A 72089-nucleotide genomic window follows, 5' to 3' on the forward strand; every position below is an offset into this window, starting at 1 on the left:
CCACTAACACATGATAGGACTCAGCATAGGTCTTAGAAAAGTATTCCTTTGCTCAACCCTTGGTAACGTGGCTGCGAGCAGACAGGCTTAACTTCAAAGACAGGTATGCAAAGCATTTAAAAACACAATTTCAGTAAATAATTAAGACACCACATAAAATAAAAATCCAACACCAATTTATAAAAATAGGTAATATTTCTATCTTTTAAATGACACCAAAACGAAAATAATCCACTGTAGGGAACCAGAGATATGAATTTTTAAAGATTAGTCACTTTCTAGTGCTTAGAAACCAACAGTGCCCCTTTAAGTCATTTCGTTTTCTCTGTCAGGGACACACCTTTATAAATTGTTCTGAAGAATTCTCACCACTGTAGTGGGCCACCTTCTTCAGCAAGCGGGGTCCAGTTAGAACACCTTCCTGGCGTTCTGCTTGCAGGTCCCAAAGTGTCCAACACACAATCCAAGGTTCTGGAATCTCCAAGAGGGTCCTGGAAAGTGTGAAACTTCAATTCCGCAATCCACTTGAACAAAACCCTTACAAATCCACTGGTACTCCAGGCTTTGAATTTTTTGTGGGGCTGTTCAGGTGAGCTCTGTTAACCTGTAGCTTGCAGGGAGTTTCCACTCTTGAGTCTTTTGGCAGCAAGGTAATCCACAGGGCTGTAGTTTCAGGGGGTGCAGTCTTCATAGGTCATGCCTTAGAGTTCCTTGCACACAGCAAAATCTACAGCAGGGCACTTCTTGCTTCATTCAGTTTCAAGCCGCAGATCTGGAGGGCTCTGCCCCTCTCAGAAACGTATTCAAAATTCTCTGGGTCAAGCACCAGGTCACTGCTGACCAATGAGAGCAGGGCAACTCCTCCTAGTTATGACCACTTCCGGTGGAGTGTGGCATTAGTTTGTCCCAGAGTGCATCATCCTTCCAAATCCATAATGGCTGATTTTCCAGCAAGGAGGTCAGAGCTGGCTAAACACACCCCCTGTGATATCTCATTTCCATGGACCATACCATTAACATCTGCAAATACCTTTCTTAAGCCTAGTTCTGACTCTGGGTCACGACTGTCATAGTGGACTAAAACCCAGGCCTCCCATCTTGCCTTTGAAGAGCGTAGTTTACGACACCACCTCCTGGCCTGGCACTTCTATAGAACAGATCACTGCCCTCCCAGCAGCCTGGATAATCCACTTAACTCTGACCAATCAGGACAGACCACTGAAAGGCTGAATTTGGACTTACAAACAAGAAAGTCTCATAACTTATTGTATGTACACTTTAGGAGAAATTCAACAATATAATATCGTTGGATTTAATACAACCATTCTGGGAAGTCTTTGAATGGTCCGGCTAGTCCTCTCCTATCAATATTTATTAATCAATCACTTACTACTATGTTAACCTATGGGCCATGAGATTTGCAATGGGGAAAATGACTTGCGCTACTTTTGTAGCACCAGGGCTTATAAAACCATATTTTATAAGTATTTCCCTAATTTCTACCGGAACCCCACCCCCTGTGCAACTAGGGGAGACTTCATGGGTTCTGAATCTGCAGAAATATTGCAGATCACCCTTACCCAATTCTTCCAGCATCAAAGTCGAATTTGAGCACCTCTTTAAGACAGTGTGGGGAGTGAAATGTAAAATTTCACTTTACCCAGGCTTCTAAAAACTCATTTTATAAGGGCGCTTCTTATAGATAACTTACCCCCCACCCCTGGGATACCTAGGGGTGACCCTGGGGGTCCTTAATATGCAAAAACATTGTAGGTTTTTAATTTGTAAGGGCCCCTACCCCCAAAGTCGAGTTTGGGCACAATTTAGAGTTTAAAAAACTGTCCTGGCCACCAGTGCAGCTTTTAAACTGACCTCAGGCTTCAGCACTGCACACATGCTGGTGCAGAGAATCTGCTGGCCTCTAAACTGCCATGCCCCAGGATACTGGAGACTTCTAGGTAGTTTCAATCCCCTGCCCTATTACATACTAGGGGCTTAGGTGGTAGGTCATGCCAACTACAGGGGTACCCCACCATACTAAAGTGTACCCTAGTGTAGGTTGGGTGTCTTAACTGTGTTCTAATGTGTTCCTTTTGGCTTGGCACTGGCCCTGGGCCTGGTTAAACAAAGCCCAGGGTCAGTCAGAGTCAGTTACCACCAGTTCCAGTCAGCAAAAAGTTCAGGGGTGCCCAGGGCACAGGATGACTATGCAACGGTTGTATGTTCTTACAACGAACTCCGTTGTAACACATGCCTTTACCACGCATGCGTTACTACGGAATACTATTTTCACGCTTATCCTTCTCCACGTAGTTTTCCGTGGTGACGTCATACGTAGAAAAAAAGACGGCCGTTTCCTTCCTCTGCGACGCCGATTTCCTTCACATCTCATCTAAAGGTTAGTGTTTTTTGGGGGGGGAAGCCCCCCCAACCCCCCTTTTTATATTTGTACCCTTTACCACACATGCCTTTACTACGTACCTCGTAGTCAACGTATGCGTGGTAAAGGCTGTCGTTGTAACCACGCATGCGTTGTAATGCATGCGTGGTTAAGGTTTTCGCTGAAACGGCCTCGTTGTAGTGGCCGTTTCCCCTATGCAACACTGTCCAAATCCCTTATAACAACGTAATGAATTCCAAGCGCACATGAGACATTTAAGAGTGATCTTTAATCAATGTCTGCATTCCTTTATATATATTTGAACATCAAATATGTACATTTCTCGATTACTTTTCTGTACAAATTATTAAATGTTTATAAAAGCATGAATAATGTTTTTAATGTAGACTCACGTATTGTCTGAAATGTTAACTTATTTGCCTTTGCATCCTGCAAGTAGATATATGTAAATGTATGTTTGGTTTAGATATGAATAATGTATATTATACATATGTTTACATTCATACATTAAATATATGTTAAAGGCTATCTCTCAGCGTTGACTTCACAATAGTACTGTAGAGGCGTAGGATAGCGCTGTGACATCAGTTCTTGTGACTTCACTCTATGTCCATAGACCGAGCTGTGCCTGGCCCAATTGGGCACGATATACTATTAGTCAAGTTGCAAAATCCATTTCAGTGCATCATTAACCAGCTTCTTTAATATTAGAGAGGCAGGATTCCGTTGTGTGATTCTACAGAATGCTTGTGAATGGATGGATGGAGATCAAAGAGCGACAGCAGACATCCATGACTGCAGTCACAATCTCAATACGACATTTTTTTTTTTTTACTGCAGCCACTTTGAATGACAGGGGCGGAAATTAGAACTAGCATTGGGAAAGTCAATAGGTCTTGCCTACACAAGAACTTTTGGCTTTGGCAATGCGTTTCAGCCATGTTGTACACCATTGTGGCTGCTGTTCGGCATGGCTAAAAGTTAGTGGCGTGGAGTGTCCTAGAGTGGAGTGGGGGGAGTAGAGTGTAATAGACTGGGTTTTTTTTAGTAGAGTGTCCTAGAGTGTAGTGAGGGAGTAGAGTGTTGTTGACTGGATTTGTTGGATTAGGGTTTTGTGGAGTAGAGTAGGGGGAGTAGAGTGTCGTAAAGTTGAGTAAAGGGGAGTGGAGTTCAGTGGCTCAGTGACAGAGTTTCGTACAGTGCAATGTCATAGATTAGAGTGGAGTAGGGTTGAGTGGGTTGGAGTGGATTGAGGTGGTGGGGTGCATTGGAGTAGATTGGGGTGGATTGTATTAGGGTTGAGTGGGTTGGATTGAGTCAAGTGGGGTGGATTGGAGTGGGGTGGACTGGATTGGAGTGGAGTGGTTTGAAATTGGATGAGGTGTATTGGATTGGGGTGTTTTGGAGTGGGGTGGATTACATTGGTTTGGGGTGGGTGGATTGAATCAGAGTAGGGTGGTTTGGATTGGTGTGAATTAGAGCGGGCTGGAGGGGTGGGTTGGACTGGACTGGAGGGTGTGAATTGGATTGGAGAGGGGTGGACTGGGGTGGGGTGGATTGGAGTGAGGTGAACTGGACTGGAGTTGGGTGGATTGGAGTGTTATGGGCTGGGTGGATTGAATTGAGTGGGGTGTACTGAACTGGGGTGGTGTGGATTAAATTGGGCTAGAGTGGGGTTTTATTGGAGTAGGGTGGGGTGGGGTGGATTGGACTGCAGTGGGATGGATTGGATTGTACTGAAGTGGATTGGATTGATGTGGATTGGATTGGGGTGAGGTGAATTTGAGTAGGGTGGGATGGACTGGAAAGGAGCAGATTGAATGTGGCTGGATTGGGGTGGGTGGATTGGATTGGATCGGAGTGAGGTGGAATGTGGTGAGGTGAGGTGGATTGGATTAGAGTGGACAGATTGTTTTCGATTGGAAAGGGCCACATTGTTTTGGATTGGAAAGCAGCAGATTGTTTTGGAATGGAGTGGGGCTGGCTGGAGTGGGGTATAATGTTTTGGATTGGAGTGGGGTGGATTGGAGTTGCGTGAATTGGGGAAGCGGTGGGCTGGATTGGATTGCGGTGAAGAGGATTGGGGTGGGTGGGTTGTATTTGAGTGTGTGGATTGGAGTGGGGTGAATTGGGATGGAGTGGGTGGATTGGGGTGAAGTGTGGAAGATTGGAGTGGGGAAGGTGGAGAAGATTGTTTTGGATTGGAGTGGGCCAGATTGGAGGTGGGTGGATTGGAGTGGGCAGATTGATTTGGATTAGAGTGGGGCAGATTGGAATAAGCAGTTTGTTTTGGACTCGAGTGGGGTGGATTAGAGTGGGGCAAACTGTTTTGGATTTAGAGTGAGGCAGATTGAATTGGGGCAGATTGCTTTGGACAGGAGTGGGGCAGATTGTTTTAGATTGGAGTTGGGTAGCTTATTTTGGATTGGAGTTGGGCAGACTATTTTGGATTGGGGTGAAGCAGATTGTTTTGGATTAGAGTGGAGTAAATTGGAGGGAGGCAGATAGGCGTGGGTTGGGAGGATTGGAGAGTAGTGTTTGGAGTGGATTGGGGTGAGTGGTTTGGATTAGAGTGGATTGGTCTGGGACAAATTGGTGGGAGGTGGAGTAGATTGGTGTGTGCTGAAGTGGGGAGGATTGGGGTGTCATGCATGGTTATGTATGAAAGCATAATTTTAGAAATTACACATAAGAAAAAAAAAGTATCACTTTGCAATGAAATAATCCTCATCTTTTGAAAACAGCGCCCACGTACAAAAGCCAAAGTAAAATTCAGTGCAAAGTGAGAAAAGAAGACTTGGCAACATAAAAGAGGAATAGAAAATAAGCCTCTGCAATTTTGTTTCTTTTGCTGGGCACGTTTTTGCCAGTTACATGCTTTTTGTTTGCAGGGCACTAAAAGTTAAACAAAATGACTAGGCGCCCCCCTCGCCTAGAGGAGGGGCGCCGTTAGTTGCGCCATGAAACCGAGCTCCAGATGGAAGGGCTGGTCTCCGTGATCAGATTTCGTGATGACGTGTGGGTACACTTATCAAAACCGAAACTTACTGCAGTTAGCTTATAAGGCGGCGTTAGGCCTGCCTTGAATTAAGAGGCTATAAAGAAGAGCACCACTCAAGGCAACAAATGGTAAGCAATGGATGGGCTGCAAGCCCTTTTTGCTAACAACAGTGTCTTGCAAGCGAGACACATAAGCTAGTGAATGTTCTCGCAGGCTCGACCCTAAAAAGAGAAATGGCATGCTGCTAAGGACAACTGGCGCTGCATTCAGTGGTCCATTGAAACTCTCTCTGCTAACACCCTTCCAGATGACCACAGTTGCCAGTCACAAAGGGCAAGCAGTCCATTATGAAAAGCTTCCATTTTGTGACTGTGTGCCCCTGCTTTGGCAGGTTCCTATTCTTAGTTTGCAACTGCAATTCCAATCGCAAACCATTACAGAACTCCACTACTACTCAGACAAAGGAGGTGGGTGTCTCTTTCACATCTCCTCCACTTTCCTATTTACAGGGGATCCCATTGCGTACTTTGGGAGTCAGAAAGATATTTCTGACTTGCAAAGTACTTGTTGTATATTGCATACATACCAACATTTGGGGGGGGGGGGGAAATGAGGAAGCATTAGAATAAAAATCCAGGTGAATTTAATTTCCCCATTTGCTTGGACTTAAGAGGAGGCGTAAGTAAGCTGAAAGGGAGGCATTAGTCCCTAAATGTATGGACTCACCTTCTGAATCTTGATTATTTCCCATTAGTCCCTAAAAACAGGGACTCGCCTTTCTGAATCTTAATCGTTTGCAATTAGTCCCTAAAAACAGGGAGTCGCCTGTCTGAATATCGTATGTTGTCATTTATGATATCATGCTTTTGTGTTTGGCAGTTACAAAGCCGGATATTTTGCAAATTGCAAGCTTTGTGGCTGTAGAACGCATTTGAACATCAGACCCTTGGTCCATCCACTATTTTTTAGGTCTTGTGCCATGATCTTAATGTTTTATATGATTTCATGTCACCTCAATGCAAAGAGGCTTTGCTGTACAATGAGTGACATTGCAAGTGTCTCAAGAAGCATGGAGGGCATAAAATGCAGTGGGAACCTGGAGGTTTGTAATCCCTGTTGGCTATGACCATTGACCATGGGAAGATCAGGCACCTGAATAGGCATCAGCTGTGCTTTTCCTCTCACATATATTGCGTGATGGGTTGAATCTGTAAAAGCACCGCCTTCCTCTTTGCCTCCTGTCTCCTCATGGCTAGGGTGACCAGGCGTCCCGGATTTGCTAGGACGGTCCCCGTTTTTCACCTGCTGTCCGGGCAAATTTTGAGAAATTTAGCTCATGTACCGGTTTTTGGAGAGGGTCGACTAAAAATGGGTGGAGATGTTTTTTATGTTTTACAAAGCGGGGATAGTTAGCAGTTGTTCCAAGAAAGCAATTTAATTCACATGCAATGTATTGGGTTTACAAATAGCATCTTATGTATGTTCTTACTGCCTGTTTTGTAACTCTGTGATGAAGAGCGCTGTCATTCTGTGCGCTCGCTTGATGTAAAATGATAGTCCTTCTTCTATTTTTGTAAAATGTCCCAGTTTTTTGCTTTAAAATTCTGGTCACCCTACTTATGGCTCGAGTACTGAACTACGTCATTAATCAAGGTAATAGCAGCAGCACCTGTTTTTGCAGAGCCGTGAGCAGATAGTACTGAAGCATGAAGTAGTACATAAAACACATATCTGTAATCACTACTGTTATTGCTATTAGTCGTAGTATCATGCCTCACAGTGCAGCTACCTAGACCTGGGTCCACAACAGGGGCTGCTTTATTGTATCAAACATTGCATGCACATGTTGTATTGCTAGTGGCACAACAAGGGCCCCATGAGCCCTGACGCAAGCACAGAAATACCTCCCCCACCCCCACCAACATCCGGATTTGGTAGGAAAAAAAACTTGCAACTGGGGCCAATAGGGCCCCTCGCATCCCTGGGCCCAGTGCCACTGCACCTGCTGCACCATTGATAGCTACTCCCCTGAATACCACAACAACTGCCATAGAAGCTACGGGCAGTTGTTGAAATGGAAATATAGATGTGCAGGCACAGAAGTGAGAGGTATGCCTTGTCCCAGGGGACCTGTTTACCATGAGAAGTACTGGTACTCTCCCATTAAGACCATTAGAGCAGCATCCTTTTCAAATGGTTAGAGCAGATACTGGGCACCTGCCCCTTTAAAGCAATGGTTGCAGGCCGATGCATGGCGTCGCAGCCTCTAAATAAAACAAATGTGCAGCAAACAAAGTCATTAATATGGTTGACAAGTGATAACAGCACCTGTAGCTTACAGAGCTTAGGTACAGATCCTAGAAACCACAGACCGGTACTAAGGAGCACTATATAAAACAAATTATGATTACTTAGTAGTAGTAGACACTGTTAGCATGGGTTTAGCTAGCATTGAATGCTGCCACCTCTGCTATCAAGCCCTGGCCTGCATGGCTGCAGCCAGTACAACACCTGGAACAGGAGCGCGTGGGCCGCTGCTCAAAGCGAACTTGCTAAAGCCCTGCTTGGCTTATGAAACAGCCCTGTACTTGAGCAGGCCTGTGCGGGCATATGCGTCCCGCACTACAACATGACGCACTCGTGTTCCACGGCGCGCGCCTGTCCGCACTTGCCAGGAACATCACACGCCCGCGCGCCTGGGGCCCGAGGCTTCACCGGAAACCCTGCTTGGGCTGTCCGAGGGCGGGGCTCACGTGCTCGCTGCAGATTGGTACCACGCACCTGCCTGGATCTGGGACGGCTCTTAAATGCGGGCTTTCTCCTCTGTCCCAGACACTCCGCCTCCCTCTCCTCCGCTGCCAGCCGCTCTCTTCTTCTTCTCCCCGAGGCCTCTTGTCTTACACGGCGCGCAGCTCCAATGGAGTGCCTTTTCGGAACCTGGAAACTGGTCTCCAGTGACAACTTTGACCCATACATGAAAGAGCTAGGTAAGGCATTCTTTAACTGTCCTCCCTTTCTGAAAAGAGGCGCCTGTTTCAGAGCCCTAGTCTTGCTTGCCTTTTCATTTCATGTTATAAGAACTTTTATTTACTGAACAGCATGGGCCAGCTGGCCGCGCGCTGTACTTCACTACACCCATTCTGCTCATGACCGGTGGTGCTCAGTTGCCCTTCCCATACATTGCAGAAAAAGAAACACTATATTCCTCGCTTTGTTCGCATGTCTGTTTCCCACTTAATTCGACAAAAATGAGCAATTTGTTAAACCAGAACTGTCCCAGCTGGAGGATGAATTCACGCTCCACAAATGTGCCACGTTTACAGAATTCCAATAGAGCCATGGCAAGGAAACACGTGAAACCACCCTGGCAGTATAAAACTGAATTGCAAGCGGTCTTTTCACTGGGAAGAAGAATGGCAGGAGGATTGTGCTCTGCGTTTTCACATTCGATACCCTTTGTCTCCTTTTGTGGCATGCCCTCCGCCTTACCCTGGACATTTCAGCCACCAGGCTTCTGCAGCTCTCAGGGCACTGCTGCAGGAGGTGGGTATGGGGATAGCCATTTTTGCTATTCATGTAATATTGGGTGGATTTGATGAACCCTGGCGATGCCTAGAGCACCTTCGATAAACTAAAATATGCCGGTTCAATTTCTAATATTATTATTATTGTCTAGGAAAATAACAATAGTGATTTGTACTATTTTCATTACAACAGACACTTTGAACAAAGTCTTGCATAGTAAACATAAACTTTATTGAACTTTATTAGTAAATAGACCAACATGTGTAGGCTTCTAAAATCGAACTCATTTTCCATCTGGAGTGCTTACAGTAAAAGATAAGCGTATTAAATTCCTTAAGAGCGGGCAGTATACTTTTTAGAGTGCCTTATAAGTCAACTTTAAGCATTGTCTAAACTTAAGTGTCAAGATTCGAGCGGCTTTATTTAGTGAATGTATTAAATGGCACAGAAAAAGGTGCAGAGTTTCCAGTTCTTCTCTACTCGTGTTACCTTCTGCAGCTACAACTGATAGCGAGCTCCAAGTCTATTCGGCTCTTACAGCTCTCAGCCAGATAGAGGATAACCTGGCCTGCCTCATGAACATCTGCAGGGTGATACACTTTGTTCACGACCTTTAAGGGCACCAGTGTTTTCAGTCATTTTCAGGCTTGAACATGGATAGGTACAGTGTATGTCATCGAGTGATGAACTCATCCCTATCACATAGCCTTTTCCTGCTCTCAGATATGACCAGAATTCCTTCTCAGCTCTTCCAAAGGTGACTCTCCTGAACATTTTAATTTCTGGACTAGCCATCTCATGCATTGTATTCTCTTCTGTAACCATATCATTAAGATTCTGGTCCCTATGTAAAGTGGAGACAGCCACCCTACTTGTTCGAAGATACCATTTAATATTATATTGAACAGGGGCGGTGCCTACTTGCCGATGCTCCTTGACCTTCTGAAGGCATCTGACAAACGATCATGGAGTGCTCAATGTCTCTGTATCTTTGAGAATGGGAGGAGGTGTGATCCCTGAGTGGCTTCACTCACAACCCAGGAGGCGTTTCTAATTCATGAAGAAAGTGCGTTCTGCTTCTCATCACCTTTCCTTGTCACAGTCTGTGTCCCTAGGGTCGATCTTGACCACAAAAGCATTTAACTGATACATGGAGCAATTGTGAGATCTTCTAACTGGGGAGACATCTCTGTCCAGCAGTATGCCAATAATACCTAGCAACATCTGAAATGTACTTCTAGTGCTAACATCCATGAGCTACAGAGGGTGGAAGGAAAGAGGACTGGATATGATTTTTCTACTCACAACAAATTCTCAATGCAACCAGACTTTTTTCCACTTCTCTGTCAGCTTGGGTCCATCAATCACCATGGCCCGACTTTGACTATGCCAGAAAATTCTTATCTAAGTGCTAACCCCTTTATGTACAGGGACTACAATTATGAATTATATCAACTTTCTCACACCTGGTAATTACCAGGTGCAATAAAGTCAAGTCTGCACCCCATGCCAAATTACAGCAAGTCAAAATTAGCTGTAGGTTCCCGGGAAATTACCTGGACGTGCGTATTTTGGAGTTTTAAGTACCAATATCCGCATGTTATTCCCCATCAATACGGGACATCTTGGAATAGGTGCTATTTATCACACTCACATTTCGAACACAAGAGTGTTTAATTTTATCAGATGCAAGAAATACTAAATAGCGCACTGGGGACTCTCACAATCAGGTACCTATTCAGCTGGGTATCAACTGGCATAAACCTGCTGTAAGCTCTCACTTACCCTCCTTTAGTGTCTAATTCTGAATCACTCCTATTTTTCGATTTCCCTGCCCATTGTGTACCCTAACGTTGAGTGCTAAATTGCAATGCCTCGCAGTATAAGCACATTTGGGTTGATTGCAATAAAGATGTCCTTACATTTGGCTTTTTCTTGTCGCATTTCCAATGTATTCAAAGACAGGGGTCAAGCGTCAGGCTATGTTTTCTGACAAATTGCTGCTTAAAGGAATATTGGTGTTTACTTTTCTTTTTGTGACCACAACGTGAGGGAATTTTATAAAATGTACTATCCGAACCTATTAGGGCACAGGGACTGAGAACCGAAGTCAGGAGGATGTCATTTTTTTTCAATAAACAACAACATTTGAATACTTGTAAACAAACTATAAAAATATTTGAAATTATAAAACCAAGAAAAGCACAAATGAGGGAGGCACATATTTAATTTTAAAGTGTGATGGATACAAACATTTTAATAAATATAAAAATGATAAATATTCGCTGAAATCCTTTTTCCACACATGGTTTGTACACTTTATAGTTTTACCAGTCAACCTGTATGTTTGTGCAAATTTAGTGGGTGTTTCAAAGCCAAATGTGCGGGTTGTGTATGAGAGAGTGCTACCATACCATGCTTTAGCAATGTGTTTGTGAAAGTATGCTCCAAAAATCTACTACACCCTTACCACTCTGCTGCTGAATGGGCATGGCTTATTTGCTGCACTTGTTCTTTTTGTGACGTTCGGATTTTCACAAATCCTACGAATTCTGATATATAACACTGACATCAGCACCCCGCTCTGAAAAATGTTCCAGCACCAGTGCATTCAGGTGTAGGCCACATTCCGCTGCGGCCTCTCTGCAGCCAACAGTCGCCACCACTCTTCAGTCCTTCCCAGAGAGTCAGACACTGGCATTAGGTCAAAACCACATCGCCAGGACAGTCTTGCGTTCCCACACCCATCTCTCTGAGGTTAATTTTCATGTGTGCATGTGATCAAAAATCCATATACAAAGTACATGCTTGGAATTCCCGTATTCACCATTCACAATGCTTATTGTGAGATTTAGCGGTACAAAAGGGGGTGGTGATGGACGGAGCATCTGAACCAATGAAACACTCACACCCAGTCAACAGATCTGGGTTTAATCCATCAATGTTCTTTAGCCCACTTTGCAACTCCTGTTCAGACATGGCCATATGCAAATCAGTCTGACCCTGTGCCTCATGGGAACAGTCCAGCCCGAACTGCCGAGCCATGCCTTCCCTGGACCGGAAACAAGCTTCCTGGGACCGGTTTCTGGCATTGCAGCCGGTTTCAGCCAGGCTTGCTTGAATCCAGTGGCAAAGTGAGAAAGGGACTCACGTCTGAGCATACCCTGCCAACTTATGGCGAACAAAGTGGTACAAAAGTGGGTGATGATAGACGGTGCATCTGAACCAATCAAACACTCACACCCAGTAAACGGATCTGGGTTTAATCCATCACCGTTCTTGTGAGATTTAGGCCCCAGTGTACTTGTCCTTCTCCAGCACAAGCCACTCATATCTAAGTGCAATGGATACAGAATTACATGTTTGCTGCACGTCAGCAACTTGGTTTATAGGTCTTGATTCACAAAGCCCTCCGCTTGGTAGAGTCCTCATTATTCAGAGATTCATAGACATAGCACAGAGAACTCCTGGAAATGTATGTAGTTGTGACTTTATTTTGAGATTATTCTCCCTTCTCTGTATATAGCCAGACGGATTCGCCAGTAGTCAGAAAATCAGAGTCATTGATATTTTTTTTTCTTATATTTCTCCACAGGAATTTTTTTTTTGCCTCTGGATATAATTTGTCTCTACACACACATGAACGTTATTGGAATCCACTTCTATTTCAGGCCTGTAGACAGCCCCACCCCCCAAAAAATTTGACGATTAAAAAAAGAAATCATTAACTGCGTTTTATTTAGCTCAAACTTGACCCGAAGGTATCGGGTATCAGAGTGCTTTACATGAGTACCAGTTGCGTTACATGAGGACACATTAATTTTTGTTAGGCACGGGGAGATTAAGTGATTTGCCCAGAATCACAGGATATTGAGCATCCTTGCTGAGACTCAAACCCGGTTCCCCAGATTTGAGTTCGGCTGCCCCAGCCATTAGGCCAACTCCTCTCCGAATAACTTCATAAGTGTGGAAAGCAAAAATTATTCAAGCGTCCTCATATTTATGTGTTTCCTGTTTTTCATTGCTAGTTCATTTAACCCAATAGAGCACGCTCCTAAATTTCATCTATCCTGGTTCTGAGATATATCACATTTAGGGTTAGATGTATGAAAATTAGTAATAGCGATTTTCTAATTGCGTTTTTTGCAAAAACCTATTTGGAAATTGCTATTTCTAATGCAGAGGTCTTCAAACTTTTTTGCTCCGAGCCCCCCTAAGCAAAACATTTAATGTCAGGCCTCCCTCCAAAATTTTACAGCAAAGATTGTGTGATTGTAAGGGAAAGGGCGCATGACTTTTGAGATTATTTCAGGAGTACGTTTTCTGTAGCTCCTAAACCACACTAAATATGCGACTTACGAAACAGCAAATGAATCAAACAAAAACAGTTATGGACCCAAAAAGACTGTCCCCTAGAATTGAGGTGTTGTAAGCCCCTTGCACTCCTGGACCCCAAAGCAACTACAGATACTGCACTAATGATGACTTAAGTCCTGAGTAGTAGGCTATCTCCTCTGCCTCTTGTATCTCTTTGCCACCATGTCAGACCATCACACTAATCTTGAAACAGCCCCTTTCACACAAAAAGCTATCACATGTTGTCTCACTTTATCTGCAATTGTGCCTTTGGTCCTAATGTTAGAAAGGAAAATCAGCTCCCAAGCAACCTTTTTCAAAGTGAGACAGTCATAATTGTGTACAGCGGGCCCTTCTGATTCCTGAGCCCCAGTGTTGCTGAACCTGATTCACTAATGTTAGAACTCCCAGCTAGCAACACACCCTTCTCTGCCATCTCTCTGGGGCCGAACAAAGGTGTCTTCACTGCTTTACTTTTCCCCTTCCCATGGCCTATTGCTCTGAAAAGTGGGCCCTAATGCTAAGAAGGAAGGATAGTAAACAGCCATAATTAAGGTTTGGCTGGCTCTTCATACCTCTGGTTCCTAGTGCCACTGTACCTGCAGTACCAATGAATTTTTCTGCACCTTTATGTTAAAAAGCAGCAAGGGCAACCTGGGTTCTAATGTTAGCAAGGAAAATGGGCACCCACTCAAATTCATGGTAAGACTTCCGTAATTGAGCAGCAGCTGCCACTTACACACCTGACAGCATTACCTGCTGCTCTAATGGATTGCCCTTTTTATGTATAAAAAAGCTCCCTTATATTATCCCCTTCCTTGGGGTATCTCTCTGAGGAAGTGGTCTCTGGCCATTTGTAACCATAACGATGAAGCCCCCACACAGTTTTTCATCTTCCATGCCATCTCTTTGACTAAATTTATGAATCTCACTCTTTTCCTCTTTCTCATGGACCATTATTACTCTGAGGCCCAAGGGATTGAAAGGATCAGAGCTCTGCATCTGAATGGAACCCTACTGACTTCCTCCTTGGTTCCCCCTGGACTCACCTTTTACAAAAACATCTGTCTCTGAATGGTTAATGCTGACTTTGAGGTGCCTCTGTCTGAAAGCAATGGTGGGGTGATAGTGCAGACAGTTAAAGAAGAAACAAGCCTTTTTTTTGTTGCATTTTCATATATAGCACAAACTTGTCCCGAAGGTATCAGAGAGCTTTACATGAGCACCAGTTGCATTACAGACGGACACCTTAATTTCTTTTCAGGTGCAAAGAAATTAAGTGATTTGCCCAGAATCACAGGATGCTTGAACCTCTAGCCAAGACACAAACCTGTCCTCCCCAGCTTCATGGTCGGCCACTATGGCTGTTACACCATATCCTCTTACAGCCATTAATTGATAGAGTTACTTAACGCCAGGGTCACTGGTATTTTTAAGTGTCTGAGGCAGCAGCGTTTCCCACATAGTTATTGATTTACTGCATTTGCTACATAATCCATCATCTGCTGCATAATTTGCAGCTTTTAGCAAAAAAATGTGATTGGAGTTCAAACGGATCAAAAGTTACTTAACCCCTTCAGTGCTGATGACAAAGCCAGCTCGTCATGGGTGTTACCTGCCCTGCGCTTATGACGAGCTGGCTTTGTCATGAACAATGGGGAAGCAGCATCTGCAGCACCCAGCTGGAAAACCCCTAGCAGCCAAGGTGTTAAAATGTAGCTGGCAACGTGTTCTGGAGCAGTAGAAGGCCCTTCATAAAGGTTGATTGGTCATCTTGCAGTTGTTTATTGATTTATTTGGATGTTAAACTGGTACTAATGAGGTGTAATATTTCACCTGACAGGAGTTACCATGACTAAAGATGACAAAAGAAAGGAAGTACAGCTAACCACAAAATGTGCTGGATTACACTGCATAACTCACCCTTTCTTCTTGCCTAATTTAAGCAATCCTGTTTCATAATTTGGTCCTTTCTTACCACATAATTCCAGTGCTCCTGCTTAATGTTTCATAGTGGCAAATATTTTTTTTTCGAGGTAATGTATGGGTGTTATCCGATGAGCTCTAGAATAATGGAGATCCTCATAAAAATGCTTGTATTAGGTACAGTCTGATTACTTATTATTAACCACTACCTGCTGGGTGCTGCGCACGACCGTTGGCCGACGCAGCCCTGCCTACTCCGTCGAATGCCTGCACCGCAGCGGAATGTTCACCGCAGTAAACGGGTTAACCGCATCGATGCTGATGACGGAACTGCTCCGTCATCAGCCGCGGTGGCGCTGTGCTGATGACGGAGCAGTTCCATCATGGCCCGCCCGACGCGGCGCGGATTCCGCACCTGCGCTGGGCGTTCTATTGAGCGGGCGTGGCCATGACGGAACTGCTCCGTCATCAACACAGCTCAACTGCGGCTGGTGACGGAGTGGTTCCGTCACCAGCATGGACCCGCCGCGCGGCCGCCCGCCCCCTTAGCGCTGCGGCGGAATAGCCGCCGCAGCGAAGGGGTTAAAAATTATATTTTGTAGAAACATGTTTTTATTTCAAACACTTCATCATTTTGCAGCAGCCTTTGCTAGACTGTGTATAATGCAAGGTTAAAATAATAACTTGCATATTCACAATGCTTTCTGTCACAGGCTGGCACCTTACCGCAATATCAGTACAAAAGTCACTATTCCCCAATTTGTCAAAAAGGGTTCAATTATGTTTTGCTCAAGTTTCAGACTCACAGACATCTGCAGTGATGATAATTGCCAACTTAAGTTTCATAACATAAAAGAGTACATCTACCAAGGGTCAGTTTAACTTGATTTTGTTTTTCAATTAATCTGTTTTCTCATAATTTTATGTGCAGTTAGCTGAGAGCGAAAAAACAAAATACTCAGACTATTTAGTTATTTTCTTTTTAGCCAACTTTCTTGATACTCCTAATCACTATTCCCAATCTTTTTAATCCAAATTTCAAGGGCTGCGTGTAAATGAAGACAGCCTGGAAATGAGGCTGCAGTGCAAAGCCATTTTCATTTGCATGTAATTGCAGAGGCATTCCTGTTCCCCTTGAAAACCATCCATGGACCGCTAGGAGGTCACCCCCCTCAGTTTGAAGACATCTGTTTTACTGTATGAAACTTGAGTTTCATGAGCGATTTGTAGTGAGTAGCAAATAGACCAACCTCATGAATATTAATGAGGTAAGTAGTAATTTGTGACCCACTACGATTCAATGCCATCACAGGGATGGTGGCCTGCTGGGATCAGCAGACCACTGTCTCTGCGATTGCTTTTAAAGAAAGTAATATTTGTTTTCTGAAACTGCAGGCCCTTTCCCTTAAAGGAAAACAGGATGCGTTTACAAAAAAACATGAAACTTTGAAGTTTCATTTTTAAGAGTAGGCAGTGGTTCCTTGGACCGTTACTTGCTCTTAAAAAAAGATTAATTCAGTCATTCTCAAAGAGGAAGGTGTCCCAAAGAGTCCCTTTCCCATTTGCAAGTGGGTTGCAACCAACTCTGAGTTAGCTGTAAATTGCGAATGATTTGCAACCGTATTTCGGTTGCAGAGCATTCGTACATATCAATGCAAATCGGTATTTGGATGGGATGCACCCAACTCACTCCTTCTAAATACCGAATTGCAAACCCAAATTGTGATTCGGTAAAAGGTTACCGAATCTCAGTTTGGGCTTTGTATATAAGAAAAAGCATTTTTGCATTGGTACCTCGGTAATGGCAGTCCTGTGGGCTCCTCCTGTAGGACCAACTGTATAGATATACCCACATTTTTCTGAGGGTTAACCCCTTTATGCCCAACTCAAGCCCCTCTTTAAACATGAATTCCTCAAAAACTGCATGCTTTCTGAATAAAATTATATGTTTTTGCCAGTTTGGTGTAATTCTGTTCTGCTATTTTCCTGTTTAGGAGAGAAAATTTTCCTTCGGGAATTACCATGGGGAATCCCACTTTTGGGTCCTAGGCCAATGTGTCACTTTGTAAATGTCTACACTACATTATACCCGCATCAGTTATAAGGTATGTAGGGTGGGCATTCCCACGTGAAAAAAGGCTTGTAGAAGTGGCACAGTGATTTCAATGGGCCACTTCTATGACTTGACTGCGTCAAATCCTTATGCCTGCTTCAAGCAGGTGTAAGGAGTGACACAGGGCCTTTTACATGGGACTTGCAATTACATCAGGTTGCTGACACACTCCAGCAATGCATCATTACTGCGCCACAAGATACATCAGGATTCCTAATGTATCTGGCCAATCCTTGCAACATGGAGCGTCGTTGTGTAAATGTGGCGTATCCATGGTGTCGCAAGCAGGGTGCAATGAAAAGTGTTGCATCGCTGTTTTTCCCCAGCGATGCAACACTTTTCATAAATGAGGCCATAAGATTGGGATGCAACTCCTGTCATCCCTTCTGCTGTTGCACAGTTTGGGCACCTTGAGCGATACACAGCCTCACACCATGATACCGAGATGAGTATGCGCTGTTACGCATACAATTTGTACTGGAAACCTACCCTCCAGGACGAATGTGTATTCCCAGATAAACTCAAAAGAATTTAATGTGTCCTCCAAGGAGGTGTTAGTTATTGACTCAAACCCCAGTCTGGCTATCTCAGTACATTGGGCTTTGCATCAAAACCTATGGGTATTTGTGCTGATTTGCCCCACCATGATCAGTAGATGCAACGAAGATGAGAAAAACTTTGATATTAAATTCTCTGTCTGAGTTCAATGAAGATAGGATACCTAGACTAGGCCTATCCTGCACAAAAACTCAGCTCCATCATATATAAAATGCTGAGGCAGCAGATAGTTATTAATGCCTCGAACGCACCTGTCTTGTTCCCTGAGGAGTGAGATTACTCAGTCAGGTTAAGATACCATCTTAGATAAGTATTATAACTGAAACTTTAAATACCCCAGTCAACCCTGCAAACATTGCACTTGTGGCATTTTGGGAGAGAACTTACCTGTAGGTGTTTAGGGGCATGACAGCAGCAGTTCTTTTGAGAGCAACACGACGAATCAGCGTGCAGTTTTCAGCACTTACAGCGATGGATAGTTGGTTTAGGAGCAATTGGAGGATAGAATTAAGGAGCAACATGTGATGATTATGTCACCAATGAATGTCCCTTGACTGATACTGGGACCTTTCAATGGTAACCCTGAATCCAGTAGAGTGCCCCAATCTCTCACAAGATGGATCATGGCTGGAGTGGGTGTGAGGTGGAATGGTGTTGCCAGTGAACTATTGGCTAGAGAGAGAAGTTGAAAAGTAGAGAAGGATAGGAGTGGAAAAAGGGGGTTTATGTGGGACTGTAGGGTGGAAGTGGGAGAAACTTGAGTGGATTAAAGAGGAGTCAGAGAAGCAAAGAGAGGGGAGGGAGGACACAAAAAGCAGAAAGTGCACATGGGAGAAGAGAGGATCACGCAGGAGGACTGGGTTAGGGAGTAAGGCAAGGAGATGAGTGGGAACGAGAAGGAGGCAGGAAGTGGTAGGTTGTAATGTTGTGTGCTTTTTACTAGGATATTCAGGGTCTCTTTCTCCTGTCACCTAGATGCCATGTCCCTGTTGTATGTCCTCATGTCCTATGTGAGGGTTCCTGGGATAGGTTGAAGTGCTCTAAGTTGCCTCTACCACTTTACAACATTGTACTTGACATTGTAGCAGATCTTTTAAATGTTAGACAATGTGATAATTTTGCAAGCAATATATTTGAGGTGATATTTTGAGTCAGATAGTCTGCCTTCTACGAAGAGGTTTAGAAATAACCAGACAGCCATCAACTGCTTGTTTTTGTTTTCACGAGTTTCTGAGAGGTAAGTGTGGGAGTGAATTTACTGCGCCTATTAGGAAGAAGTTATCCTTTGGTTAAGTACCTAACTGCAGGTCCAGTAAAGTTGGGTTCTATTCTTGATCTCCTTCCTAGCCGGACAGTGTGATTTTCGACAGATGTTGTCACCTCCCTGCCTTTATGTCCTGCAGCTGTTTAATAGCTACACAGAATCAACCCTCACTCAAACTAAGCCAACATCATCATACAAGCGTGAGAGTTTTGGCATTCATGAAGTTTCAGAGAACGGCTTATCCGTGCAGTCACTTTAATGTGCTTTTAGGCAGGAGGCAACATGCTCTAGTGATTAAGCTAACTAGTGGAGGGCGAGGAACCCCGGGGGCTGTCATCCCTGCTTCCCACATTATTTGATCTTGGCTTAATCGCTTAATTGGACTGTATTTAAGCTTTACATTGCACAAAAAAATTTGAAGGATTTAGAACGAATCTCTGTTTAACGTAAAGGACTGCATTAATAATAACCGTGAGGTAAGTTATCCAACTTTGTCTGGACATACTCTGACATTTATTAACACGTTAATAACTTTTGGTCACATGTATGAAGGCTTTTCCGTTTGCATACGCAAAATGCATTTTGACATGTACCAAACCCAAATAGCGATTCAGTAACATATTACCAAAATAATTTGCAATCAGGAACTCGCTATTTCAAACTTTTGTACATGTGGCCCTCTGTAAACTGCATGAAGATTGCAACGTTTTACAAAAATGTGAGTGAAGAAAGTAGTTTCGTGTGTGAGAAAAAACTCGGAGAAGTCACTCGCACAAAAACATTTTCTGCAGGAAACATTAGAAACAGATCAAGTTTTAGGAACTCAATAAACTTTGCAAATGCATCATTTCAGCAAGTTATTACCTTGGGGTGGAGGGGTAATACATACATATGTGTTAAGGGCTCTTAAAAAGTCCATAACCAATTGCGGCACTTCAGCATTAATGAATGTTGTGTGTGTTGAACTATATAAGGCACCTTTCAAAGTAAATATATAGATACATACGGGTAAGAATTACGTTAAACTCATAAGGAAAATGCCCTATTCTGTATTGTTTTAATCACATATTTTTTTTTACATTAAACAATATGTGCATCCTTAATTTGGACCAAGACAGTTAAAATCGATTGTTATTTTCTTTCTTCATCGTTTTTTCGATGTGCCGAGGCCACACAACTAAAATTATATTGTCTCCAGATGTAACCAGTATCAAGACCATCCATCCTTTAGCCCACCCATTAATATATCTTTTTAAACTACAGTTCATTCATCCTTTCACCAATCCATCCACCCTTTCACCATTCTGTCCATCTATCCTTTTACTATTTAGTTCTTACATCCAGCCAGCATTCTATCCACCTATAAATCAAACCATTCTTCCATCCATCTATTTGTTAACATGCACATCCTTTAACCATTACAACATTACTTCCATATATCCATCCATCATGTCATCCTCACGACCATTTATTCAACCACTCTTCTATTCATCAATCATTTCTTTCATCCTGGATGGCACATGGACCCTATCTCGGAAATTCTCCTACCTCTGATAGGTGGAACTACACTCTGGAAGGCAGGAGCACAACACAGAGCCACGTCATGGGAGCTGGAACATAAATCAATTACAAAGAAACCATTAACTTCCCCTCATGCCACTGAATAACACATCTGCAGACATTGATGGGTGGGGGAGGGGCTGACCCATGTCCAGTTTGTGGTGTGCTGAAGCATTACAAAGTATGCGCAGTTCTGAAAAGTCAGTTGCGCATGAGCACAGATCTATTTTTTCAAAACGGCTGGCAGTTTTTATTTAGCGCAAACTTTGGCCAAGTGCATTAGAACTTTTTACATAAGCACCAGATTACTTTACACAAGGTCACATACTTGCAACGAGCTCCTTCATGGGCTGTTGCTATGGACTGCTTCACATCCAGTGTGTTCCCTTTTCGTTGTTGAACTCTCAGCAGACTGGTTGTCTTCTAGAAATGGCTGCTCGTTTATGTGTGCCCCAAGGCCCATTATGCCCCCTCACCAATTTTTAAGTCTGGGTTGTCTCCAGCAGATATCTCGAACATCATCTCATGTCAGTTTGTGATATAATTCCATCCTTTTGGTCTCCCCATGGGATGTGCCTCTATTGTGGGCTTTCCAAGTTGCTACATTTTGAACATGCAGGTGATAGCCCTCTCTGTGTCTTGAATTAAAGGGTTTATCTCTGTTATTTCTTGGAGAAATGGGTGCCTTCCTCTATTTTCCTTAGGTTGTGTCCATGCAGGGTGTGATACATCTCGGTGACTACTCCTGGGCTCTGCTAAATTGCTCCAACACACGCCTATTCTCTTATCTAAGACTATTTTCTTTTCTAAGCTGCAGGCTACTACACATGTACCTCCTCCACTACTCTGAGGTGATGCTTTTCCATTTCTTTACCCTCTTATTTGGCTGGTTGTGTTTCCTGCCTCTGTTCCAGGACCACTTCCAGAAAGTGGTGTTATGATCCCAAATTGGAGATCTGTTTGAGACTGCCATAGTGGACCTTCTGTGTTCTTTCAGTAGTCAATTTCTTCATTGGAAGCTTCACTCGGCTGCCTTTCATGTCACTATTACTTAGGTGATTTCTGTGAAGACCCTTTCAAGGTAGAGCCAACTTCAAGTTCTGTGGTAAGCAGTAGTTTATTGTACAAAGTATCGAGAGGGAGCTGCCACTCTCCAGCCCAGCCACCTCCAATATTGAAATCCCCAAGTTTCCCCAGATTCCATTACATGTACACGTTCCATGACTCATAGATGCTACACTTCTACCTCCTTAACATAACAAGTAAAAAAACAAGCACTGGTGTTGCCAATAGGTCTCGCAGTAGGAAAGTTGGAGCTATTGGTTTTGTAAATGACATTTTATATTTATATATCGTTATTGGCATTGTCAATAACAATATATAAATATAAAATGTCATTTACAAAACCAATAGCTCCAACTTTCCAAATGCGAAAACTATTGGCAACGCCAGTGCTTGTTTTTAAATTTCACGTTGGTTGTGGTAACGGGGTTGCCCAGTTGAAGGCGGTAGCCAAAACGCATAGGCGTCCTGTGTGGGGTGTTGCGGCACATGGATTAATGTTTTCCCTATGTTTTCAGCTTGATCGGACAGGGCCCAAGCCCGGTAGAAGCACGCAGCACTTAGAAGCAAACAATGCTCAGCTCCTTCCTACTAGAACAAGTAGAAAATAATGACAGCATAGGATGTGCCCCGCAGAAACGAAAATAAATGAATGTAAGGCAACATAGCGTATTGTAATGTGGGACAATGCACTTTAAAATGCTTCGACATAATAGTAACCCTGGCCATCAATGGCCATCCGCCCTAATAAATAGCAACAAGTCATAACTTGCAGCCATCGTGATATCAATAAGTAACAACAATACCAGCCCGGCCGCCGCTGGCGTTTGATTCTGCTCGCCTTTCCTGATGCATCGCCACTGCTGGCAGGACACTGCCCGCCCCCGGCCCACGGCAGTCGCATTTATTGCGGCCGTAATTACAGGTAATCTTGAGATCTGTTGCGATCAGAAACCAAAAAAAGGCAACACTACACCTCGTTGTGCTCTTATCCTTTACCCGCGACAACTGAGCGCTTTAAAAACAAATTAAAAAAATTCAAATGCTAAAATCTGCCCTTGTTTGTGGTTTCATGTTTGTCCACGGACGAAAAATCCAACGGCAAATTTAACTGCTAATTGTTTCTAAAATATTTGTCACTTTTTGAGTTTAGATCTGCAAGGCGGGTGACGCGCTAAGCTTCTTTGTTAAATACATATTCTTATTTTCGTCGCGTCTCCTTAATGTTCACATTGAATTGCTTTTTAAAGGCTTTATAAACTAAAAGATAAAAAAAGCTCTCCCTTGAACCATAGCTTTAAGAGCTCGTGCGTGCTATTCATTCCTTTTTAGTAGACTTGTGTTACATTTTTTGCACGGGTGTCTCATTCAAACTGGCCCTCATTAAATGAAACATAAACTCAAAAGTCAGCACGTCCAAGAAATTGGGCTTCAGAATTGACACAAAGAGAACTGAGATACTGCGATTATGTAATTCAATATGGCGTGCAACTGTGACGAATTGTAAAACTGTAGGATGCGGTCTAGATGAAATAAACAGGAAATGAGAGAGGTTCATGTCATGTCTATCCTTTGTTACATTTCACGTTGGTTGGGGTAACGGGGTTTCCCAGTTGAAGGCGGTAGCCAAAACGCTTTGGTGCAGAAACTGGAATAGACCGAAGAATCGAGGAATCACCCCATAGCAACGCACCTAATTCTTCCAATATGCTAGTTAAAGTAATGACCATTAAAATACTAACCATCATTTTAAAGCCCATAATATTGACAGGCTCTGTGAGTTTAAACAGGTGAGCCTGCAAGGAATCTTTCCAGACCTAAACACAAATTCCACGTTAGGATATGTAACGTAAAACTTAAGAAGTAGAGCCACCAGCAATTTGCCTTCTGATATACCACCATAGTGACCCCAGGTTTCCCAAATGGCTACTCATCCCACAACTGGAGCATCAGCTTCCAAACTGCTGCAATCGCTATATGGCAAAGCATGAAAAACTTTGCTTGAGAGGTCAGAAGCAAATACCAAGCCCTCCTCTTCCTCTTCCTCTTTCATCCCTAGTTTCACGTGCAAGAATAATAGAAACAGAAAAAGAAATGCAGGATCCCATTTGGCCAATTCAGGGAAAGGATACTTGATCCCCATGCCCTGAAATCTGGATATTTTATGCATATTTTGAAGGGGGGCTGCCTTAAATGGCGTCATAAGGGTTCTGTAGTTCTGAACTTCTGGCAACTCTACCCTGAATCCTTCTTGATATTGAGTATTCCGCGTAGGAGGAGAATTTCCTGTTCCTCTCATCCTCCTTGACATTGTCTATACCTTTAATTTGAGGTGTTGACAGGCCCACCTCTAAGACCAGGTTTTTCACGTGTTTTGAATGGGTGAGCTGATGTTAATATAAGCGTCAGCCACCATTTTGTCGGTTCTGATGACTGGCTTGTGGATGATCTTCTGAGAAAAAGATTTGAGAGTATTGAGCACCAATTAACAGGAAATAGTTCTCCTGTACCTAATAGACCATTGACCTGTGCCTCCTGGAATACCACTGTTGCCCCCTAAATGGAACTGCTGGTATCCGCATTTATTGTAGTCTTCACAGAAAGTGGCAGAGGGTTGCCCTTTCATTGAATGCCATTACCGTGAAGCCCTGGGAAATGGGAGCAGTGAGTAAAGGTGAGGCATAAATGGCGAAAGACAAAGATTTGCCCAGGGTTTGAGAAAAGGGTAATCTGCTATATACCTACCACACAGAAAGCCATTCTCCTGTGACTGGATAAAATTGAACAAGAGCTCACCCTTTTTTAGCATTCATTCAGGAAGTAACACACAGCCATGGAAATGTAGAACTGTATTGCTTCTAAAGAAGTTTTTTACAACTATTGTATTAACATATGGTTGTAGTTTATGTTCTTGGTGGTTCTGTCTTCATAGGTACTTCGTTATATACATCTCTACTTCAGTAATGGGCATTGGTGGAATTAAAATATGTTCCTTTGAAGATCGAAATGAATTGGAACTTGACCAGCTTTGCTAATTGGTCATTGCTTTTCACATACCTATGTTACTACCTTCGTTTCTTACTGCTGGGCTTACAGTATCATTGAGTATGGCAATCTACTACATTGTGTTTGACCTCTCTTTGCAGCAAGAGTGCAGTCTGATTTATTTCTGCAATATATACATTGTTACGCTATTGTACTGCATACACTGTTTTCCAAAGCCTGGATGCTATAAGTGATGTGAGAGTAAACATACCCACTGCTACCGATTGTAAAGTTAAGCCTGGTTGAAGCTGTGTTGCCCAACAACGTTTGTATTGCAGTGAGTGAAAACAGGCTATCTTCTGTGAGCCTCATGGAAACTGTAGCCCCCTATTATAGGCTTTTCCCCTGGAATCAGCCCTGCTTGCCCCCTCAAACATTAATTGAAAGCATCCTTAGCCACCCCCGCCCCTCCCCTCTAATATCTTCTTATGGAAAACTGAAGGAGATTGTGGGATGGCAGTTTCTTATGGACATGAAAAGATCTAATGGTTGCTCCCCATTTGAGACCACTGACTTCCATTTGCATCACCTGAGACAGCGGTCCAAAGAAATACTCTCCTCTTGGTTCCTAGGGTGTAACCAAGATTGTGATCTGCAGCAGTCTGCCACCAGGATTGCTGTTTCGAAATCTTGGTCCGCTGTGGTCCAATACGGCAAGCTTTAGAATTGTAGTGACTTCCTTTGCATGTATGAACATGGAACCAGGCCCTATGTTGCAGATATATCACCCTAAACTTGCAACGGCATCCTTCCATGCAATAGTCTTGGAGCTGATATCCACCCTCAGGCTTATTATGAAGGACACCCCGTTGAAGTCCTACTACTTCTTTTATGAGTAGTGGGACATCTTACAGTGTATGAGCCTTCCAAGCGATGGGAGAGCTGGGCAGATACTTTCTGTGTGTTTCCCACCAATCCTGGGAAGATAATATTGGTAAACTACTAATACAGCTATGAGTGCATGCAGATATCTTTAACATGCAATATCACCACTGGTGCATTAATATTGATGAACATACTGGGACCTGATTAAAGCCAGTTTGGCAGCAAAGAAACTGGCAGTGATGCTCTGAGATGGAGACACAAAAATAGAGGTAGGCATCCTGGAGGTCCATAGATACTAACAGTTGCTTCAGGAAAATTAACTCTTTGGTCCTTACCCACTTGTCGTCTTTTGCATGTCCACACTGGTTGAACTGCCAGTTATTTTTCACCAGGAATGGGATGGAGTAAAAACCTGTTCCCCACTTTTGCCTGGGGCTTGGTGTAATAGCGTGCTTCTGAGGTAGTTACATGTATGCCCTCCTGTAAGATGTACCAAATGCTGGATCTTTTGATCATTATCTGTCTGAAGTTTGGTGGAAGGTCTCTAAATTCTATATGATAGCCATTTCGTAGAACAATGACCCAAGCATTGGTAATGCAGTCTTCCTAGTTGTTGTGGCTTAATTGGACCTCCAACCAATCCATATTCTGAACGATTTAGTCTAAGGTAGCCAGGATTACTGTTGAGATCATCAGTTTCTTAGCCTGGGTATAGCCAGGCATGGGAAATTACTGGATGTCAGCTGTAGGAAGGTAGGATCTTTCTGCATGGTTACCCCCACGTTTTGCTGTTGCTAAGCTATTATTGACTAGTTTGACTGGGATCCTGCTCATCAGGACCCCAATCTCTCTGCTTTTCCATTTAAATTGTTATATTCAGTACTTAGGTACATCCCAGATTGGATACTGGGGTATCAGTCCCCAGTATATGGTACTAAGGTACCCAGGGCATAGGTACCCCAGAGGTCCCCCATGGGCTGAAGCATGCATTATGCCACCCATGGGAGACCATTCAAAATGGAACTCCGGCCTGCCATTGCTGCCTGTGTAAGCTGGTGCTAGCACCACTTACTAAAGATATAGGTTTCCTATATCTAGGGTCACTGCACTTACAACCTATAAGTTACCCTATAACAGGCCTTTTCAATCCTGATGGCAGGGTGCTTGCTTCTAAGTGTGAGGGTACCCCTGCATGAGGAGTTCACCCCTACAGCCTACAGAGTCCATTCTCTTGGGTTGTAAGTGAAGCAGTAATATACCATATAGAGGGGTACCGCGTAACTACGCGATGACCATCTCGAAATTGGCTGCAACTAATCCTATCATGTTTGGTATCAAACATGGTGGAATCATACCTCCCACGATCCCAAGCACTGGAAGAGCTGGTTAGGCTCTCATTGTTCCTGGTGCCAGCCTTCTAGACCCAGACCGCACAAAATGGTTGCTGCCAACCAGAGACACGATTCTGCCCTTCTGCTGCTGAGCCAAGCTCGAGCAGGGGAAGGCAGAACAATAGGCATCCTGTCACAGGGAGTCAGACAGGATTTAGTGTATTGGGACCGGTGGACGTGCTTGCCAACACCAACAAGTCTGCATGAGGGGCACATTTGCTGCCTCCTTGCTGTCACAGAGTCAATGGCCACTTACATGGAACCACTAACCTCTGAGAGATGTCAGCAGGAACGATGGATAGCCCTCCTGTAAGATGTACCAAATGCCTGGATCTTTTGATCATTATCTGTCTGAAGTTTGGTGGAAGGTCTCTAAATTCTATATAATAGCCATTTCGTAGAACAATGACCCAAGCATTGGTAATGCAGTCTTCCTAGTTGTTGTGGCTTAATTGGACCTCCAAACAATAGGCATCCTGGCACAGGGAGTCAGACAGGATTTAGTGTATTGGGACCGGTGGACGTGCTTGCCAACACCAACAAGTCTGCATGAGGGGCACATTTGCTGCCTCCTTGCTGTCACAGAGTCAATGGCCACTTACATGGAACCACTAACCTCTGAGAGATGTCAGCAGGAACGATGGATAGAAGTAATCCCCCCTTCTTCTCCAGGACGCACAACACACAGAGTGAAGTAAACACCTCTATGTATCTATGCCCCCCAGGGAAAAGGGAAGTGGATAAAATAATAAATTCTGCCAAAGAGAAACTTCTCCTGTTGATGGGTTCGGTTGTAATCAGCATGGACCCTCACAGAACGCTAAGAGCCATCTAACCCCAGGGGTACTGCAGATAAGAATGACAAGAAGTCTTTGGTTAGGAAACCATTAAGCAAACATTGGCAGGATAAATAGACACTCATTCATTACATACTAACATGTTTGGCAGTTTCATGAAAGCAGGAAATAACTCTCTTTGTGTCTGACTCAGAATCAGAAGCCAACTTGCTCATAGTTTTCACAATTCCTATCAGGGAACCATGCCATCCATTTTGCGCACCAGCGCGATGGCAAATCACAAAATCAGCAAGGTAAAACAATGAAAGCAAAATCAGCAAGGTAAGGCAAAGAAATAAGCAAAATCAGCAAGGGAAATCAGGAAAAGCAAAATCAGCAAGGTAAGGCAAAGAACACGTCCTTCTGTGTTTACTGAGCTCCAAGAAGGTCAAGGAACTTTGCAGCGTGCACCAGTACTTTTATATCCGAGAAAAGTATCCGGTTTAAGTTTAAAATATAATGCAAAAAATACAGCCCCAAAAAGACTCGCGTGACGGAGAACAGCAAACGCGCTCCTGAGCGGTTCTCACAAACGTCACAGAGTCTCGGAACCACCCGCCTTACAGTATTGCGGGTAATGAGATATAAACAGGGAGAAGTCTCCACAACCTCTAAATGCAGCTCCTTGAACGCCGCCAAGGAAGTAGCTGTATGGACGGAGGATTAGGCAGCGCTTCAGCGCGACTTCTCCGATCCCCGCCGAGGAAATACCTGGTAATTGCTCGAAGGAATACTCAATGGCTTCCGCATACGAACTCTGGGAATCGGGATTGACAAGCCCCGTTCCGTGGCCTTGGAAGGGCTTTGTAGGCATGGGACTTCCGGGTATTCACTCACGAAGCCTCTGGGAAATGTGGTCCCACTTACGCCAGGCTCCCTCTGGTGGATGTTTGTGGCTATGTCCCCGCTTTAAAGAAAGAAAGCAGGCTTTCTTTCCCCTGCCTTACCCTGCACCCATTGTGATCGCTAGACTTGCATAGTCCAGTTCAAACCAGCTCTGGCGCGAAACTGGACAAAGGACATGGGAGTAATCTCCACCCTGTCCAGACCCTGCCCAGGGAGGGTCCCCTGAATCATCCCAACCCTTTCCTTGGAGTATTTAGGGGCTTACCTGTGGGTGGGTCCTTAGATTCGTCGTGGGACAAGATTCAAATCAGAAACCACTCCTTCTTCTACCGTCTGGGCACTCTGGACTTCGCTGGACTTCAGGTGGTCTCTACTTCGTCTCCCATCCAGTCTGCTCCATTTTCTGTGCCTGTGCACCATACAGGAAACTTTCAAGGCCTGTGGGCATCAAAAAACACCTGAACGAATCTCCCGAAAAGTGAAGGAATCACTTCCCTGCATTCTCAGGCTCTGCAACTAAGCTGACTGGTCTGTTGATCCTGAGCTCCTCTGGACTCTGAAAGGTTCTGCAACACAGATAGTGGTTCTCCACAGCTTTCGTGGCCTGCCCTGCCTTCTCACCAAGTTTGAGGCCAGTATCCCTCATGGGAGCCGCAGGAACTGAACCCCTGTGCACTGCGTCGACTTGCAGTTGGAAAGGCTTGTTGGATTCCTTCCACCAAGATCTATTGACTTGAAGTAGCCCCAACCTCAAGCATCTCCAGTGACCAAAGTCTTCATCCACATCACAATGTTTGGCCCGTGGCCTGCATATTTTGGTGAGCCGCTCCAGGTCCTCTTGTGACTCCAGTGCCTCCGGCCTGTGGATCCTGTTGAGGTTCATCTTTGCTTCTTTTGGACTCACCTGATTTCTCGGGCCTGCCCTGACTCCCCTGCTTGTGGTGAATTCCCTGGACCTTGCTGGTCCCGACATTGCACCTTCTTCGACTTCTGCATTGGTTGCATTTGCCAAGGCTTGTTGGTGTTCCCACCAGATGCAAAAACAACAGTTGATGGACAGAATGTAGAACAATGTCATGCACTCACCCCAGTACAGAGATCTGGGCCTAAATCCATTTTTTTTTTGCATTCCACACCCCCCCAGTTGAGACATGGCCACATGCAAATCAGCCTTGACCCTGTGCCTCATGGGAACAGTACAGCCCGAACTGCCAAGCCATGTCTTTCCTGGACCGGAATCAAGCATCCTAGGACCGGTTTCTGGCTATCAGCCGTCTTCAGCCAGGATAGCTTGACTCCAGTGGTGTGGAGAGCATGGGACTCAACGTCTGAGCATACCCATCCCACTCGGGGTGACAAATGCAAAAACAACAGTTGATGGACAGAATACAGAACAATGTCATACACTCACCCCAGTACAGAGATCTGGGCCTAAATCTATTGTTTTTTTGCACTCCACACCAGTTCAGACATGGCCATATGCAAATCAGCCTTGACCCTGTGCCTCATGGCACCAGTCCAGCCCGAACTGCGAAGCCATGTCTTTCCTGGACCTGAATCAAGCATCCTAGGACCGGTTTCTGGCTATCAGCCGTCTTCAGCCAGGATAGCTTGACTCCAGTGGTGTGGAGAGCATGGGACTCACGTCTGAGCATTCCCATCCCACTCGGGGTGACAAATGCAAAAACAACAGTTGATGGACAGAATGCAGAACAATATCATACACTCACCCCAGTACAGAGATCTGGGCCTAAATCCATTGTTTTTTTGCACTCCACACCACCCCAGTTCAGACATGGCCATATGCAAATCAGCCTTGACCCTGTGCCTCATGGGAACAGTCCAGCCCGAACTGCCAAGGCATGTCTTTCCTGGACCGGAATCAAGCATCCTAGGACCGGTTTCCGGCAATCAGCCGTCTTCAGCCAGGATAGCCAGACACTGACCCCTCAGCACTCAAAGTCTGACGTTGGACAGATCGTGCATGGCTCCTGGTCTTCCTGAGCACCGCCTGGTCCTCACAGGTGCAAAGTCAATGTCCTTGTCAACTCTCCTGCAACTCCCGACATTGGTGGGCATTCGTCTTCCAGATCTCCTGGTAACTCCTCAGTGACATAGACTATGTCCCCTCTGCTTGCAGGTACCTCTCAACTAGAATCCACCTTTGAATTTCACTGAGCACTTTCTCCTTCAGCAGCGGCACTTTCCTGAAGTCCTCCAAAGGGTTCGACGGCGTTGGCCGACACCAATTCACACCCACTCACCTAGCTTCCCTTGTGTAGGTAACATGGGTACTAGGGTATCCATGGGTGGGGTGGCTCTCTAACCTTCTGTCTTCCTTGGGGTTTCTTCAGGGTACACTGGGAAGGGTCTTTAATCTTTAAAATTCCAACCGCGACTAACACAGAGTTGTACGGAGCACGTGGTCATGTTCCCACACTGCACACAGTCTCCGTGGGGTTCCTAGTCACTCACCTTGGATGGTAGCTTGGTCCCCAGCACTTCTACATCCTCTCAACATTGTCTTGACCCGAGTCGTGGTTCTATACCACTTTCTTAGTGTATGGCTTGGTCCCATATCGGGCTCACTGTGCATTTCATGCTATTTACTTGATTTCTATGCAAAGTATTGTGTGCATTGTGCATATCTCCGGATAGGAGATATTTGTATGTGTTTGAGAGTATTATATAATAAGTACACATTTTTATAAATACCTTGTGTGTTTCTCTTTCACCTAATCTATACTATAAGATTGTGTTCTGGTAAAACAAGCTGCTTTGCATTCCTATTGGACTAAGCCTGAAGGCTGCTCTCCACAGCTACCACTTAGAGAGCTTTCTAAGGTTGTCTAAGACCTTTAAAATCACCATAAGGGTGGTCTGGACTGGTGCGAGGTGCTCACTTACATAAGTGGACATCATATACCAGGCCAGCTTCTCACAGCAGGCTACAGGGTTTGTGGTGGCTGGAGATGTTCTCTCAAATATCATTGCTTAGAAGGCTACCTTGGGTACCACTGGCAGCCATGCAAAATTTCCTCATCTCAATATTTGTTCTGTATACCCTGCTCTGAGGATAGAACAAAAAACTTGACCCCGGGAAGGGTACATTTTCCTCAGCATATTCATCTGGGTGGAATCTGACCAAAATAAGTGGCACCTGGCAGCAAAATAGCCCCCACCCCTTGCTACAGCTGATGCTTACATTGCACCCATGGAGATGTAACAGAGTAGATGGATCTGCCACTCAACCATGGTAGGACCTCTGCATAGCCACCACCTCATCCACTGCTGGACACAGAACTCAAATCCTGCTGCTGTGACTGAGAAACATAGACACCATATGTATTGATCTTCACTGCCAAAAAGAAACCGGCCTAGCCCTTCTTTAATGATGCTTACAGTCTCCTGTCTACTAAATCTAACAGGGTTGCATCTTATACCATGGTTATCCTGTTTGCGAAGCTGGGACTCCGAGAATCCACTTTCAGAGATTTGAGAGTATCCCTCAAAAGATATAAATGTGACATGAATCGTGGCATGGTAGTCTTGTGAGGTTTCATCCGCTTACAGATCAAGACTTCGTTCACGGATTCCAGGGTTGAAAATGTAGAGGCAGCTCTGAAATTGTCGAGAGACTCATCATCTTCTTTGGATGAGCACTGCACACATAGTGATGTTCTACTACAAATTTACCAAAATTTCAGTCCGGCATTACTTTGAATTGCATTTGCCCTAGGACTTGGCCATCGTCTTGACATAGGAAACTGGCAGAGTGCCCCCCTCAGCTCCTTTTTAATTAAGAGTGCACAACATGCTTGTTCTTGTAGGCTACTGCACAGCATATTTTGTCGCCTGCAATTTTCAGCAGGAGATATGCAGAGGAGGCAACCTTTCTACTCTTAAATTGGGGGTGTGCCATATTTTCGCTTCCTGTGTCATTCAAGCAATGTGGAGATCCTCTGGCACCCTTCACAAGACTGTCCCTTTAAACCTTCCCCTCAGCACAACACTGACCCCAGTTTAGGCTCAATACGTGCGCCAGCAACCTCACGTGACCTCTTTCTTTAAGGGCTACCCCCCTTCACCTTTGATTTTCATCCCCATATTGCACGGTGTGGTGACGGATTTTTAGAGCCTCATTTAGGAAAAGGGCTAACCACTGTTCTCTCTTCTTTTCGAGTTAACCGGTACCCCGTGGACATCCAACCAGGGATAGAAGACCAGGACTCCTAGGACCACCTGACTCTACAATAGAAGACAACGCCGGGAGAGAACACTGAAATCATCTCTTTACCTACTTTTTGCCCAAAAGACAATCCCTTCTCAAGTTCCCTATCCCCTAACCACTGTTACAATACCTTAAATAAACCTACAATATTCACCCCATACGGCCTCCTCGCTTCTGTTTCCGACCTTCCCTCCGACAGTCATCCTTCTTCAGCCAGGCTAGCTTGAATCCAGTGGCACAGTGAGCAATGGACCCACGTCTGGGCATATCCATCCCACTTAGGGTGAAAAGTGTTACAGCAAACAAATGATGGATGGAATGCTGACAATGCAAACACTCTCCCTCAGTCAAAAGATCTGGGTTAAATCCATTGTTCTTTTGCACACTACGCCACCCCAGTTAGACCCAACTATGTGCAAATAAGTCTTGACCCTGTGCCTCATGGGGACAGTCCAGACCGAACTGCCAGGTCAGGTCCTCCCTGTACCGGAAACAAGCATCCTGGGACTGGTTTCAGGGTAATTTAGAGATGAGCACCACAACAAATATTTATTAATAATCATGCATTCAAAAATTACTAATGCCTGCCGCAAAAAGAGATTCTTACAGCTTTGGGGACCTGGTGTGGTCTGACTTGTCACACTTTTAGGAGTGCGATGGTTAATAGTTTTGTTTTGGCAGCTCTGGCAGGGGCAATGGGCAGTGCCAGCTCTAGTGGCCTCCTAACGAGGGCCCCGTACTTATTTTATTACAAATTAAGCACTGAGACCTTTCACAGTGTTTGTACACCATCAACACTCGCCAGACTGTGGAAGCTCTAGGTACTGTTGATGCGAGCACAACATTGCTGCCTCCTACTGCCACAAAAGTCATCCAGGCTGCCGTATGCACTACTGCCTTAAATACAAAAATGGTACCTTGGTGTACGCGGTATGTATAATAATTTGAAATGATAAGGAATAAAAGTAAAATACTCCCTATATTAGTGTTTGTATCACTGTGACCAAACTAAGTATAAATATCTCTTTTATATAGTCCCCTATCTCATCTTGACCCACAGACACGTTAGAGGTTATTACCAAATGATTTTTCTTTTTTCTTTTTATCAAATAAAAAAGTTTATATATCTCTCAATTATAATTTCAAACACATTTGTATATACAAATACTTTTTACATATATACAACAAAATAGAAGCCCTTCGTTTTGAGTTAGGATGTCTCAACAAAACCTAAAACAGACATTCCTATTGAGATCGCGCAGACTCATATGAGGAAAACAATTAGGTCGAAATGATTTAAACCCAATGTCTTAAAGATCCCTCATCACACTATTCAAATTAATCAAAATTATTTATATGTATCTGCCGTCTCTTTATGGTCGACGCGTTTCAGCCAATCAATTCTGGCCTCTTCAGGACTAGGGCTATTTACAATCCATCGTGTATTCGAGTCGGCAACCCTTAACAACTATTCAATTGGCTCTTATATCAGTGTAAACCCTCTCTGCTCGCTTGGAAATCCAAGTCAGGGTATTACTGCAATATCGGTAAACCTCACGACTTCAGCGTTAGGCTCGCGCTCCAAGCGCTTCTTAAAGTATTTATAAATCCCGGGTGAAAACCTCAGTCATGCGCGTTCCTTTCTCCCCGGGGTGTTTTATGTTGTCTCTCCTAGTTTTCAAAAAAGGTTGTCTCTCTGTCGTGTTTGAAAGTGTCCGCCTCTACAAGTTATCGACACTACTGCATCCGCCCTTCCAGCAGTGTCCAGTGACCTATGGCCAATATTCACATTTTAACACTCATTCACAATATTTGGGAGGAGTTATTCCTCAAAAGTTTGTAGTGCCAGTGTTAGAACAGTAAATTGGACTCTGGGCCTAATTTTGGGACAATTGCACGATTTGCAAATATTTTAGGAGTCCATCAACTGGAGGCCCAGCCACACCCTGCAGTCACAAGCCTCGACAATATTCAAGTATAGCACACAGGTGTTTGCAAAGCATGAAAATGCATATTGCTTTTTTCGCGTCCAAAGTCCATTATAAGATCATAAAATATCCTCACTTTCACCTTTAAAATAATTTCTAGCACAAGGAGAGTGAGTGAAAATCGAGGGTCATCCCTCCGGGTTATCGGGTGGCGTCTAGAGCTCGGGCTCGCGTGCTGTCAGCTGTATCTGAATTCCTAGTTTGCATTTTTCTGGTATTCTGTGTGGGGTGACTGCGTGCGGGCACGTGCAGAGGCACGGGACAGAGGCGAGCCGGGGAACGGGGCATGGGTGTTCAGCAGGGACATGCCCGCGCTCTCTGCCCCAGTGACTTCCTGGCACATGCTGCTGACCCGGCGCTTCCCGGCTCGAGGGAGGTCGGGAGCCGCCCATTAGCCGAGGCGAGCGGTCGGGAGCCGGTTCCTCTTTAAAAGGCCGAGACGCAGTCTTGCCTCACACAACGAAAAGTTTCTCCTCACCTGTGCTTGGACGCGTAAGCTGCTCTTTACACCTTTGCCATGGCGGACGAGCTGCTCGGGACCTGGAAGCTGTGCAGCAGCGAGGGGTTTGATCAGTACATGCAGAGCCTCGGTAAGGGGGACACTTACCGTCCGCGGATCCAGTCTTGGCTTATCTCTCCCCTTGCGTTGTAGGGGAGAAGTGGGAGGCACCCCGTAGGTCATTGCGGGATACACCGTCAAACATCGATAATGCAGTGCGTAAAGAGGCAGTAACTGGGAATAAAGGGATGGCAGAGGATTAGAGGTGCCGATGGAGTAATTCCGAGCCTTTCATTCCCACACTTTTTAAGTCCGCATTTGGGTTATGTTGTAGTCGCCCCATCCTCCACCTTAATTTTTCAGTAATGTCTAAATTGCAGGGAACGGCTCTTGTGCTGTTAGATGGTATGGTGAGTCAATGCACCTGCTGTATACCCGTTAGTGCGTGCACTACTTGATGTTGGGCACTTTTTGTAGTTTAGTGATAACTCTTAGAAGTAGCGGGGTGCTTTAAGGAGATCATTCTGTCCATTAGTGTACCTCAAGCTTGTGATTTTTGCACATGAGCTCCATACCATAAACCCCCCCCCCACCCCCAACAAAAAAGACTCCGGGAAGGTGAGGAAAATAAGTTTATAAATTAATATCGAGAAATCCTGGTGTAGCTGTTTCTACGATTTTTTTTTTATATAATGTGTATATTTATCATTTTCAATACTGGGCGTGCTGAAAAAGATCTGTAGGTTCCAGAGCCAAGATAGGAACAGTCAATATGGAAACACAACATTGAAGTGAGGTACTGTGTGTTTAGGGGCAGCTAGCGTGTTTTTTATTTGTATCTTTATTTTTTTCTCCATGTTATGGGTCTGTCTGTGATACAGCATACTAGTCGTGTGTGTGTCTTGTAAAATATTATAAATAAAACAAATTAAGTTGAGCAACACCCACCCTAACGCTTTACAAAACCATGACCAAATAACATTGGCTGTCTCAAAAGGCTGGAAGCCACACCTATTGACTTTGCCATTTTTCTTTTCAATAGTACTCTTACTGCTGGCCATGCAGCTTCGGATCCCAACCAGCTTCCCTCCCCACCCATCTTGCCTCAGTTCCTTTAGGGACCACATGGCTGCATCTTGAGATTCCCTTCCATCAAGTGCGGCATGAGTAATGCGTAATACGTCGGGAAGCGCCGGTACTCCGTACCGGGCTGTACCGGCCTATTTTAAACACTGCATCAACAAATATTGATCCTGTTGGTCCCATTGACTTAAAAGAATTACGGTGAATGTTTTGGCAATACCACTTAAGAGGTGAAATTAGTCTGCTCCCCTGATTCAATGTGTGGTACTTAAAAAAAAAAAAAAAGTGTGTGTGTGTGTGTATATATATATATATTTAATACGAAAAGCACAATTTGACTTGGAAGATTGTCCTCCGTTTTAATTGGCTGTGTGAGGCAGCCGGGTGGTATCTGGCTTGGGCGAGCTGGACGATAAAAACTGCGGACCAGTTCCCTTCTACCTTGGCGCTGTATATTCGAGGCTTGCCACTGCTTTAATATAGCCGGCCAGGGACAGGCCTGCGAAAACGGGCTGCTGCCTCGCTTCATGAACCAGCGAGGGCCGGCTCTGGAGCCAGTGCACCTGCGCTATTCTCCTTTCCTTTGGTCTGGAGTATGGATTTCGGATGAGCAGCCCACCGTCTGCTTCGTGCATTTGATCAACTATCGTGAACAGCAAGACCACAAGTCCCAGAATACACCAAAAGACTGTGACTTGCGTCTGCAATGACGGGACTTGTTCGTGTAGCTGTCTTGCAGCATGCGGCGCCCCTGGCGTGCACAGCGAGGCACGCGGCGAAGGGAGAAATGCTGAAGTTGTGCGGCTTCTGCTAGTTTTACAACTCTGGCTTGGACATGACGCACCAGCGGCGCGTGGCTCTGTGGCGTAAGAAGCAAGGGAGTCTGTGTAAAATGGAATAGTAGTCGGGCGGTGTCCGACGTCCAATGTGACTAGTTCGTTTCCCTGCTTTCTTGCACTCCGGTCCTGTAGTCGTCATTTCGAAAGGCGACGATGTAATGAAAGGTATTGTGAGGACCCCCCCCAGTATTCACCGAATTGAGCATCTGACCTCCGCAGAATGCCTGCTTTTCTCTTCGAAGGGGCTTACGTAATGCAGAATAAACCCGTTTTAATAAATTGGCTAGATTTTCAACATGACAGCGAACGCATGTGTAAAACTCTTGCGTGCTCCACTGAATTAAGCGAAATACGGTTGCCTCAGTTTAAACCTAGTGACTTGCTCAAGCATTGCAATACGAGGACGTGTTCTACGAATTCAATAGAAAAAGTCTACATATCAAAATAGGAAGGTGGATTCGTTTTGTTAATATTTTTCTTTGCCAATAAAGCTCGATCTCTTATAGCTCCTTCTTGCCCTCTGGAGTGCACCCGTTCTACTGGTGTTCCTGGGAGCCTTGTAAACTATTATCTCATTACATTGTATTCTTTCCTTTTGCTTCTTTCCATGTTGCCTAACCTTTGTCAGATGGTTTCTCCCGGGGCGCTAGTCCGCCACACGCAGGTAGTGCCTAGAAGTGCATTAGGTTTTTGCTTCGGCATCTCCTAGTGCCCAGTCTTTCACAGCAGAACGCGTCCAGGAGCATCTTTTAGCAAACGCTTTACGGGGTCATACTACCAGTGTTACGATTCTTAAGTGTCCTTACTAGCATGAAGCCTTGAACGCCACCGTATTTTCGCTCTGGTGCACCCCTGTGGCCTGGCCGGCCTTCCATCAGAGCGAAACTACATTTGGCGGCCGAGCCAATCGTGCTCCACTCCCTCCCCTTACATTGGTGATGGTAGTGGGAGGTCACGTCCTGTCCCTCAGCAGTGACAAGCCAAGAAATGCACATGTTGTACTTTGTTCCCTCACTTCTACAGCTGCTAAACTGCATGTGAAAGTCCCTGGGAAGGAACTAAACTAAGGGCGGTGGGAGAGGTAATCGAGTGAGTTTAAGAAAGCATGATCTCACAAAGAACTTTAAGGCAATGAACTGGTGGTCTGGAATAGGATATATTCATGGCTGCTCCGGCCAGTTGTCTGTGCGCCCTTCAACTGGGTCAGGTTGCGCCCGCTAAAAGCCAGCCCTGCTTGTTACTAGATTTGTATGACCTGATCTGTAAGTGTTGCTTACTAGCACACTTTGTGTAGTACTTGTGCTTCAAACTTTCTCGGCAGGGCTTTAAGTGGGCCGGGTCTCAGCGATGGCGAACACCGGCAGTTTGCTTTTTTTAAAGGGGGCCTCGAAACGGTTTTCTATCGGGCTCTGTCTCCTGTTTCCGGACTGGAGGTTGTAGGCACATCATTTGCGGGTTCTCACACTGCTCACTTGTCACTAGTGAAGAAGTTGGGGCATGACGTCAAGCCAGGTGAGTGTTGTAAGGGGAGGGAAATCCTCTAAAGAGTAACTTTCTCTCTGGATTGTACTTCTTTTTGAAACTCGGGAGCAGCAATATTGTCGTGGTGTCACCAGGGCTACAAAATTCAAATGTAAGCTTTTTCAATATTGTATATAAGCTGTAGTTGCTAATTTATCTTGTGCAACTAACAACCATTGACAAAGCCTATAGTCCTGACTTGTAGGTATGATGATACGTGTACTATATATCTTGATGTAATTATAGGAACAAGTTGTGCAGCACACTATGCTAAGCACAGATGTTAGCCACGCCCCTTTGAGCACACCAGTTTTTTCATCCCACTTGAAGCCTAGTCTTATGGCATATTAATGTTTCTCTTTCCTTCTGTGCAGGTGTTAATTTTGCTACCAGGAAGGCAGGCGCTCTGGTGAAGCCCAACGTGATCATCTGTAAAACGGGGGACCTGTACTGCGTCAAAACTGAGAGCTCATTCGCAAATACCGAGATCTCCTTCAAGCTGGGTGAGGAGTTTGACGAGGTCACGGCAGACAAGCGGAAGACCAAGGTGAGGGCAGTGTGCCATCGAACCTGGTGGTGACTCAAATGGGCGGGGCCTCCTACGTCACCTTAACTAACCTGCTACCACTGGGCCATCTTGGTGGCTGTATTCTGGCACTCACTTAAAATGAAAGGGTGTAAAATGGGTGCCTGCTACTGATCTGGGTGAAGTGGAATGACTGCTTAACCACAGAAGTATCTTGAGTTTGGGAGGGGGTGCCGTTTGAATTAGAAGCTGATGGTATCTAGGCGTCTCGATGGCATATGCTAAGGTGACAAGATCTTGAAATCAAGAAATGACATTCAAAGGGAAAATTAAATTACTTTTTTTATGCACAGCATGTTTCGTGCTAATTAGTAACCTTACTTTCTGGTAAGGCCTGCTAACTAATCCTGCACTGGTGTCCATCAGAATTTGCCTTCCTTGGTGCTCAGTGCTCACTCTAACCTCTCTGAAAACAAAGACGTGCTGAATATACTTTCCATTTAGGACAGACTGTGAAAGCCAGACTGTAGGTCACGTTGGATGAGTAATTGTTAGTGCAGTACTTATCTTTTATATAGCCAGTTGTAGCGGCAGGAAAATAGTCGGGGTCGTCAGTTGTGGAGTAATTCCAACGAGAAGCTCCCAGTGTGGGTATTAATACCCCAGGTTAATTGCCCTCCAGAAGTGCCAATGAGACTAGGAACTAGTCCTGCTTAGCTTTAAAGAGCTCGCCAGCAGACCTCTTCGCATGCCACACTGTTGTACCATTGAATTATTTTTTAAAGATGAAAGATTTTTAGCATTTCTGACTGTTGGTGGAAACTGTTGTGCTGCTGGAGGTGTCGGGAAAGGGGGGGGGGGACGGGAACTTCAAGCTCCAGACTCTTATGCGGCTTGCTCTCTGCCATTCCTGCTGCACCAGGAGGTGCACGAATAGCGCCCAGGGCTCCCTCAGCATGGGACGCACGCTGGCGTACCCGGGCAAAGCCCACTCCATGTCCGTCCGAGCCCAGAAGAGGCTTGGCTGGGCCCCCTCAAACATATTGTGACCTCGTTTTTGCAGCAGTGACTAGATCAGGACCCGGACCAGCATATTTCCTCGCTAGGACCTCTGATGCATTTAATAAGGCAATCCAGATTGTGGAACAGGATTTCTAATGCTGACCACATGCCCCCTGACTGCCAAGGGAGTAATCCCTTAGCCCCAGAGTGCGCAGGAGTATGCGACCTCTCAATCATCTAAAGTAGCTTCATCTTGCGTACCACTTCCTACACTGTTACCACTGCCGAGTCACCCCAGGGGGAAAAGGGGAGAGATCAACTGCTAAGCCGCCCGTCGCTTCTCTAGGCACTGATATATCAGCAGGTAGAGACGATTAGGCTAGTTTTAAAAATTAAACAGTCATTCACTCCCATGAGGCAAAGTATTTTAGAAAGACCATCTGGAATCTATTTGTTTAGAGTCTCTAATCCCCACCCAAACTGATCCGATTAATTCTAATCTGGCAAGGGCAGTGGAGCCTCTTACAACCCCCACCCCGCCCCCCTAATACCTAACTTGTCTGATGTACTTCAGTGCATTTTTACTAACCCTCGGTATAGCACGGTTTTGGAAAGAGGGGGGCGCAAACCAAAAGGTTCCCAACAAGTCTGTGCCGCACAGGAAATTATCAGCCACTCTGAATCTTCAACCCTGCACTGAACACTGTAGCCACAAAGCGAGCTCTTGAGTACCAAGCTACCATACACCAACCATTCATTTGAGGCTCAAACCTAGAAGTGGCAAACGGGATCAAACTTGTGATCGAAGACTAGATCTCTCCCCCCCCTCCCCACCCCCAGCTGCATGTCCTTGTGTAATAGTTCTGTTGAATGTCCCAAAATTGAACCCAATCCAAAAAGAAACCACGGAGCAATTTATTACTAAGGCATGTCACTGGATTAGCAAACACGGAGGGGGCCGGGGGAGCTATTACCTTGTATTTTAATGGCTAGAAGGGTGGCCTTGGTGTGGAAATCCATGACATCAATTCAGGGAGCTTTTGTGGCAGTCTGCTTAACTCGCGCCATTTGGTTGTCGTTATTTGGCTGCTTACCTGACTGTCCAAATCATTCTCAAATGTTTGCTTTGCCACTTGGCTAATTTTATAAATTGCATAACCCCTATATCAGGCCTGAAGTTCTCCTGTATCTAGTGGCCACCACTACGAGCCCTCCCACCTTTTCCTGGCTCGACTCCTCACCCCTTTCCCTGATAACTGCTTTAGCACCCTAACTGATCTGGATATGTGCAAATGACAGTCGGGAATAGGCCTGCCTTTAATTCTCCTAACCCTGACCGAACTTTAGGTAAAAGGGGTGCCTTGAATTTCTATCTCCCATGGTTGGCCATATTGAATCAGAACAATACTATAAACAGATCACCTGGAACATCTCTGGCCTAAGAGCCAAAGTGGAACCCTGACTAGCTAGCAATTATAAACCACTATGATCTGGTATGTTTCCAGGAAACCTGGGACAAATCGTTTAAGATGGCTAGCGCTCTTTTCATGCTTGCCTGCCCGCCCATCTGTCTCGTGCCGTGCTACTGGGATCCACTAAAAGTAAGATTTTTTGATTCTCTCCTCCTACTATCATTTCCTTCTCTTAAAGATCCAGAATGGACAATTTTTTTATGCATACATTTTTATAATGGTTTTAATGATGTATGAAACCGGTTGTAGATAACTTTGAACAGGATATTATTAATTTAATAAATCTTAACCAACCTCTAAAATTTCTATGGGTGAATAAACCCAGATCAGTTGAGGGGGAGGGGGGGGGGGGGGGGAGTGCTTGCAATCTTCAACACTCCGTCCATCATCCCCCCCCTTACTTCCGCTTTGTTCGCCCTAAGTTGGCAGGATGTGCCCAGACGTGGGTCCCTTGCCCAATTTGCCACTGAATTCAAGCTAGCCCGGCTGATTAGCCAGAAACTGGTCCCAGGATGCTTGTTTCCAGTCCAGGGAAGACGTGGCTTGGCAGTTCGGGCTGGACTTTCCCATGAGCCACAGGGTCGGACTGATTTGCATATGGCCATGTCTGAACTGGGGTGGCAGAGTGGGCTAAAGAATGATGGATTAAACCCAGATCAGTTGGACTGGGGATGAGTGCTTGCAATGTTCAACACTCCGTCCATCATCCCCTTTGGCTTTGCTTGGGGGATTTTTAATGCAGTTGCTCATCCTCATGTAAAACAGGATGTGGCATGCTCAACGAGTCAGGCGAGCACTTTTCCACACTGTGCCAATGATCCTTACGGTGATGCCTTGAATAGAACGTTTTTCATTCATGAATTGGAAATTATGAATCCTGTAGGCTCTGGCATCCTACAAAATGAATTTGGCCTGGTTTCAACCCTAGATTACTTAAGGATATCCTTGCCCTTTACAACAGCTGTCTCTAACACTGCAAACATGCCCTTTGGGTTCAGCAATTATGAAGCTATAACCTGTGACTTGGGTGGGGGAACCCACTTGGTGCAGACCAGGCATATCGGACCTATGATGCAAAGAACTGGATCATCCTAAAATGGGCAATGGCTGACAAAACTACAGTACATGTAGTTGGCAAAAGATATAACTACATCCTGACCTGCTTGGCAGAGCACCCTGATTCAATATAGATTCCTTATGTCTTTGACCATATACTGCTGTAGGCAAAATAAGCCCTAACTGGGGTTAGTTAAACCCCAATCAAATCCAGACCTAAATGGTTTGACTGGTCATGTACTAAAGCCCTATCTGCGGTGCATCAGGCTCTGAAATCTACCCCAGGGACGCGGAACTAAAAAGGCATTACTACTATTTAGAGGCAAGGAAGCTAAGAATTAACCTTCAAGGAAGAGGCATGGGATCAGCTGCACCAAGCAGCCCTCCTGAAAAATTTCATACATTTTTTCTTTGGGGAGATTTTTTTTTATGGCCTTTTCCTTAAACCCCCAGAGGAGCCGAACATAGATTAGGTAGCTAAGATGGATTGCACACCTTTCTCCTATTTTGAATCCACCCATGGAGGGATTGTTTAGCCAGCAGGCATCTAGAGTTTTTGCAACCAAATCCCCCCCATTTAAATTTGCATGAAATGAAGGAGGCACTCTCCCAGTGTTTGACTAACTGAGCTCCCTGCCCGGATGGTACACCATATATATATTTTTTAATGGCTCAGCCAGATCTCTGGGGTCCAGTTTTCACCAACGTTTCCAATACAGTCGCAACCATGGGTCCCTGGACTTGTGGTAGAGGTCAACTATCTCAATCCACAAGAAAGGAAATCTAAGCTTAAAAACTATAAGCCCATATCCTTATTGGACAATACTGCTAAGCTGATGGGCCATGTTTTATTAAACAGGCTAGAGGATTGGGCCACCAATAAAAATGTTTAGATCCCAGTGCAATACAGGTTTAAAAAGGAAACCGAACTCTGGATCAATGGGCCTGATTCACAAGTTATCTAAGACAAATCCTAACTTTACTACTACTACTAAATGCTCTTTGTGCTACGACCGGTTCTTTTTCAAAACGTTTAGATTTGTGATCTTTCATAAATTAGTAAGCTTCCCTAAAATGAATAATTGGGGTAGTTATGCAAATGTGCCCTTGAGATATAATTCAGAACAATCCGCCATGAATGCTTTATCTTAATTTTATAATGATGTGGATCGAAAAAAATCTTGACATCTATGGGGATCGGACAAATGCTGCCCTGCATTAATTGAATTAGAGCAGCTTGAAAATGAACATAGAATATGGAGGGTTGCCATGTGTTTAAAGAAGGTTGTCCATCAAAAGTATCTTAACATAATCGTGCATGTGTAACGAGGCAATAGTCTTTTTATGGAATTATTTTTTGATTATTTGAATTTTTTAAACCTTTTTACCTGTTAAATGAATTCATGTTTATTCATTTAAGTGCTTTTATGGTTGATTTAGCAATTCAATTAAGCTTGACTGACTTTGCAATGCCCTTTGTGAATACCAAAAGTTCAATTACTTTTAGGAGTTGGGCCCAATGTCTTTATCTAAGCTTAACAATGGTCAAGTATACACAAGTAAAGCAGGGATGACTATCTAATTTATGTATTTGTCAGCAGCATTCGACTGCGACGATTATCATCACCTTTAGAATATAATGGCAGAAATGGGCATTGAGGAGGCAATACATTTTATTAGATTGCTTTGTTCTTCAGCAAGTGTCTGTTATGGGAAACTGGGTGAGTGATCTAGGTCATTCCCAATTAAGAGTCCTTCAGGGGTGTGTACTAACCCTGGGTATATTCTCCACTCTGCCAACAGAGTGTGTGGAGACTTGCCCGCTCTCCTGGAAAGTTGGGAGTATAGGGCAAAACTAATTCCAGAGCAGAGGTAGCCAGCACCCCCTGAAATAGTTACAAGCTATTTTAAAACTCTTACCTGTCCTGCGGTGTCCACAGGCTGCCCTCCTAGCCCCCCTCTCTCCTATGTGGGGTACATCTTGAGAGCTGCACACATACACATTTCTCAGACTTCTTGCAAGAAATAAGCACGCAGTTCTCTTAATATGTACCCCACATAGGAGAGACAAGGAGGGGGGACAGTCCAGGGACGCTGCAGGACAATTTAAGTGTTTTTATTTAATTTTAAATGAATATTTTAACTTTTTGGTATATGGGGGGGGGGGGGGGGTGGGGTGGAGGTGGGTTGAGCTCCATGGAGTTTCCCCAACTCCGTGGACCTACCCATAACCTCACTACGCCGGCTCCACCCAGGGTTAGTGTACTCATCCCATTCCTTATTTCCAATCTAAACGAATGGGGTGTAATCACCCCTGCTGAACACCACACAGGATGTTCCGACAATTAACAAAGTGCTTCCCAATTCTGTTTCTTCCAGATGATGCAGTGTTATTCGCCCCCACTGGTCAATCCCTGCAGCAGTTACTGGCAACTTATGTAGAATACATGAGCAGCCTATATCTGAAGACCAATGAGATGAAAACCTTGGTCCTAATATCTGGGAGTAAACTAGAGGGCACCAGACCTTTACATAACCGGGTGCAGAGTAGCACAGACAAGTTCTCCCTTGGAATAACATTCCATCGACCATTAACCTGGTCTCGTATGATCACCAACAGGGAACTAGCACATGAGAAGACTATTATCGCACTAAATTCTTAAAAAATTGGTCTCTAAGCGCCTCAACATGATCAAAAAGGTCTACTCCTACAAATCGAAATCAGTAGCAACCTATGGGGCTGGGATTTGGGGAATCTCAAATTCCAATACCCTCCAAACCATCAAATTCTTGGGAAAAGATTTGTTGGTCTCCCTCCCACTTGTTCCAAATTTTTTTGCCATTCAGAATTAGATGGCCCTTACATTAAAATAGGTTAGCACCAACACTCTTATGGCACTCTATCTGAAGGAGAGTATTGGTGAATATTAATCAGACTGATCGAAGATTGCATCTCCCACGACCACAGAATTTCATGGCTAACACGTTAAAGATTGCCTCTTCTCTCTTAGTTTAGGGCTTTTGTTTGCATTACCATCAAGCTGCACTTTACTCTCAAAGCAAGATATTCTTCTCTAACCAAAAGCAGCTAAGCGTTTTAAGATGAACAGTACAAAGGTGTCTGTAACACTATACCTGGAAGGCCCATTCGACCAGGAAGACACAGCCTCTTTATCGTTTGACTCTCATGCCAGATTCATATTAGTGGGGTTCAGACTGAATTTAATCCCCTCTGTCTTTTCCAGCCAAAATATAATCTCTGAACTCCCCCCCCCCCCCCCCCCCCCCCCCCCCCACCCCCGTCCATGTGATGGAATCTGATTTCAGTCAAACCTACTTTTTTTTCTGCAAGTTTTATAAATGTCACTGCATCAGATTTCGGCCGCTTATCTGTAAATACTGTTTTAGTAAAATTATCGAATACATTTATTTTGACTAACTGTTCTGTCATGTGAGTTACTAGCCAAATCCTTAACATAACTATGGCCTGATTTGAAGGAGGCAAGTTCTACGTGAAAGCACCTTACCTCCTAGCACCGAAAACTTTCAAGGGGGAGTTTTCAACCTACTTGGTATGGGGTGACTGTAGATTACTCTGATTTTGGGTGTTGAAAATGCACCTTCTAATAGTGAAAGGCGTCTTTTTGTTTTCCAGACAATAGTCACTTGCGAAAATGGTGCATTAATCCAACTTCAGAAGTGGGATGATAAGGAAACCACAATCCGAAGAGAAGTGAAGGATGGCAAACTCGTGGTGGTAAGTGATTGGCCTTGTTTGACTATAGTAGCAGCAATATTTTTACGTAGGAGCAGTACAATGTGTGCATGCTGGAGTAACATTGGATGTAAAGTAGCTACCAATACCCTGCACGGCTGCACCTAAAACCGTGGACTTGAGCCTGTAACCTTACTTTTGCCTTTTTCGAGCCTAGATCAAAATAGCAAACTGGTGTATGTGCAATTTCTACAAGCTTGAAATTCTATGTATGGTCGTGATGCAGCATGTATGTTACATTTTGAATTGTACGCACTCTGTTAGGGCCAAACTATGGAAGCCGTTCAATCAGCCCTTTCAAATTGCCCCCTTGCGCTCTCATTCACCCATTCTCACTGCCTCTCATGTGATGCCTTACTCCTCAGCCCCCCTCTTATTTAGTTTTGTCCTTGAAGCCACCCTGTGCCGGCTGCAACTCGCCTTTGACAGTGGCATGAGCAGCAGCCATTGGCTTTCAAAACCAGCTTTCCTGGGAAATGCCCAGTGGGATAAGTAGGCCTTCTAGGACTGCTCGTCGATTCTCAAATTCCTTCTTGGAGACATGCACTCTGTAGTGGCTGTTAGCGGTCTAGCTTACCACGCACACGCACCCACACATCCGCAGGCCAGGCGTGGCCTGCGGGGCTCAATAAAAGGGGTGCGCGCGCTCGAGCACGTCACTTCCGACAGCACTACAGTGTTGGTGCCTCCTTCCTGCTGCGGCGCTGCCAGCCCCTGCGCAAGGCCACCAATCGCCCAGGCCTCTGGTGGCCACTAGAAGGCTAGGGCACAACACTGGCGACGAGCGGAGGGGGCCCAACCCTCGCTCGTGCCACCCCGGAGCTGGTCCGCTCTGACTCGCGGTGCCTACTGCGCATCCACGGCTCTCTGCACTTGGCCGAGCTGGGGCCTGTCCACCTGTCTGGGCCTTGGTTTAGGGCCCATCAAACCCCCTGGACCACTGTGTGGGGATCGCCTGGGTCGGAGGACCCCCCTGCATCGAGGGGCATCAAGCGGTTTCAACGGGTGCTGAGCTGGCCTGCCTTCCGTGCCTACCTGCCATTTCCCACGCATTGCGCGTGAGCCGCGGATCGGCCCGACACCCTGCTTTTCCTCACGCATTGCGCGTGAGAGGCCTCTGTCTGCTAGGGAGAGACTTCCCCAGTGCCTGGGAACGGAGGACTCCAGCGGAGGATGTGCCCGCCACTCTCCTGGGTGCCCCACTGTGGCCGGCGGCTGTGCAGCCTTGGGGCCAACTCGCCACGTCCGTGTGCGTCTTCAGGATCATCGTTGCCTGGGGAGGAACGCACCCTGCAGCCTGCTTGTCGCGAGGTGCCCCGAGGCCTTCAACCACTGCAACGACGCTAAGGTGAGCTACGCGACGTCGCAGAGCCTGCGCGGGGAGGGAAAAGTGTCTCGTTGTTGACGCCCTGTGGCACCACCACCATGACGGAGGAAGACGCGCCGGTGCCGGTCGTCACCATCCCATTCCAGCATGCTGCGACAGGGGTACTGCCACCATTCAGCGAGGCGGCGGACCTGTCGACGGCCTCCCCGAGATGGAAAATATGGCTAGAAAGGTTGGAAAACTACTTCATCGTCACGAGAGAAACAGACAAGACGGTGAAGCGGTCACTTCTGCTACACTACGCGGGCGATAATCTTCAGGCTGTTCAAACACCTGCCTAACACAGGAGATGACTATGACGCAGCAGTCGCCGCTCTGAACGGCCATTTTGACCCCCAACTGAACGTAGACTTTGAGGTCTTCAAACTGGGCCAAGCACACCAAAGGGAAGGCGAGACGATGGACCAATTCCATACCCGTGTTAGGGAGCTGGCCAGCTCCACCGATGAAGACCAACCAAAGGCCATAAGATGACAGATCATCCAGGGATGCTGGGATAAAACGCTGAGAGGGGCGATCCTCCGCAAGCCAGGCATAACGCTAGAAGACATCTTAATTCTTGCTAGATCTTATGAACTCTCGAGTGTCAGGGCTTCTGCCATGGAACAGGCACTACACCTACCACAAGTCAAGGCGGAGACCATCAAAGTGGAGCGGGCAGACGCTGTACGACCCCCAACCACGGGGACCACTGCAAAGGGAATATCGGAGAGACCCACCGCGGGCGCGATGTGGATATTGTGGACATGAACCTCATGGGGCAAAAGACTGCCCGGCTCAAGGTAAAACCTGCGGGATACCAAATCATTTCGCCTCGGTGTGCCGCAAAAGGAACACGTCAAAACCATTCCGGAGGCCACGGGCGCCCACGAAAGCCGTCCGTCAACTGTCGCTGGAAGAAGCAACACCAGCCAGGACAGAGAAACACCTTCCCACGGTGTACGATGACTCGGAGTCGGAGGATGAGGAGGCGTACATCGTGTCGTTCGCACGAGAGCTAAAACAGCGACGACGGCCACAGCCCACGTGCATTGTGCAAATGGCGGGAAACTAAGTTAAGGCCATAATTGACACTGGCGCTACTGTAAACGTAATGGGTTTGCAACAATTCAACAGACTACGCCCACGGCCGGAAATATTACCGTCGAAGACCAGGATTTTTGCTTATGGAGCGGACACTCCCCTGCCCTTAAAGGGAAAAATAACAATACCCATCCAGGCCGATGAGACACGGGTAATGGCGACAATCCACATCATCAACCGTGAAGCCGATACCTTGATCAGCAGTCACACCGCAGAGGACTTGAAGCTCATCGCTTTTGCTAACCGGATAAGATCACACCAGGTGGATGAACTTTTGGCGCGATTTCCCGAACTGTTCCAGGGCCTAGGCTGCATCAAATGCGAGCCTATCAAATTGCACATAGATAAGTCAGTCACTCCCACCGCCTTGCGGCACCGCCGAGTACCCTTCCATCTACGCCCACTGGTGGAAAAGGAACTGGAGAAACTGGAAGCTCTCGGGGTCATCGAGAGTCACGGGGCCCACCCCATGGGTATCCCCCATGGTGATCGTAGAAAAACCTAAACAACCAGGCGCCATCCGCCTATGCATCGACATGCGACTACCAAACGCCGCCATCCGGAGAGAGACATCTGACCCCAACCATGGATGACATCATCGCTGATGTAAATGGGTCGAAGTGGTTCTCGAAGATAGATCTGAACGCCGGATACCATCAACTGCCCCTAGCGGAGGAGAGTCGCTTCATCACCACCTTTAGCACTCACCTGGGACTCTGGCGTTACAAACGACTGAACTTCGGCATTTCGTCAGCGGCGGAGGTGTTCCAAAACACCATCCGTGAACTTCTCTCAGGACTACCCGGGGTCATCAACGTCAGCGATGACATCCTAATACATTCTGCCACAGCATCGGAACACCACAAGCACCTGAGAGACGTCCTGAAAAGACTCAGCGTCCATGGAGCCACACTCCACAAAGAGAAATGCCAATTCTTTCAGCCCTCGATAGAATTCTTTGGCTATGTATTCAATCAGGAGGGCATTCAGATTGATCCGAAGAAATCCAAAGCCATCAAAGATGCCCTCGCGCCAAAGTCCTCGACGGAGGTGAGGAGTTTCCTTGGTATGGCCACATACTGTGGCCGGTTCATACCGGGTCTGGCCACCAGAAGTGAACCACTACGTGCACTAACGAAGACGGATGTCTCGTGGCAGTGGGGCCCGAAGGAAGAAGAGGCATTCCGGGGGATCAAAGACGCGCTTTTGGAGAAAGCCACACTGTCATACTTCGACCCCAAGAAGCGTACAGAGGTGATTGTGGACGCTAGCCCGGTGGGGCTCGGCGCGGTCCTGACCCAAGAACATGAGCCCGGCCAGTGGACAGCGCTAGCGTTTGCCAGCAAGGCCCTTACCCCGACGGAGACCAGATATGCCCAAATCGAGAGGGAGGCGCTCGCCATTAAGTGGGCCTGCGGCCACTTCCACCTCTACTTACATGGCCACCCATTCGTAATGGTAACAGACCACCAACCACTAGTGTCCCTTTTCAAAGGGACTGCTCCACACCCCCCACCTCGCATTGAACGATGGGTGATACAACTACAATCCTACGAGATGGAAGTCACCTACCGCCCGGGAGCCAAGAATCCCGCAGACTATCTGTCACGCCACCCCTCTCCACAAGAACATGAATCGACGGAAGATGACCGTGAGGAGTATGCTCAGTGGGTAGCCCTCGCGTCATGCCCGATCAGCATGACCATTGATGAAATAAAAGAAGCCGCGGCAGACGACCATGTGTACCGGAGAACGACTCAGGCAGTACAAGACGGATCGTGGACAGAATACCTACGCCCGCCCACATCCTGGGTCGCGGAGGACAAGGAATCACTCACAAGATTCTGGCGGATCCGACATGAGTTGAGTACCACGGAGTGCTACTGAGGGGCTCACGACTAGTCATACCCCACAGTCTGAGACACCGGGCGATACAATTAGCCCACGGAGGACATCAAGGATCGACGAAAATGAAGGCGCGCATGAGGGAAAAGGTATGGTTTCCAGACTTAGAGCCCAGGGTGGAAGAGTACGTACGAGGATGCATGGCCTGCCAGCTGACGAGTGATCTGGAGAGACCTGTGCCAATAATCACCGAAGAGGCCTGTACCTCCCCTGGACCAAAATCAGTATAGACTTTGGAAGTTTTCTGGGAGAAGGACATACCCTGGTAGCCATTGACTCTTACTCCAAATATCCAGTAGTGGAGAGAGTGATATCCACGGCTTTTGCTCATGTGGGACCGGCGCTAGAAAAGATCTTCTCCATGTTCGGTTACCCGTCGGAGGTCCGAAGCGACAATGGGCCGCCGTTCCAAGGGGCAGAATTCGCCACGTTCCTTACGACCAGGGGAATTCGGCACCGCCGCATTACACCTCAGTGGCCACAAGCAAACGGAGACGTGGAGAGGTTTATGCGGACCCTCAACAAAGTATTCCGAATCGCTCTGGTGGAACAAGCCGATCCCGAGCAAAGACTGCACGAGTTCCTAAGAGAGTACAGGGGCACACCACACTGCGCCACACAAAGGAGCCCGTGGACCCTGATGTTCCAAGGACCACGGAGAGACCTCTTCCCAACCGCGCCAGGATGGGCACCACCCCCGGCCGACACGGAGGAGACCCAGTCACGGAGGCAACAGGAGAACCAACGTGCTAGCAAGTACAGGAGGGCCCAGCCGAGGAGTCTCAGCCCGGGGACCCGGGTGATCATTCGGAATAGACGTCCATGTGGGAAGTTCCAAACCCGTTACGAACCAGGCCCGTGGACCGTCACATCTACTAAGGGTACCATGGTCACTGCCAAAAGAGGAGAAGAGGAAGTTTCAAGGAACACTTCGTGGTTCAAGGCGCTCCCGCAGGAGTCCAGTCAGTGACCAGAAGCTGTTGGAGAGGAGATCCGACCCAACGAACGGCGACCATCAGCGGAGACAACGTCCCGGAAGATCAGGTAGAAGAAAGTAACCCCGCGGCAGCGCCCCAAACACCGGCGGCTGCCATCAGAGACACTTTCCAGGCAAATGAAGGTGGCAGGGGCAACGCCCGAAAATACAATCTGAGGCCCAACCCCCCACCGAGCCAAATGCTGAAGGACTATGCCTGCCAGCTGGTGCCTTGAGCACAACACCAATGGACACGCAAGTACCCAGGCGCTCCTATATGACATGTTGTAAGACTGAATCTGTTTATCTCATTATCTGTTTGAAAAGAAAACAATTGCAAGTTGGGGAGGGATGTAGTGGCTGTTAGCGGTCTAGCTTACCACGCACACACACATCCGCAGGCCAGGCGTGGCCTGCGGGGCTCAATAAAAGGGGTGCGCGCGCTCGAGCACGTCACTTCCGACAGCACTACAGTGTTGGTGCCTCCTTCCTGCTGCGGCGCTGCCAGCCCCTGCGCAAGGCCACCAATCGCCCAGGCCTCTGGTGGCCACTAGAAGGCTAGGGCACAACACACTCCTGCCTCTGCATTTCCAGAAAGCTACTTTGTACATTTTTCGAAATTTCCAAGTAGTTTGGATGCGAACTGTATTTCGACGCTCCCTCAGCACAGGGCCTTCCCAGGAGTGCTTACACATAAATGAAGAGCTTACTTCCAGTATGGAAAGCACCAAAGCTAAAGTGAGGGTTTCAACAGGAGTTTCATGATCACTTGGATGAAATGGCCCGAGTGTTTAGGCAGATGTGCATTTTTTTTAAATTGCTCTTCCTATGACATTGACGTTTTCCTACCCTTGTAACATTAATATTAAAGCTTGAAAGAAAGCAGCACTTCTAATAAACGTTCTCGCTATTTCTACATAACTGTACTAAATGCAAAAGTTTTTCGTATGAGCGGTTTACTTATTTTAATTTCTCAATTTTGTCTTTTCTAGACTTGCACCATGGGTGATGTGAAATGTGTGCGGACCTATGATAAAGTATAGTCCAAACTGGATGTGTACGTTCAAGAAGCTCAGTTCCATGAGCCCTGCTATAGCATCTACGTTTTTCTTTATTTGCTTTTCTTTTAATTTTGTGACTGCCTCGAATTCTATCCCAATGTTCGTGTTGACTGGTGTCTGCCGTGGTTATTAAACAAAAAACAAATCTAACTGAATATTGTTTAGCGTGTTGCATCTTTAATGTTGCTGGGTACTTGTAAAGCGCACGGCTTTGTGTTGTGGCTCCTTTTGAATGAATGCAAAAAACAGTTGATGGACAGAATGCAGAACAATGTCTTACATTCACCCCAGTACAGAGATCTGGGCCTAAATCAATCGTGTTTTTTTTGCACACCACCCCAGTTCAGACATGGCCATATGCAAATCAGCCTGACCCTGTGCCTCATGGGAACAGTCCAGCCCGAACCACCAAGCAATGCCTTCCCTGGATCGGAAACAAGCTTCCGAGGACCAGTTTCTGGCATTTGAATGAAGGCAACAATTAATCTAGTCAATGCTGGAAGGACATCAAGCTGTTAATGGACTAATGCGTAACTTGAAAATCTGTTTTGTATAAATCGGGCGCACAAGTCTAGAGTTGAACATTTTCAGTTGAATTGTTGTCTGAAATACCTATATAGTAAACTGGGCCAGTCAGTAGTCTCCCATCGCTTGTCCAAGAGCAAACTTTCCCGGTGGCGGGAGTTTTCTCGGGTGTCTAGCAGTAGTGACCAGCTGGCATGGGTGTAAATTCTGGACAGTGAGGGTAAACATTCAGGACAAAGGGTAAGTTTTACAGACATCAGAAGGTTGCACAATAGTATATAAGTAAGTACATAGACGACAACTAAAGTAGATGTCAAAATAAGTTTATATTCGGTTGAGAAAATTGTGCACTTCATGGTTTGTCAGTATGAGCACAGCTTTAAGCAAATGCGCAGGCCTTTTTGTGGTAACAAAACCGCTTCCAGAGAACTCCTGATGCCCGGCCAGTCTGACCTGGTTACCACCCGCCAATGGTGCCCCTCATCTTCACATAGACGCTCTTAAATGTGTAATGTCTTCTATAGTGCTACTCATCTCAAGTATGCGGGTCAGTGTTGGAGTGCGTTACAACACACACATTATATAGACAATCACTCATATAAAAGTGAAAGTCAATGTATAGGAAATGTTGCTTAAGATAATGGAGCTTACAATGTGTAATTATACTTTCATACATCATTCAGTCTTTCACCATTCATTCTGTCCTTCCATCTGTGAGCCCATCCATGTCAATATTAATCAATTTACAAAACTATCCATCACGTAGTCCATAATTTCACTCATCCATCCCTCAATCCACCCTTTTTCTCATCCATCCGTTCACCCTATCATTCGTCCAATTCACCCATACATCCATTTACCTATCTAGCCATCCTTTCACTTACTCATTCATCCAGTCTCTCATCCCTCCACCGACCCAGTAATCCATTAACCCAACCCCCTTTCAATTCCCCTTTCACTTAGCCGTTCACTCATGAATCCATCCATTGATCCTATCAGTCAGCCACTCATCTATCCGTTCACCCCTTCACTTACTCACCTTTTCACATGAATTATGAGACCCATCAAGAACTCCACCTTTGCTGTAGTTTCTACAGCAAGGGGTGGGGTGGGGCAGGATTCACTATGCCCCTGCACATAGGCAATCGAAAAAAGTGGAAGGCATGCATGATGCAGTGCCTGGACGTGGGGCGATTCTGACATTGTTTTTCCAGAGCTTTAAGTGGGATGTAAACTAGGGGGTCTCTCCAAAAGGGTGTTCGATGTAATAAAATGTCTGGCTTAAATCACGTACGCTAAAAATCTGTGCTTAATATAATGAGCCGCCAGACTTGTATTTTTGTTGCTTCTGTCATTGCATAATACAAGTAATGCTACACCTACAACAAGCCAGCACTATTGGCTTTGTCAATGGTGGTTAGTTGAATAAAATAGCCGCAACCATGACTGCTATTCTATAATCCCTTCCTTTGAACTTCTTTCACCGTCTTCCTTTGATTAACTGAATTCTCACCTAGCATGAGCGTTTTTTGAACGTCAATGTGACTGAATGCCCTGCCCCGGACCGAAGCTGGAGGAGGCCACCAAATGCTGTGCCAGCCCAGACTGCCCCATTGTCATTCTGTATGTGGCAATCAGCCCCACACAGAATGACAATGGGTGGGGCTGCTCTTGCGCTCAGGAGTGCGAGGCGGCCCCATCAGGGTGAGGCCTGTCACAGGGGAACAGCTCTGTTCCCTGCAATGCCTAAAATTACTGACAAAAGGAGTCCGTAAATTGGACCTCACGTCCGTTAGGATCCTTTATACTGACTGTCCATGAAACTTACAGACGGTTGGTCACCCTAAGCAGGAGGGTACTATGCCATCACCTAAGGATGATGGCGGAGGGGTGGGTGCAAGTTGAGCTCTGGGAGTGCCAGTTTGAATTTGGATTTTTTTTTTTTTTTTTGTTACTTCATAAGGCTTCCTGTAGACACTAAGTAACCATAAGCAGACTGCCAAGAATGGCAAACGCAAGACTGTGCATGGAGATGGTACTGTTTTTGGGAGGGAAGTAGTAATTCTAGAATCTGGCTTCAAGATCTAGTAAGAAGCTAGAGAGGGCATTGTAAGTCTTGTGGTCATTATTTCTGGTAGAGTAAGTCCTAAAGTATGGAACATTACTTTAAATCCTTGTCCCTCACTTTAGTGCCTTACATAATGAGGAAAGCATGTCTCAAAACGCCAGTCCCGCTCAGTGGCATGTATCTATCTCCATTGCTGCCACTACTTGTCCTGTCTAATACAAAAGATGCACCTCAACCTATTGTCCTGGAATCAAATGGGTGAAAAGCAAGGATTCGGAGTAATGCAATTACCCTTAGGTAACTGAGGCATTACTACTTTGTCCCTCACATAAATGTCTCTTGTCCTGAGCTACAGGACAAGCAGGGTTGAATGTGGGAAACTCATCCGTCAATGAACTACTGTCCCCTATTTGGTTCATAGAGGAAGGCACTTTTTCAACTAAAAATGCCTTTAACCCAAATTCCAGCACAGCCCTGTAGTGATAAAACAACCACAAGGTTTACACCAGGTGGCTACCCGGCAACGATCTGCCTTGTCATCTCTAGTAACAGCTCAATAGCTGCATTGAATCCCAAAAGATGTCTGACTCCTCTTTAAGCCAAAGCCACCAGGGTTGCTGCCCTTCCAAATGAGGATACCGGTGGTGGTTGCAGGTACAAAATTGACCGGCAAGGAATTTCTTCTAAAAATGGAAATCTCTGAAGATCTGTGTTTCCTAATCTCCTTTAGGAAAGGGAGAAAATTGAGGTAAGATTACCATTCCTTTATGAAAAAAAGAATTTCTTTGACACCAGCATGTCCAGGCTGAATCTGATCATGAATGCAAAAAAGCCCACTAGGTGGGGAATAGAACTGTGCCTTCTAGCTGAGATCAGGGAAGGGCTTTTATATTCACTAACTAATGCTCACTCAATACAGAGGCTACAAGGGAGGGTCGTCTAGACTAACCCTATTCAAACCGGTAAAATGGGAGGAAAAACAGGGTGGAAATGATTGTACTAAACGGGCTCTGCACTGAACACTCATCTGAAATGTTGCCCCATGTATCCCTGAAGGCTTTGCTGCCTGCCCAATAGATTTAGAATGGTGACCTTCAGACTTATGTGAAGAGTTGTGGAGAAAAGATTCTGCCAACCCTGTAATTGTGGTAAACTACAATGTAACATCTACTAGAAGATCCGTAAGGTTTGGTGTAGGACTTTATTTGAGGGCACAGTCTGCAGCAATTAACCTTCAGGAGACCATCTACTTATAATCGCTGGCTTTCAGTCTCCATGCTGCCAATATAAATCTGGTTAAGGTCCCTGATACAGTATTTGAAAAGTCAGAGGAGATGGAACTCCTGATGTGCCCTCTTTATCGAGAGCACGCCAATGATGGGGCAAATAAGATCAATGCAGGCTTGTCCTTTCTTACTCTGGGCACGACTCTTTCTATTTAAGGGAAGAGCGTAAATAATCCCTGGAGGCAGGATGGTGTTTCCAATTCCCCCCCGTAGCTTTTTAGAAAGTCTGAAGCCTCTTTTTAAAATCTTCATGCATTTAACCAAGCTGTCATTGCAAAAGTCAAAAGATCTTTATTCGGATTGTAAAGCATCCATAAAAGTACATGTCAAACACAGCAGAAGTAATAACAGTCATAGAGAATAAAATATACACGAGTAACAGCCCACAGATGTACGAATTCATAGCAATAGACCGCTTTATCATGTGCAAAAAAGGCAATCGCTGGTGCAAAATGTACAATGTGCATAGTGCAAATGTCAATGAGCAGAGAAGCATGGGATCGTGCAATTGCTTTGAGAAAGTAGCTCACTGTAAAAGTGGCTTCATCCATCTTTAACATCAACAAATCTTTAAAAGCTAATTTAAAAAAGTATATGGCTGTTCTGAAAGTATGGTTTACATTGAATTTGGTGCAGGGAAGCGTTAAGGTGGAAATGAGCAGAGGTTGATGGAATTGGTGAATGAGTATTTACAAGCAGTTGTAGTTCATACTTTTAGACCATTTTATTACCTTGGCATCCACAGACGAATTTGGATTTACACAGAATAAGCAGTTCAAATTGCAACATTTGTCACAAAGTTTCAAAAACAATTTGCTTACACGTTCGTGGTTTTTTCTCTTCCCAATGAAGACATAGATGACCACTCCACTGGTCATTGAGGTAGAAAGGGCGATCAAAAACACAAGTAAACACAAAGCCCCTGGACCTGACGGGGTCCCTGCTGATCTCTACATCCAGTATCCGCAATTTTGGTCTACCATATTAACTAATGTCTTTTAACGCGATACCCACAGCTGGTTTCCCTTCTTCCTGGTCCACCTCCATTATCGTTCCCATTTTTAAGAAGGGGAACAGAGGGGACCCCGCCTGCTATAGGCCATCTCCTTGCTGGACTCTGCCGTTAAAATCTTGGGCAGAGTCATCTTGCAGAGACTTGGGGATTGGCTTGAGGAGAGCGAGATACTATCTGATTTGCAGTATGGTTTTAGTGCTCATAGGGGGACCATGGATCAATGCTTAAACCTTCACCTTATTATCAGCAAATACACTGGTGAAGGGGGGACTACTTTATTTGGGTTTTATGGATTTATCTTCTGCTTTCGACTTAGTTAATCGTTCAAAACTGTGGATTATTTTACAAGATTTGGGTCTGGACATTACCTTGGTTAACTTTTTGCACAATCTCCATCTAAATCTGTTCGCCTCTGTCAGGGTAACAAGGGAAGGAAGATGCACGACGAAGTTTAGGTCAGGGAGAGGGGTCAGACAAGGCTGCATTCTGGCCCCTCTCCTTTTTACATTGTACATTAACTCCCTGGGGAAATCCCTGAACTCAGCTACTATGGACACGCCGCGTATTGGGGGGGGTCACCCATTCCTGTCCTTCTATACGTGGACGATGCTGTCCTTATAGCTCGTACAGGTACGGGCCTGCAAAGACTTTTGGATCACTTTGGTGGGTTCATGGAAGCCCTGGACCTAAAGATTAACACAGCCAAATCCCACGTCATGGTTACAGGTCCACGGAAGAAAAACATGAAGCTCAGGTCTTTCAGTTGTAATAACTCCCCAATCTCGAGGGTACCTTTCTTTTGTTATTTAGTCACCTTTGACGAAAAAGGTACTTGGGGTGCTCAATTGAAACTAAAGGAGAATGGAGTCAGTAGATCCACCGCAGCCCTCATGCATTTCTCCAAAAGACTTGGCTCGAGACCCATGGAGGCCATGACCCGCATCTATAGATCCAAATGTGTGGCAATTGCTTCTTACGGGGCAGACATCTGGGGTTACGTTTCAGCCCCAGGAATTCCAATTGTAGAAAATAACTTTATTAGAGCCTTGTTGTCACTTCCGAAATCATCTCCCACATACTCCATCCATAACGAATTAGGTTTGGGATATGTTTCTGATCTCCTAAAAATGTCCCCACTGTTATGTTGGATTAAAACCTGGACAAATGAGGAGATCACATTGAATCACTGCATTCTCAAAGACTGTTTGGCTCTGGATAAAGCAGATAGCATACCCTGGCTGGCATATGTTAGAGCGGCATGTGCCAGGCTAGGGCGTCCGGACATGTACTCTTTACCGCAGAGCCTCAAGAAAGAGGATGTTAAGTGGGTCAAGCAACATTTTCGAAATCTGCTGGAGACTGAGAGGGAAGCGGTTGAGCTCGGCAAGCCAATGGTAAGGTCATTATACCAACTTTCGTCGTCCATGGCTGTGGAACCTTATCTCAAATATGTAACTAAACCATACCATCGTTTTCTATTAATAAGGTTCAGGTTCAACCAGATACATCTTGTGCTTGGCTCATATACAAAGTGGGGTACTCCAGAAAACACCCCACCCTGCACCTGTGACTGCTTTTCCACACAGGATACTCTCCATTTAGTCATGCTTTGTGAACATTACCTGGCGGCCCGCAAAAAATTCCTTTTCCCAATTTTGAAAGACTTAAAATTTGCCCAGGTACGGCCGGCCCTCCTATACCTACAGATGTTGAACTCGGTGCAGGTTACATATGGCGTAGCTTGTTTTTTGGTTGCAGCCGTCAGACAAAACAAAACCTCCTGCTATTAGCCATCACCAAACCTGACATTTTCTGTAAAAACATGTCCGGGGGATTGCCCAAAACTACTGGAAAGTGTATTCCCTTTATCTGTCTTCTTTTACTCTGTTTTTTACCTTTAATTTTCTTTCCCTTTTTATATATCTTTTAATTGATTTACTTAGGATTTGCAAACCTGAGGAGGGCTGGAAAACGGCCCGTAAATGGAGAAACCTTGATGGGGAAAAACTGGTCCACCTCTTAGAACACCATCCTTCAGACATAGAGCAGGATGCTAACGTTGATGCTCTATGCAGACATCTCCAGCATAAACTGGGGAGTGCCATTGATGTGGTGGCACCTCTCCGTAGGATGAAGAAGGTGGCGAGAGGAGCTGGGGCGCCTTGGTATAATGATTCCCTTAGAGAGATGAAACGCGGGGTGAGGAAGAAAGAACGGGCATGGCGTAAAAAGTACGACGCTATCTCCAAACAAGAATATACCTCATCCTTAGCCCAGTACAAACTAGCCATACAATCAAGGAAGGCAGCTTTCTTTGAGGAAAGAATAACTACTGCTAGAAATCCGCAAAAAGAAATCTTCCGGGTCCTGGCGGAGCTCAGGGTGAACAAGGAGCAAAGTCCCGAGTTCACCCAGGAGGACTGTCAGAGGTTCCAGGATTTCTTCGTAAAGAAGATATCTGACATCTTGGATGAAATTGCAGAAACTGCACCCCTCGAATGTCCGCACATACCGGACCTCACTGGCCCGCTTAACATTCCACCTCTAGCTGAGCTATCCCTTATTTCCAAACAGGAATTACTTAAAATCATAGGCCGAGTCAAATCAGGCTCCTTGGTGGACCCTTGCCCGCCTGACATATTTAAGATGGCAATGCCAGGATTAGAGGAAGAGGTTCTGCACCTATTGAACACCTCTCTTCGGACAGGACAGATCCCTTCAGTCTTTAAAGAGGCTCGCCTGATCCCCTTATTGAAGAAACCTGGAGCAGACACAAAATGTCTGAAAAATTTTCGGCCTATCTCCCAGCTGCCTTTCTTGGCCAAGGTAATTGAGCAGCATGTGTTAGCTCTATTATCGGGCCATCTAGAGAGTAACAACTTGCTGGAGACCAATCAGGCAGGGTTCCGTGCTAATCACAGCATGGAACTAGTTATGTTATCCATTCTGGATGAGCTAAGGATGCGAGCTGACGTAAAAACACCGAGCGCCCTGGTACTACTGGATCTCTCCGCGGCGTTTGACACCGTGTGCCATAAACAGCTTCTGTCGCGGTTGAGATCCTTTGGCGTCGTGGGTACAGCACATGCATGGCTCACTTCATTTCTGCAGGGTAGGACACAACGAGTACAGCTGGGGGATCTACTTTCTACCCCTGCTCCGATCACCTGCGGGGTCCCCCAGGGATCTGCCTTGTCCCCACTACTTTTTAACATCTACCTGCAGCCACTAATTGCTCTCCTGAATAGGATGGACTGCCTAGTGTACAACTATGCCGATGACACCCAGATAATCATCCGGCTGGATGATGGTCCAGGAGCATCCACCAGGCTACAGGACATATTGAAAACTACAGTCAATTGGATGTCCGAGAACTCCTTAAAAGTTAACCCGGATAAAACGGAAGTATTACCCATTTCCATCTCGGGTAACCCTTGGAGTGATAAATTTTGGCCTAGGGAGCTGGGTGTACCCCCAAAGCCGGCAGTTGCAGTTAAAAGCCTAGGCCTATATGTGGATAATAAATTATCCATGGAAAAACAAGTTACCACCGTAGTAGGCACCAGTGTAGGCTTGTTAAGACAACTTAGGAAGATCGCTGCCCTACTCTCATTCTCTACCTTGAGACACGTGGTCTCAGCCACAATTCTGGCTAGGCTGGACTACGGGAACTCCCTTTATTTAGGTTTGCCACAGCGGCTGCTGGACAAACTACAGGGAGTCATGAACGATGCAGCTAGGTTGATATTTAAAAAACCCAGAAATGCCCATGCCTCTCCCCTGATGCAGGAGTTACACTGGCTACCAGTTCGCCAGAGAATTGTCTTCAAAGGGATGTGCATTGCTCACAAGGCTTTGTATGGCAAAGCACCAAAATACCTAAAATCTCGACTATCCCCTTACATACCGGGTAGGACTTTGCGTTCGTCGGACGCCACTCTTCTGTCTCAGCCCCGCTTTAAATTGACCACGGTGGGGGGCCGTGCTTTCTCCAACACGATCCCAGCTTTATGGAACAAATTGGACCCAGAGCTCAGGAAGGAGAGTAATTTACTTTCCTTCAGAAAAAAACTAAAAACCGTACTATTTAAACAAGCATGGAGCAGACCTTAGGTGTACAGCTGGTTTTAAGTGAATATTACATCTATCACGGAAATCTGGTCAGACAGCGCTTAGAGACCCCTGTGGTTATAACGCGCCATACAAATTAAATAAATAAATAAATAAAACATGTCTAAACTTGTTTAATTGTGTTTTATTGTATTATGATCTTTGTATTGCTTTTATGGTTTTAATTAACCGAATAAAGTTATTTGACTGACTGACACTCCACTGGTCATCTCGTTCACTTTCCGTATGTAATTCATAGGCAAATTATACCAAATTCCTCACAAATCCACTTGTAGATCGTGTATTGAATCATTCCGATGTATGGGCAGTAGCGACTACCATACAATGGAGCTATGTACTTAACATGTATGTTTGCAAATCATGGAAATCGACAGAGCATTCATCTTTAGCATGTTTTGAGAATGTTAAGCCATGCCTCAAACTTTCCCCGATCAATCCTGTTCTTCCCTTACTACCCCAACCAATTTATGCTTCAAGTTAAGCAAATATCTTTATTGGAGGGAATTTACCTCAATCATTGACATTCTGCTTTTGCCAAGGGTAGTGCAAGGTCTGCAAACATCCCTCTTCTGCTTGTGCCCCCTGGGGTGCAAGAAAAGGCCGAATATAGAGGCCTCGTGAGTACTGTGTTCCCTTCATCCTGTCATATCAGTTATCTGTAGCAGTAATAGGATGTCGGTGAGCTGCAAGCCCTTATGTTGAGTCTGCCTCATCAGTGTGGCATTCTGGGCAATGCAAGGAGCCCCCAGGTTGGATCTTACAGCAGGTTAAGTAAGCTCTATGAAGAATATTAAATTGCTTAAACTAAAATTTCACAATGCTTCACCTGGTTAGACTAGTATTTTCTGCCACTCCGAGTCATTCTGTTATCTGGGCTGGTTATGGTCTATGCGACATTGAGCCCTTTAGAGCCATCTAACTGCCTACTATAGTGTTGGACTTTGCACAGGTGTTTCCAGTCCCCTGCACCCTCGCCAAATTTTCTGTCCTACACAAGAGTAAATCCAGTAGTCCCATTTGCAAATAAATCCCAGGGCGTCCCTAACCCCTTCCCAGTCCACCTTCTGAACGGGTGTACCTAAATCATCAAAATGCATGGGTACTCCAATTACAAAAGTAGCACAGCCATCAGGAAGTATGTTTTGCTAGAGTACAGTTACGTTCCAGGCATTCCGATGCTGTGTGCAGTAGGGTGGATACATTACCAGTTTTTTTAAAGTGGTAACATTAGTCTCTGCAGAGTTCCACTGTCCTATCTATTCTCAGGAGGCGAATCTCATACAATGAACTAACAAATAGCCACATGGCTACCCACTGCAACTGAAGTGAGGACGTAGTTTTCCATGTCTGGGAGTCACGCCTCCTACAGGCAGCTTTAGGCTCGAGATACCAACTTGATGTTGACATGCAGCCCACACCAACCGTCTTAGTTGTCCGTCTAGATCATGGACAATCTTATCCGGTAGAATGCACCGAAAAAGAATACAGCAAGCACCACCATTTTAATGAGCTCTGTGCTGCTCATGACACAAAATGGCAATAAGAAAAAAAATGCAAGCTGTGACATGCCTTCATACCATTCTGCCATCGATACCAGCTGTGTGGAAAATCTATATTCCCAAATACTTTAAGGTAGTGGTCTTCTATGCTAGTTGGCCTTATAACCCAGTCCAATCTAGTGGGATAACCCCTGGGGTTGAAGGAAAAATGCAAGATTTTGACTAACAGCCACGAATGCCAGAAAGGCTCCAAACTCATCAAGTGTTTGCTATGACTGGTCTGAAGTGTCATCCGGATATTAGCAGTACAAAGGGAGAAGACTTGTATTGTATCCTGCAGTAGCAACCTGCTCTGAACGCTCAATTGAATCCGTATTTAAGAGCGCATGTAAGTGCCTACACCAAATATTTCATGTACTCCATGCACGTATACCTAGCTTACGGAATCCACTGCCTTTTCATGGTCCAAGCACCGCACAGTTGAAGCTTTCAGCCTAACCTGACGGCTGCACTCTTTCAGAGCTCTGGGTTTGGGGTGGTGGTCCTATAATCCTACCATAGCGGCTACTTTGAAATCCTTTCTCCAGAATAATTCAGTCACATTGTGGTCCGCTGGCTGCTGAATTTGATAAGTCCTAGCTCCAAGAGGAAGGGCGAACCAGGGGGTGATTGGTGGCTGCCTCCATGGCAATCCTCATGCAGCTGCATACTAGGCTGTGGTTTGGAGGATAGGGCCAAGAAGACTAACTGGGGTTACAACGGTCGCTGTAGGAGTGGGAATTGCTATTGCTTTGAAGCTCCCGAGTAGGAGGCCTGCAAACCTAACTTGGCCGCCTGGTGGCTGGGAGTGCCCAGACCCACCTTGCATTTTCTGAACAAGGGTTGCAGGATCTGAGAAGACCAAAGCAGCGAAGTTTCATTGCCAGTGAGCCTGCTGGAGACATCCTGGGCTCTCAACATAGCTTAACAGAGATCTTGTGCTGGCACACCTAATAGGGAAGTGTGAGGGACACTGCTGCCTCTTGGCTCTACCGCCCCCATGTCTCCATGCTGGGGCCCATCAAAAGCATGCTCTTTCAGTACCACGTTGGTGAGGCTGTTTGTGTGAGGTGTGCTTTCTGGGTCACAAGTGGGAATGTTTCTAGAGGATCAGCTGGAGGACGTAGACTATGTGCTGCTCCTGAGAGCCTTCCTCCTACTTTGCAGATCGAAGGGCCCCTGATCAACTTTATCTTCCTTGGGCCTGCTGTGCCTTCAATGTGTCTGCCCCAAAGATATGGTTCCACTTTTGGACTTTGAGGTGGTGACCTGAACAGACTCTGGCTGCACCTCGGTGGATTAACTAATGTTTTTCTAGGCCCTACTGGAAAGTTGAGGCTGGGGGTGAGGTTAGTTTCAGGACTTGAACTGCATAATCCCATTCTGTCACTAGAAATGACAAGTGATAGTGGGACCCTGTGCAGTGGGAGATAAGAACTCCAGGGCACCAGCCAGACCAGTGACCGGAAGTGGCTCCACCAATGGGTAACAGCAACACAGAAGCCTTTCTGAGAGTTCAGGTAGGCGCTGGAGCTTTAGATATGAGGATTGGGCACAGAGCTCTCGCTCCTCAGAAAAGATCTTCGAAACCTGGCAGACCCCACCACTGAGGGCAGACATATCTGGTCTAGGATGAAGACTAGTCACTTTTTTAAAAAAAGGGCGATTCTCTCGTATGCTTTTGACGGATCTGAAGAGCAGGGCTGAGGATGTGTATGGCTGCTACTGGTGTAATAACATACAAGTGATTAGGATGCTGAGGGCACTAGCAGGAACACATCTTCCTGGAGTGATTCGGATCTTTGGTCCCATGACCTGATCTTTGTCCTTGTTTTATCTTGAAGAGAACCCACAGAACTATAACTTTGAGACCTCTTCCAGGCACTCCCTCACGACCAGTGAATATGTGAATACAGAACTACCACTATAAGGATGTTAAGCTAAGTGTCAATTTTTCCTCACTATTGCAACAGCTGCGCAAGCCCTTCGTCTGGATCAAGCATTACAAATCCTGCAGGTTGGGAAATCCTCCCTTTGAGATCAGAGTATCTCTGAATGCATGGAGGGATGTAAATTGTCAACCATTGACGGTAGCCCCGGAAGATGATTTATCAACTGTTGCAGTCAGAAGTCAGGCCACGAAGAGTCAGACTCTGGAGACCTAGCTGTAGCAAATCCAGGATAAGGTGCAATACCACATGAGGACCCAACATCTCTGGCACAAGGGAAGATAACACCCCACATCCAGTCTACTTGATCATCGCTGCTCTGATTGAGATCACCCCCACCTGGCTGTTGGTGTGGAGGCTACTTGATCTCACTGGAAAGTGCATGTTACAAAATGGAGGCTAATGCTTGCACACAAATATGAACCTAGCTGATTGTTTGGGTGACAGATGTTTCTCATTGTGGTGTGTAGGGTGGGGAGGTTGGGTGTAACTTGGGTAGTTTGTGCTGGTTTGACATCTTTCTTTTGCCACACTGCTCAACATGCAAGACCAAGATTGCATGACACCGGGTCAGAGATTACAAGGCACTAAGATCATTTCCTGGAATGTAAATGGGCTCAATAATAAATTCAAAAGGGAGCGGTCTTTCAGTATGTTATGCAGAGGGCTCCAGATGCCCTCTTGCAGCAAGAGACTGGACTCCGATTGTTAATTTCTTGGAAGACATGGCTACACCAAAATATTCCACGCAGGGTTCACTCGAAATTCTGGGGGGGAAGCTATCCTGTTACTTAAAACCTTTCTCAATGGAGGTTCTAAAGTTTAGAAAGACTCCTTAGGTGGCTGGATAGCAATAGCAGGGTCAATAGATGTGAACTTGAAATGTGGTTGGCGTTTATGCACTGCCAGCCCTGATTGAAGATATTTTTCAGGGCTTATTTGAGCTGTTACAACTTCTAATGGGAAAGTTTGTGGGAGGACATTTCAATGCTATAATGTCCCCTGGGTTGGAAAGTACTGGCTCACCTACACATGCAAGGGTTACAACCTTCCTCAATTGGGCAGAATGAATGAGGTTCACATATTACTCCTGTCATAAGTTGGCCTGGTATATGATGTCCACTATTCTAGTGAGCACCTTGCACCAGTCCAAATTACTCTTATTGATGGTAGGTTTAAGACCACCTTTATAGAAAGCTATCCTAGTGGTAGCTGTGGAGAGCATCCTTCATGCGAAGTCTTGAAGGAATGTAAAGCAGCTTGTTTTACCAGTCTATAATCTCTTGAATGACCAAATGAAATGAGCACCACACCAGGTGTGTGTGTGTATATATATATGTATTTTAAACGCACCCCTCTAGTCTGAGGCAAGGGGCAAAGGTACAAAACAAGAACTTAAAAAGCACACAGTATACGTTTTGCCCTAGGGGCCTCACAAATGATGTACTAAAAGTTGTATAAGTACAGCTCTCAACACAGATCGAGCCTAGAGCCTGTAGAACTGCTGGGGCAACTAGGAACCACCCAAGGTAGGGATGCAGGAGACCAGCAAGGGATGCGTGCAGTGTCTAAACACAGCCGCAAATCACATTGAATTCTATGAAAAAATGTAGTTACAATTTTAAAGAATAACACTTAGGAGTGGACTACGGTAAAACCCTTTCAGTACTGGACACTTTAACAGTCAAGACCCACGTGTTACCCTGAGAAGCCGGGTGTATAGGTGTCTTTTTGTGTTGGGTTTCGTCTTCTTTTTCAATGGAGAGCTGCAAAGAAGTTTGGCAGGCGTAGTGTCATGATGGATTCACGGGTGGATTGGAGATCTGAAGAACCTGAAAGCAGAGGGGACAAAGTCTGGGTCACTAGCCAGAGACAAGGAATGCGACCGGAAGATGCCAGCCGATGTCTGGTGCTTTCAAGTGATGCAGGTGAAGCTTGACTCTTCAGCCACGAGATCCAGGAGGTGTTGACAACCAGGAGCTGGATTTGAGCTGTCTGATGTCGAGTGCTGCAATGTCTGTATCCGGATCGGACCCAAAAAGCCTTGGCAACAGCAACCCACGCAAGATGACAAGATTGGCTTCGGAGCATACCAGCAAGGTCTGAGGGACTCACCCTTTAAAGGGTAGTCAGGGCACATCTGGAGCAACCAGGGAAGCCCTAGAAACAAAGGATTGTCCTTCGTGGGGACCCACCAGTCGACGGACTAGGGATTGCGAAGGTCCCTTGACCTGAAATGCTGAAAGCAGGCCCACGAAAACTTGTGGAGTGTAGGCCCACAATCTTCGATGCAAAAGGTGCTCCGGGCTTGGACTAGAAGTAGCCCAATGCACAACTTCGGAAAAGCTCGGGAAGTCAAAGCACTAGCAAATGTGCAGGATGCCCAGGAGTTCTGGTCCCACGTCTCTCTGATAGCTACATGTCTCAGCTTTGCTGGGGACTTGTCAGCCTTGGAGATGTCTGTCCTGAGTCTTCATGATCCATCGGGAGCCTTGAAAATGCAGACCAGCAAGATGCTTAGTTGGTGCCTGTTTGAACAGGGGAGTAACTCCTTGACCCCCAAGGGAGATTTTTTCTGTCTTCCAGTCGATATGGAATGTTGAAGGTCCATGATTTCTGCATCAAAGGTACGTCCAGGGTAATCTAAAGTCCTAGGGACTGGGTTCCTATACTTATACTAAGTTTAGGGGTTGGACTAACTCTAAGATCCCACCTATGGAGGGCCTGGGGAGGGGGTAGTTACACCCCTTCCGTCCACTTTTGCGCCAGAGCTGGGATGGAGTGCCCCAGCAACCGGTTTGAACTGGGAAATGCATGGGACACCTTGTGTGCCCCAGGCAGTGTCTGAAAAGCATTCAATGAATCCAACCCACCCTGCCCCAAAACTCTAAAGATCGTCTGGGGAAGTGCTGGCACCTCCCTGAACAGGAAACCTATTGTCCAGGCCTCCCCTCCAGCAGCAGGAGGTCAGACCCATGTCTGTGGCAGCAGCATCCATTTTGTGATGCTGGGGCTCTTTTAAACATTTACCGGGTAAGTAAGTGTGTACATGTCTTCTCCCTCTAGAAGGGTGGAATTCTACCCCAGCAGCCAGAACTGGTGGTGGGTGATAGGATTCCAAAATGTTTGACACCAAACGCGACATGTTTTGATAAAGCCATTCCAAAGTTAGCATTAACCGCGAGGATTATAATGCACTTAAGAGTATATGGTATGGCTATATCACAGAATAGCTATAAGGAAGGGATTCCGAAAGCTGCAGAGGGGCTCAGCTCATGCTAGGGCACCCTCTCACACAAAACTAAGCGCTCTGGTTTGGAAGGCCTCCCAGGGGTGGCATAATACATGCTTCAGCCCCTGGTAGGCCTCTGGGCAACCTATGCCCTTGGTACCATATACTAGAGACTCACAAGGGTAACCCAGTAACTAATCTGGAGTGTACCTAATGTACAGGTAAAAGATTTAGAGCGAGAATAGCTAGACTAAAGTCGATAAACCAGTGAAAGACAGCAAAAAGTGGGGGTACCCATAGGAAGCAGATCCTACTCTCCTACATCCACAAAACAGTGTAGGATAGATTTCTTTCATGCCTGCTGCAGACGTAGAGATATTTTGCCTAGATGACTATCCGACCATTCCCTACTGGAAGTGACCCTGTGAAAAGATGAGGCTGGCATGATGGATGGAAGCTCAGTACTTGCCTCCTATTGGACGCTGACTTTGCCGACCACCTCTGGGATAATATAGATAAGTACTTGGAAACTAATAAGGAATCGGAGACGCTATTGGAAGCATTCAAAGTCGCAATCTGGGGTGAGATACTATTCTAGTTAACCAAACATAAAAAGAGTAGGGACATAGAGGTTAATGAGCTAGATTGACAGGTCGCTGAGTTGGAGGAATCTCTGAGCCAAGCCCCCGGGCCCGGCAATGCTGTGCTGGCTGCAGCAAGGGACAGCTTAAGGGTAAACTTTTAGATTTGGCAAAGGCTGTAATTGCAACATAAAATATTGGCTGGTGATTATGCAGGAAACTTTAGAGACTGGCTGGAGGCTTGGTTTATAGCCCATATCGTAGGTGCCAATCAGGGGCTGATAACCGACTCTGGGCATTGTTAATGCTTTTACCAGATATTATGCACAAATCTACACCTAGCAAGTTCCTTGCAGGATTGAGATAAAGACCCATCTTGAATGACCTCCAAATGCCTAGAACACAAGTCGAAGCCAGAGGGACGTTAGTTCTTCTTTTCTGCAAAGGGAGTGTGCTGTTGCCGAAATTAGACATGCCATTAGGAAAATCCTCAGGTCTAAACAGCTTTCCAGCCAAATTCTTTAAGAAGTATGCGTCTATACTAACCCCCACATGAAAGTGATGAACGAAGAGTATGGCAAACTGTCCTACAACATGGTCAAATCCTTGGTGGTGTTGATTCATAAACCTGTAAAAGAGCCTCTTATAGGCTGATCTTTCCTATGAATGTGGAGGCGAAGATCCTCCCTAAAGTGTTGGTGAAAAGGTTGGTTAAAGTAATATGCGCCCTGATCCAGTGGAATCAAAATGGATTCATGGCAGAGAGGGGACCAAGGCATTGCTTAGGAAGGCTGCATGTAGCTCTGGCCCATGTGGAGCGCCTCTGAGATCTTTTGCCCTGGTTCTAATTGATTGTGAGAAGTCCTTTGACTCTATGTGTTGTATTTACTTGAATGGCCTGCTTGAACACATGAACTGTGCCCCTATATTCAGCTTGTACATGAAATTGCTCTACACTCTGCCCTTGGTTAGAGTTAGCGGGGTCCTTGTGGACATTTTTCAAATTCAGAGCTGTTTAAAGTGGGGATGCCCACTGTATCCCTTACTGTTTGTATTGGCTATTGAGCCCTTAATGACGTGGGTGGGAATTAATGCTCAATACTAGGGAATCTGCTTTGTTGGTGGCCCTGAAGATTGCATTGATCTACGCAGATGATCTGTTAGTTGCTTGTAAGTCCCACTTCACTGTCTCCTAAACTCTTAACAGGCTGAAGGTATTCTGTGATGCTTTCAGCCTGCAGGTCAAATGTGGAAAGTCCACAATAGTGCCTCTGCAGGTAGACATGCCTATAGACACCTGGATTTCTGACTGTTCCCAATGAGGGTAGTCAGTTGAAATACCTTGGCATAAACATAACAAGAGACCCAACAAGATGTTGGGAATTGAACAGTCTTCCACTGCTCAGAAAACTCAGATTCCACGTGGATAGATGGAGCAAATTGCTGCTTTCTATTTTGGGAAGGGGCGCCCTTTTTAAATCGATCGTTCTGCCTCAACTACTGTATGGATTGCAAAATGATCTCTTCCCAACAGATTTCTCACTTACTTGCAATCCGAAATTGCAAGGTACCTTTGGGCAGGATGTGTTCCAAGAATATACTTTACTAAGTGTGTGCAGTCTCCCTCTGATGGGGCCTAGGAATTGGTGACAGGCTTTATTACAGAGCCGCTGACTTAATTTTAATAAATGACTGGTTCTTTGCTGATAGAGCAGACTCCACTATTTGCCTTGAGATGGGAACACTGGGTTGTTCCAACCTTTTGTCACAATTGTATGGTGATTGGATCACCCTGGCCCTTCAGGCTTCTGATATACAGATGGCAACGGACACTGAAGATGATTGGCTGTAACAAGAGGATAACTGGGAAGACACCAGTATGATACGATAACAGTTTGCCGTCTGTAGCCAGACATAGTAGATTTAAAGTTTGGGACACCATTGGGATTTCCAAAGTAATGGCTGTATGGGACTCTGGTCATATGAAGTCCTTCAAGCGATTACGTACAGAATTCAAACTTCATAATTGACAGTTTTATTTTAGATATCCACAACTCCGTCATGCCTTGAATGACTATAGGGTGGACTTGGCTATGGTTCCTGAATTTAACCCAATTGAATTAAAATGAGTTCTAGGCAAACTAGAAAGGCATGGGTGTCTCTTGTATTTACAAGGCCCTGGTTGTAAACATACTGTATCCCCTCCAATCTACCAGAGTAACGTGGGAACTAGACTTGGGACCCCTGAAGGAAGATGACTGAGTTGTTGCTAAGATGACCACCTGTTGGTTGTTCATATTGGCTGTCTGTGTCTGATACTCAAGTATTTTCATAGAATATATAATATGCCATCTTGGCTGTTTTAAATGGGGGAAAAGTAACAACGGCCTATGTCTTAGATGCTACTCATGTATGAGTACCTTCTACCATGAGGTGTGCGAATACCGGCTGAACCAACTGTACTGGTCAAGAATACCCAATTTCTTTGCACAATTCAGTGGGAGTCTACCAGCAATTGATCCCCGAGTCTCCCTGCTTGGGGTCATGGCTAATGAGTGTGGAGAACGGGCTTGGAGATTGCCATTCATTGGTCTAGTACTCACTAAGAACATTTTGGATATTGGAGAGTCTCCCCCACTCCACCTATTGCA

The 72089-nt window shown here is 45.7% G+C and overlaps 1 protein-coding gene across 2 annotated transcripts; it reads left to right on the forward strand.

Annotated features, from left to right (window-relative positions):
• The first annotated feature begins 8167 nt into the window (after positions 1–8167).
• Positions 8168–53268, forward strand: LOC147724369 (myelin P2 protein-like). Of its 2 annotated transcripts, none has more exons than XM_086965931.1 (4): positions 8168–8389; positions 39245–39417; positions 46582–46683; positions 53045–53268. In XM_086965931.1, the coding sequence occupies exons 1-4, from the start codon at positions 8320–8322 to the stop codon at positions 53093–53095; spliced, it is 396 nt and encodes a 131-aa protein (XP_086822057.1). In that variant the 5' UTR covers positions 8168–8319; the 3' UTR covers positions 53096–53268. The 2 variants fall into 2 exon arrangements, with proteins under 2 accessions (XP_086822057.1, XP_086822056.1); XM_086965930.1 differs by lacking the exon at positions 8168–8389 and adding an exon at positions 35032–35518.
• The last annotated feature ends 18821 nt before the right edge of the window (positions 53269–72089 follow it).

This window comes from Lissotriton vulgaris, chromosome 4_1, assembly GCF_964263255.1.
Source record: "Lissotriton vulgaris chromosome 4_1, aLisVul1.2, whole genome shotgun sequence".
Classification (NCBI taxonomy): Eukaryota; Metazoa; Chordata; class Amphibia; order Caudata; family Salamandridae; genus Lissotriton; species Lissotriton vulgaris.

Excerpts from the sequence above, each read along its gene's own strand:
- LOC147724369 (XM_086965930.1), top strand. The coding sequence starts at position 35,446 with ATGGCGGACGAGCTGCTCGGGACCTGGAAGCTGTGCAGCAGCGAGGGG. Across the intron at positions 39,418-46,581 it reads CAGACAAGCGGAAGACCAAG|ACAATAGTCACTTGCGAAAA; the intron begins GTGAGGGCAGTG and ends TTTGTTTTCCAG. Across the intron at positions 46,684-53,044 it reads AGGATGGCAAACTCGTGGTG|ACTTGCACCATGGGTGATGT; the intron begins GTAAGTGATTGG and ends TGTCTTTTCTAG.